The sequence below is a fragment of the Cydia amplana genome, chromosome 8 (genome assembly GCF_948474715.1).
Source record: "Cydia amplana chromosome 8, ilCydAmpl1.1, whole genome shotgun sequence".
NCBI classification, from domain to species: domain Eukaryota; kingdom Metazoa; phylum Arthropoda; class Insecta; order Lepidoptera; family Tortricidae; genus Cydia; species Cydia amplana.
In genome coordinates, this window is record NC_086076.1 from 1,908,767 (window position 1) to 1,980,855 (window position 72,089).

The window sequence follows — 72,089 nt, forward strand, 5'->3', positions numbered from 1 at the left end:
ATTTTTAACAATGTTTTTTCTTCTTAACCCTTCTGGTGTTGCAGTTGTCCCTGGGCGACGGTAATAGCTTATCATCAGGCAATTAGTCTGCTCGTTCGCCTCCTATAGGTATCATAAAATAAATTATTAGGGTTCCGATTGTCACCCCTCGGGTACGGCGCCTTAAAAAGTGCACCCGAACGTGACTTGTAAATTTAAATTCTAGACTTCACTGGAAACCAATTGATGTGGAAAATTTAATAATACCGACTTAGCGCTCACGTCGTTTTTTAAGTCGTTGATGCGCTTTTGTTTTTATTTAGTAGTTTTTGTGCTCACCCAAGTGTTTTAAGATAGGGAGTCTAAAGGTACCGTTCCATTTCAGAATACATGAGCATTACTGCTGCAGCATTGCAGCGCGACATTGCTGCGGACTGTATTGCTGCCGCAAATGTCAAAAATCCTACTACCATGGAATAAATTTCTTTTGTTTTAAAATTTAACGAACCTAAACAAAAGTAACCTCCTTCCAATTAGTAATGATTTATTATTGAGGTTATAAGTAGTATGTAGTATTAGGACGGGTTTCTATTGTTTCCCAAATAGTTTTAAGTCATAATGTATAGTATTGTTTGCCCGCATTTTCGTTAGTCATAATTGGTTTGGTTCAGTAACGCGTCACTTTTCAGGATTGCCATAAAACAAAACTAACCTAACCTAACCTATCTATATTGTAACCATACGAAAATCCTGAAAAAGTTAACGGTTTCAGCTTTACGACTAATGATAATATATGATAAATAGGTACATTATGACTTAAAACTTTATGGAAAACAAAGGCTAGGCTAGAGGTGAGTTACCTAGCGGCCGGCCTAGCCTAGGTTAGTTACCTAGCTATAAGGTTTCTTTTTCATCCCGCTTCCAGACGTGTGAAAATCAGGTGTGAACTTTAAGCAAACTTCGTTTACTTAGCTCACGTGGTATAGATTGTCTCCGGTGAATGGTCGATCTCAACGTCTGATAACGCTCAAGGGTCTCATCTTTGTCTGAAGGCCGATTCTAATTCAACGATTTGTCATGGTTTTGATCTGGTTTTGATACTACTTTGACGATCGTGTTGGTGATCGTGGTGGTCACGCACGACTTTCACTTAATTTCGCATGCACCAATCAGCGTGAGCGATCTTGAAGGTGTCGTATCGAAATAAGATCAAAACCGTAGCAAGTTGTTAATTCTGAATCGGACTCCATGTCTGTATGAAATTCAATCTTTCTCTAAAGTTTTAGGCAGTTTGCTCTGGATTTTAGAGTTCTGTAGGTAGTCTTGCCCCTAAAAAATGTTGCCCGTCTGTTTTTATGACATCTGACTTTTTAATCGTTTTCAAGTTACCATAAAAAAACAACACGTAACGTTGTAAAAAAAAATATTTATGCACAAAACCTAAAAATATGAAATTTGATTTCAATAGCTCGAAATCAAATTTCAGCGATTTTTTTTTTTAAACTATAAAAAATTACAATTTAAAAACGTGATATCCGCGATGCACAGCCATCTCGCTCACGCTTACGCTCAGAGTGAGAGGGGGTTTTCGATAACTCTTAAGAACAATCTTTAGAATTTATTGATGATAATGATCAAATTATAGTTTTGAAAACGCCTTATAACTTAGGTACTTACTTATAAAATTCGACAAAGCCTTCACTTTATCAGTCACAGATGCTATTTTTCATTAACTACTAAAACTGTAATTTTTCACAAAAATGTGACGTAATTTGTTCATTAATAACTATCATTTCTTCAAAGAGATCTTGACAAGTTAGCTTAGGGCTTAATCTATCTTGAAATTGATGTTACTTTATAAGAGAAATTAACTTGAAGCTTTTCTTATTACTTGGCTTAGAGTGTCCTTTTACTAGAATTAATTAAGTGTTATTTCTAGACACTTCTAAATCTGTTTAGTAACAATTATTGACGATTATTAATCGTCTTAAGCAAATTACTTTCCTTTCAATCGCTTCGAAGCGAAAAAAGGGGAGGTTAGTGTAAATCGGGTGTATAGGAGTAGAAGGGAGACATTTCGCTGTGAGATTTTTATTCTTGTATCATTATAGACGTGTAGTAATTTAACATTTAGGGTTTAAAATAAGTGTTAGTAGGTATACTTTTCTTAAAACATATTAAGCGTAGTTGGTACCGATATTCTTTAGATATTTATTTTAATTAAAAACTATTCTTACGCCACTCTGTTTATAAATATTCTTACACCGCTTTGTTTATTTTATTGTTGGGTGTAGACCCAACTGTAGAGTATGGGGTTCTTCAAAAAAGGAGTGTACAGGTTTTTAAAAGGTCGGCAACGCGCATGTAACACCTCTGGAGTTGCAGGCGTCCATAGGCTACGATGACTGCTTACCCGTATGCTTGTTTGCCACCGATGTGGTATAATTAAATGCATATATATTTACGCTACAACTATTCCACAACTACTACCTAGCGAACTATCGTGGTAACCGAAGACAATCTTATGCATATCTATTTATTTAAATATTTTAAATGGTTAGTCTAATGAGAATTTTTAAGCACGATTTTTTTAAGCATGAATATTTTTGTTTTTAGTGACATATAATTTGATAATTTGTTATTTGACGATAGTAATTATGATATAATATTTCTAATAATTTAAAATGAAACCTGTAAACTCAATAGATTTAAGAATATTGCCGTGCCCTACCAGGGCCCATGTGAAACAACTATTACCTATGTACCGTAAAATGGGGTGAGTAGGGTTCGCGGGGAGAGTTGGGTTATGAATGGAGAGAGAAGATATAAAAGGGGGGTGAGATGGGATTTTAAGGCTACTGCTACAAAAATAATGTATTCCAATTTAAAATGAAGCTATACTAAGACTCATAATAAAAAAAATCGATCCTACAATCTTCCAAAATCACCTTTGTATGAAATCCCATCTCACCCCAATTACGAGGGACTACGGGGTGAGGTGGGATTACCTGTTTATCGTCAAAGTTATAAAATGGAACTACCCAAAATAAAATAAAAACTAAAATACGAACGTCCGGAACACTTATTATATACACCATACAGTTTGCATATGTAAAAATAAACTGTTATCGAGGTTTGAATGTCAGTTTTGACCCTACTCACCCCATTTTACGGTAACACCTGTGTACTTACCATGGATGGAATAAATATATGAATTATGAATTATGAGAGTAAGTAATGAGCAATCCCTTGTTGCAGGTACATTGACAAGATGTGACATCGTCATGGAGGAGCTCGATTGTCCGGAATGCGTCGCCTTGAACGGCTCGTCCTACAACGGCACGGCTAATGTCACGTTTATCAACAAATTCTACTTCTATCAGGTACTTTGACGACTGGTCTGGCCTAGTGGGTAGTGACCCTGCCTGTGAAGCCGCGGTCCTGGGTTCGAATCCCGGTACCGTAAAACGGGGTGAGTAGGTTTCGCGGGGAGAGGTGGGTTATGAATGGGGAGAGAAGGTTTGAGAGGGGGGTGAGAAGGGATTTTAAGGCTACTGCTGCAAAAATAATGTATTCCAATTTAAAATGGAGCTATAGTAATACGCATAATAAAAAAAAATCGATCCAACAATCTTCCAAAATCACCTTTGTATGAAAACCCCTCTCACCCCAAATACGAGGCACTACGGGGTGAGGTGGGTTTTCCTCTTTATCGTCAAAGTTATGAAATGGAACTACCCAAAATAAAATAAAAACTAAAATACACACGTCCGGAACACCTATTATATACACCATTCAGTTTGCATATGTAAAAATAAAATGTTATCGAGGTTTGAATTTCAGTTTTGACCCTAACTCACCCCATTTTACGGTAACGGTATTTATTTGTGTGATGAGCACATATTTGTTCCTGAGTCTTGGGTGTTTTCTATGTATTTATGTATTTACTATATTATATATATCGTTGTGTGAATACCCACAGCACAAGCCTTCTTGAGCCTACTGTGAGACTTAGTCAATCTGTGTATTTTTATTTATTGTCATTAAAAAAATGCATGTGTCAAATCCATTTTGCTGTGCCTCTCTAAATAAATAAAACCGGCCAAGTGGGAGTCGGACTCGCGCATGAAGGGTTCCGTAGCATTTAGCAAAAAGGCAAAATAATCACGTTTGTTGTATGGAAGCCCCACTTAAATATTTATATATTTGTTTTTATCATTTTTTATTATAGTGGCAACAGAAATACATCATCTGTGAAAATTACAACTGTCAAGTTATCACGGTTCATGAGTTACAGCCTGGTGACAAACAGGCAGACAGACAGACAGTGGAGTCTTAGTAATAGGGTCCCGGTTTTACCCTTTGGGTACGGAACCCTAAAAGCCGTTCTTACAGTAGTTGTCACTATATGCACCTCGCCCGCTCGCCTCCCTAAGGCATAAAAAGAAAAAGAAAGGAAGGGAGAGATCCGCACGCTTCAGGTAATACTCGGTAGCTCAGTTGATTAAGAGCAATCGTACCGGTGTTCCGAAAGGTCGTAGATTCGAGTCTTGCCCGCAGCGGTGTTTTTTTTTTTTTTTTAATTTTTCCTTTAAAAAGTCATTTGTACCACACACCAAGACACCAAGTCATTAGTAACACTTGCTTATTTATATTCTTCATACGCCACTGGAAACATGCGTAAGCCTCGGGCCTCGTTTAGACACGATTAAGTCCGCATCAGGCGCGACTGACAAAGTCAGGGGGATTATAAATGACATCCAGACAATCCCTAGTGTATAGGGTAATGCCACCTAATATGAAACCTAACGATGAATTAAGGGATCAAAATAACGAAATAATTATGTCGTGTCACAGTTTAGCTACACTTTCGAAGAAATGTAATTTATTTAAGGACGTGTTCTTAAGTGAAAGCGAAAGTCTTTATTCTTCAATTTAGGCATATTATTATAATTATTTCGAAAGAGAAGAACTACCTTCGATTATAAGTCTAGAGATTGCAATATTCCGAAAACAAAAAGTTTTCTTTAAATATCGTAATATATAGTTTATTTTAGTCCGGACTAATCCCAATAAGACCTAATTTACTCTTTGGGTTGGAAGGTCAGATGGCAGTTGCTTTTGTAAAAACTAGTACCTACGCCAATTCTTGGGATAAGTTGACAAGCGGAGTCCAGGCTCCCATGAGCCGTGGGAAAATGCAGGGAAAACGCGAGGAAGATGATGACGTTCTTCAAACCAAACTTAAAAATCCAGTTAAAAATCACATTGAACTTTCATGAAAGCGACGTTTATCTTTAGGCTTTTCTAGTAGTTTCGAACGTTTATCCATCCATTTGGTAACTTTCCTGTCAAATCAGAAGGTCGCAAGTGCCTTACTTAACGAAAAAACTTTTACCCTTTTTACTTTTGTGTTTAACTTTGAATTGGCCACACGGGTATCGTTTACCCTTTATTAGTTTTGGGCCTTGGCCCTTCATTTACCTATAGAGAGCATTCTAGCAGTGTTGCTAAGGTGATATTAAGTGTCGGTCCAATACTTTATATACAATAGTTTGCTATACTATAGCAACAGGCCGCGTAGCCAACATGCCAGATCGAAACGCAACTGTCACTGTCGCACTAATATGAAAGATAGAGGAAGTAGGCTGAAAAGAAAACCCATAATTATAGTAACGGCACCAGTCATGGGACATTTAAGAGGAAATTTTGAGTATTTGTGATATTTCCCTGATACATGTAAAAGTTCTACCGCTTAGCTTGTTAAAAGATGAATATCCTATCCTTCTTTCATGTTTCAGGCGTGTTGTATCAAAGATACTGCAGTCAGTTTCCACATAATTAATAAATTAAAAGTATGTGTTTTTTCTCCAGTCATGGACACCAAAGCTCCAGTAATGGAACCCCGGTAATGGACGTGGATCCAGTAATGGGCCCCCTATAATGGGCATACCCTATCAGTATAAGATATTGGAATAGGGAATAAGTTTTTGGCAAAAAACGAGTTATTAGTCATTTTTGTCACCCGATTGCATTGTCATCCGATTTGCATACGTATCCAAAATTTCAACTCAATCGGAAATCCGAAAGTGGCTCAAATGCCATTTCCAAGATTTGAACCACACTAACTAATACAGGATGGATTTTCTTTTTGGGTCAGTGAGGGCAGCTACCACATCCCGTGCTGCTACGAGAAAACGGTCTTAGAAGACCTTCCCTCGATTTCAAATTAATGAAGATTGGCTTTTACAGATTTTGGAAAAAACATACAGGGTGCGAGGAAAAGGTAATTTTTGACAAACTTTTTTTTTTATGCCAATCGATCCCATTCCTATTGAGGATCAAAAGCTTGTATGGAACAAAAAATAATTTCCGGCTAGAAAAGCCACAAATCGAGGAAAACATTTCCCATACAATTTGTATGAAAATGAAAACTTATTTTTCACATGCTATTTTTGTATGCCAATCGATTCCATTCCTATCCAGTCTCAATAGTTTTTTTGGGGTCAAAATTAAATTTCTCATTTTCTCCATAGTAAATGTATGGAAAAAGTTTTTATTAATTTGTGGCTTTTTAGTACATTACCGTAAGTTGACCCCAAAGAAACTATTGATACTAGATAGGAATGGAATCAATTGGCATAGAAAAATAGCATGTGAAAAATAAAAGTTTTCATTTTCATACAAATTGTATGGGAAAAGTTTTCCTCGATTTGTGGCTTTTCTAGCCGGAATTTTTTTTATTATTCCATACAAGCTTTTGATCCTCAATAGGAATGGGATCGATTGGCATCAAAAAAAAGTTTGTCAAAAATTACCTTTTTCTCGCACCCTGTATGTTTTTTCCAAAATCTGTAAAAGCCAATCTTCATTAATTTGAAATCGAGGGAAGGTTTTCTAAGACCGTTTTCTCGTCGCAGCACAGGATCTGTTGGCTGCCCTCACTGACCCAAAAAGAAAATCCATCCTGTATAGAAACTAACAGGGCAAGTTAAATAAAATTTTGTAAAAACGATATTAATTTATCCGAAGTCCGAGGAGACCTCCTGACATAGTTCGTACGAGTAACTACATTATACTTCTGTATTGTTTAAACATGAAATTACGCCATGGCAAGCATCATTATGTAAATTATCCCATCATAGGAGGTATGCAGTTTTACAGCTCCTATAATGGGATTGGGCAAAATACCACTATTTTTTATACATCTCTAGAGTCATAACATAATGTGTTGTATACCTTATCTCATGGTAGATGCAATTAACAAAACACATTCTAGTTTACACCAAGTAATAATTAACTACAATTGAATATATGAACTCACCTCTCTTAGCGAAGTTGTTAAGAATTCTTACTGGTTATTTTTTCCAGTGACACGACAACTTTTGGGTTGGCGCCAATTTCTTAAAAAGTAACCGAAATTAATAAAAAGTCAAACTTAAACAGCTCTATGACTCTTATTTATGGTAAAATATTGCCAGTGTTTATAAACTACTTTTACATACTTATTTTAGAGGATTTGTGGTTTTATGTCCCATTACCGGTTCCACGTCCATTATAGGGTCCATTACGTTATTCTGATAACATCAGGGTAGTATCTGGATAATTAAAAGATTTACGTTGTAATTATGTGTAATTTAGAGAACTACCACTTGAAAAAAAAAGTTTTAATTTATTTTGTCGTCCTTTGTAAGTACATACCTAACCTCTCCTCTAACCTCCCTAACCTCCCTCCCTAACCTCTGGTGCTATGACACTAAGTAAATACCTACACAATAAAATATTAGGTAGGTACAAAGATCATAGCTAGACCGGGCCGGTCCCGTGCCGAGGCGTCCGACATGTAATTTTCTATGACGGCGCTGATCGGTGATCACGTGGCGCTTTCCATAGAAAACGAAACGCCGGAAGCTCTGGCCCGGCCCCGACCAGGTCTAGCATAGTCATCCACTCGGCTAAACTATTAACTTTTTTTTTGTTTCAGACCGCTCAAGTAGCTGTCCTCTGGATCCTCCTGGTGGCCATAGTGGCCGGCAACGCCACGGTTGTTCTCGCCCTCCTGCTCACCAAGTCTAGGAAGAGCAGGATGAACTTCTTCATCATGCAGCTGGCTATAGCTGGTATGTTAAAAAAAACCGCCCAAGTGAGAGTCGGAATCGCGTTCCAGGGATTCCGTACATTAAGTCCGAGTCACGCTTGACTGCACATTTCTAACAGAATTTCCTGTCATCCATAGCTTAACCTGTCGAATCCCACGATATGACGTCACCATTAGCGTTCTGGCTCATATATGAGCCGTGGGAGCTGACAAAAGAACTATATTGTGTATTTTTTTTTCAAAATGTTAGACCCAGTAGTTTCGGAGAAAAAGGCCCCCCCTTTATCTCCGAATGATTGACGAAGGAATGGTCGGACAGACAGACAGACAGACGCAAGTGATCCCATAAGGCATAAGGGTTTTTCCTTTTGAGACACGGAACCCTAAAAAGGAAGTTGTTAAGGAGCATGTTTTGTTTAGTTCTTAGTTGAATTTACTTCGGTTAGTTTTAATTTGTTTAATTTGAATACGATAAAAATAAGGGAAAACTTACTATTTCCTATTTATGACTGTTTCTATACGTATTATTATCTTGACTTTACGTCAATGATCAATAGAATATTAGGTAAAGTTTTAAGATGTACCTACAGAAGAATTTTAAGATAACCGAAAAGTACTGACCCACAAAAAATAGCAGTGAACCAAAAACTTGTCAAAGCCACTTTGTACGTAACAGCCAAGTTTAATTGTTAGAATCCCTGCAGAAGAGGTTTTCCTGTCCAAAGTTTTATTCTCGCGAGTGAGCTTTGGGTGAGCGTGGGGGGATTAACAATTTGGATGCAAAGTGTTTTGTCAAGTCGCTTTTGTGCGAAATGAGGCAAAAGTTGGGCGCTTTTTAACCGACTTCCAAATCTCAAAAGGAGGAGGTTATCGATTCGGTTGGTTTTTAAGTTTTTAACCGACTTCCAAAACTCAAAGGGAGGAGGTTATTAATTCGGTTGTATGTTTGTTACTACATATCTCCGTCATTCATGGTCCGATTTTAAAAATATTTTTTGTTGATTGTAAATATGTATATGCATACAGATTGGTCCCGTTTTTATCAAAACCTAATAGTTTTGATGATGAATCGAGGAATCGAGGGAACTCCTCAAATTTTAAAGGAATACATATACCTACCTAGTAATTTATTACGTTAAGAATAAGATGATAAGAGATGATGTGGTTGCCGAGTGGATCTGTCACCCGACTATTAATCCGGAGAGCGCGGGTTGAAAATTTAAATCCAGGTACCTAGTTTTTTTCTCAGCCTATTAGTGCGTCCCACTGCTGGGCAAAGGCCCCGCCTTTTTCCCGCCACTTGGCTCTGTCCAATGCATACTCCCGCCTAGTTACTCTAGTACAATTAGTTTTTTGGAACTTAATATGTACCACTAGCTTTTTGGTGAAGGAAAATATCGTGAGTAAACCTGTCCTGTTATAGGTAAGTATATCTGCGAAGAAATTCAAAAACGTTTATGTGTAGTCCCTAAACCCGAATTGGACTCTTGCTGATAAAGGATTTATTCACATTATCACTACATAGTATAAAACAAAGTCACTTCCCGCTGTCTGTCTGTCCCTATGTATGCTTAGATCTTTAAAACTACCCAACGGATTTTGACGCGGTTTTTTTAATAGATAGAGTGATACAAGAGAAAGGTTTATGTATAATGTGTTAACCCGTGCAAAGCCGGGGCGGGTCGCTAGTTTACTATATATCAATAAGCTAAGATTTGTTTTACAGATTTGTGGGTTGGACTTATAAGCGTGTTGCCGGATCTCGTCCAGAGGATGACCATCTCGTGGCTGGCGGGATCACTGGCCTGCAAACTGGTTAAATATTTACAGGTGAGATTACCCTCGCTTCGCCCACCATACAAAATTATAGCCAAGGAAATTAGAATCTTGTTGTATTTCCAATTAGACTGAATTTCATTTGTTCAAAAATTTTACGAGACAAATGAAATGCTACTTACTCTGTTTTTAATTAAGGTTGACATTGCATCGAAACTGAGTGTACATCTTAAGGTACATTGGGCGGCACGAGGTTACAATACTTTACACAGAGGCAGACGATCTCAAACTCAATTCATTAAGCAAAAAGGGCATATGTCAAGATTCAATAATATACAAGCAATCAAAGTAAATCACAAATTACAAATATTAATTCAATAAAATACTATTTATAATACTATAATTACACAAAAGTTGCATTTTTTGCCATCGGGTCCCTTAGTTTGCTCAGTACCTATAAATATATTTATAAACACTATTTGTATATAAGTTTGCGTAAAATGTAATAATCACACGCAGAATTTTCCCCGAAAACAGACTTAAGTAAGTCTTAAGTTTCAAACCAGTTCCTGAAATAAAACAGACATTTTATGACAAAATAAGTCTTGTGATAACAATATAAACGAAAATAGAAATTATATAAGAAACTGAAGGATTTCAACGAAATTGAAATACTATACTAACACAAACACAAAAATAATGAATTCCGTGAAAGCTCGCTATACTTACAAAGATCGTGTTGTTCCAAGCATTTAAAAACCGGACAAGTGCGAATTGGACTCGTCCACCGAGGGTTCCGTACTTTTTAGTATTTGTTGTTATAGCGGCAACAGAAATACATCATCTGTGAAAATTTCAACTGCCTAGCTATCACGGTTCATGAGATAGGTACAGCCTGGTGACAGACAGACCGACGGACAGACGGACAGTGAAGTCTTAGTAATAGGGTCCCGTTTTTACCCTTTGGGTATGGAACCCTAAAAACTATTTATGTTGAATGAGGAAAACCTTTGGGAAGCTTTGTTACAAAGAAAAACACCATCAATTAATTACTTTGTGATCAATCTAGAGGTTCTTTTGTTTGAACCTTTATTGTGATAGCTGAAAATAGTGGTTTGGGAAATAGATTATATATAAAAGCAATAGTATAACGAGTAGAATACAAAAATAGACAAGGTTTATTTCCGATAAATATTAAAAAGAAACTAAATTAAGTACCTACATTATGATCACTTAACATAGAACTAATACACTATAATTATTAATAATAATTAATTATACGAAAGTGTATTTGACTACACAAGTCATTAAAAATTAACTACAAAAAAAACAACATCCAATAACCCACCAAAAATCATTTCCAGGCGCAAAAGTGCCCAACCCGCTCACTGCGTTATCGCGTTCAATCGCGATTTATATTTAACCTTTGATTTGACCCTAAATTATATCGCTGTTGTCTGTCTACAAGAACGCGATAACTTCAATGTAAATATTAATAAAGCTTATAACTGCGAATACTTAATAACAAGATATTTACTATGTAAATCTGTTTTTATGAGTTCATGATTCGATATTTTACAAGAATCATCTTCACGAAGTTTACCCAGTAAATAGTGCGAAACGATATATCGGGAACTCAATATAATATATTTACTTAGATGGCAAATATCCCGTTATTTACTATAGTTATAAGTAGGTATAGTCAATGGGGCTAATTCCGTCATAGGGGCCATTCCGTCTACTAGCGTTTTACTCGAACAACGAACAAAATTGATAATTGCATTTGCAGCAGCGATTGCATTTAGTTTATGCTTTCAAAAGCAGATGTTTTTTCCTACGATTGAAAATCAAAGAAATAATATATTATTATACACTCGTGGACGGAATAGTCCCTATAACGGAATTAGCCACATTGACCTTACATAATAAAGTAGTAAGCAGCGATGCTGCAACAGTACCTAACGCTGGTGTAGTTCGCATCGGAACGGTACCTTAATGGGGCATGCGGGGAATAATTACTAGTATCTGCCCTAAGCTGTAATTTATGATAATGTTAGGTTAATATCGTACATTAATAAATGATTTGTTCACAGGGTGTAGTAACATATTCCTCGACCTACGTGCTGGTGGCACTCAGTATAGACAGATGTGATGCTATTACGCATCCCATGAATTTCACGGGGAGCTGTGAGTATTAATTAATACCTTATTTACCTATATTAAAGAGAGAGATTTTACGGTTTAACTCACGTATTCTAGTCGCGTGCGCGACATGTTTCGGAAAGCCTGGGTCTCTATTTTCATCCACTACCACCAATACCAATGCAAAATATTCTTTTACCTGGGCAGGGTAATTTCCTTTTGACTTTTGACTCTCAAAGCGGAACATATACGAGTAGAAGCCCAGCAAAGCGGGGCTTCGTCTTCTGGTTATTCATCACTAAAAATGTGCTTTATCTTTATTAAGAGACATGAAGTATGAACTAAGCTGCTATGAAAAGGTACCTAAAAATTTGGATCTATAGTCTCTCCTCTATGGAACTAGGATCATGTCTACCCTATCGGGGTTCATATACACTTGATTAATGGATTAATTATTACCTAATACCTACATTACTAGTTGTGATACATAGACAAAGTTTATTGCTTGGTTACAAGGTTTATCGGTTGGTTACAAAGTTTATCGGTTGGTTGGCGGTTGTCTATGATAAAAGTTCGTGGTGTGATGTTATACTTATACTTACTTATACTTATACTTATGTTATACTTTACTAAATTGTGTTTTCTATTTATTTTGACAGGGAGAAGAGCGCGAGCCCTAATAATAGGAGCTTGGCTGGCCAGCTTTCTATTTTGCATTCCAATGCTTATCCTATTCGATGAAGATAAAATACAAGGTAATAAAATGTTTTATTAGAAGGTAATGACCGATCTGGCCTAGTGGGTAGTGACCCTACCTGTGAAGTCGCGGTCCTGGATTCGAATTAAGGGCATTTATTTGTGTGATGAGCACAGATATTTGTTCCTGAGTCATGGTTGTTTTCTATGTATTTAAGTACTCGTATTTGTACATTATATATATTGTTGCTTAGTACCCACAACACAAGCTTTCTTGAGCTTACCGTGGGGCTTAGTCAATTTGTGTAATAATGTCCTATAATATTTATTTATTTAAGTATTGTCTATTTCTTATAATTGTGTGTAAGCAGTCGGAGCCCTGCCTTTAAAATGTGTAAGTATCTTATGTTTTTTAACCTTTCATGAGGTGATACGCTAGGAGGTCGCGACCCACAGATTGAAATCATGGTCATATAGTACATACATGATATATGTACTTATAAAATAACTAATCTTCATAAATCGGGTCCGAAAATATCTCCAATGATGACAATGTTTAAAATATAAGAGAAGAAGGCGAATCGATCTAACTTTTAATATCTTGTGAAAAGTCGTTCATCGGAGTTTTATTATTACAACAATTTTGGTTGATGAATTAATCATTAATCACACCCTGCTCGCATTCAAGAGCCTGCCTTGCCTGAATACGTATATAGAAGCCTGAACATGCATATGAGCCCATTTAATTAAATCAGGAACTATCGCGAGCGGAATTCGAACTAAAAAAACTCAACTTAATTTGATATCGATTTTGACATACTACAGTTTGTACCTACATGTCCAACGCGCATCTATATAAAACTTGGATCGTTAGGAAGCAATTAATATCTAGAGTTTGACCAAACTAAATAATGAATGACAAAGTTCTATAAAAATATGACGTTTATAATGAGTAGGTATTATGACACTTTCACACTTTGTTCTGCTCAGATTGGTGCAAAGTTAGCTGAGACGGACTGTATCACTATTTACAAACATTTACAAAATACATTACATTCATGAAAATGAAAGATGTAATAAAGTAATAATAATTGTAGACAACCCGTACTGAAAGCGAGGACCTACATAATAATAGAAGAAAAAAAATCAATTTACATTAATGTACAAATATTTATTAATATTAATTTTAAAAAACTCATGGCTGTAGGTAATAAATAATTATGTCAGAAATGGTAATTGCATGAATTACAATTTATTCATTTAAATTTTGTTTCTGGACAAGCGAGATACAATGTGATACAATGTCAAAACAAGTATAAAAAATTGAAACCCCGCTGCAAGGCTTACTAATTAATGAACTACTTCCTGACGATGATAAATGATACACGATTTTGAATCTCAAGTTGAAGACCATAAAGTACATTTCCAGTCTAAGAAAGACACCTGATTGTGAAAGTTAAGAATGGGCTGATAGATCTGCATTTTGTTTGGATGATGAACGAGGAACCGGACCTTTGAGTATCCCTTAAGATTAATGAAGTTTTAAACTTATGGATTTTCTCTCAAGTTCAAGGGAGGGTCATTATCACGTCTTTATTCATTAAGATAATGCCTATAGTCCTGTCAAGCTTTTGTCTAAGGACTAAGATATGGGGGTCTTCAGAAGCACAATTTTCACGATTTTTAAAAGAGTTGGAAATGCGCATAAAATGAAACTTTAAGACAAATTTTCATCCCACTAGGAGGTACCTATTTAAAAAATATTTTTTATACAAGGTTCTGCATTTTCTCTCATCAGCTTAAGGTCTTAACTTCCAAATATTGACTAAGTATGCGTTGTCTGTAACAGTGAATAACTTTTTTAATAATATTATGGTAACCAAAGAAATCATTTTTCGCTCAGGCACCCTTCAATGCTGGTCCAGCATCAGCAAGCTCCAATGGCGGATATGGATGACCAGCGTCTTCGTCTCCCTCTTCGTGGCGCCAGCCCTCACGATATCCGCTTGCTACGGAGTCATCGTCATCACTATACGACAGAAGAGCAGAAGAGTGCTTGGGAAGAGAGCAAATGCCAGCCGACAAAGTATGTAACATTCTTTCTTTGAATTTTCCGTTCTTCGCTTCGCGCACCTTTGTTGGTGGTCATCTCCATTTGGCAGAAGAGCAGACAACTGCTCGACAGGACAGTAGATCACACGTTTTTTTTTCTCTTTCTTTCATTTCTGCTTTCATCTTTTGTTTCTTATATTGCTTGTTTTTGTAGATATTCCCGTGATATGGAATTATATAGTCATCATCAAGAGTCAAAGTCAAATTAAATATTTCATTGCAAGTCATGTGTACATTTGATACTTATTTATTATCCGCAGTCATTCTTACTTGTATTACATTATCAGAAATTAAGCTCGATTATCCCTAACTTTCGGGAACAGTCGGCCTAGCTTAGATGACAATCGCTATCGCTTCGACAACGAAACGCTTTGTGTCTATCACTCTTCCATATTAGTGCAACAGTGACAGAATGCGTTTCGATCGCTACGGAGCGTAAGCGATTGGCATGTTGGCTACACGGCCAGAACAGACATTATTCGTTTTTCTGCGAGAGTATGACGCAACTCAATTATTTCCAAGAATACATCGTACGTAACTAAACCAAAATGTTTCTCAGGAAATCCGCAATTATTAACTTTACAGCCAATTTACGTTTACCCGCTCAACATCAAAGAATCGTAAAACTTCATGTAACAACTAACAATCAGTTTTCGTATACTAAAGACTGAAGTAGGCATGCAGTAAAAATGGTAAAATACATAAACAAAGAATCGGGAAAACAAGCACGTGAAGCAATGTGAAGAACTTTAAAAATAGTTGGGTGATTGTTATATTTTAGGAAGCTATTAGGGTCACTCGAGTGAAACATGATATGGGTACCGAAACCGAATGTATCGATAATGATGGAAAAGAAATTCAAGCGATTTATAAAAGAAGGAAGGCCTTTCCTCGGCAGCGGTAAAATTCGAGGTTTGTAAAACATAAAACGATATACCTACGCAGTGGCGGATTTGCCATAAGGCACAGTAGGCTCGAGCATAGGGCGGCGAGATATTAGGGGCGGCAAATTGTGACAAAAAATTCGCTGATTATAACAAGAAATAATTCAAAATTAGGCAACGAATTCTCAAAAAAAGGTACCCATAGAGGGAAATGCTTGGAAGTCTTGGAACACAATTTTGGACTTCGTAACTTTGTTTGAACTAGTTAGGAGGTGAACATATCAAATTGCTGAGCCGGGGGAAAAGGGGGGTTTGAAGGTCCCATTTTTCGGTTTTTCGCTTATATCTCGGAAACTATGCGTTCTAACGACAAACATGATCATTATACAAAATGAAACCTGATTAAATTTGCTACAAGTTTTACTCAGTCAAGTTTTTCGATATCTTGAGGGCCCTCTACACTTGTGCGCGAATCGCGTCGCGAAGCCCCGAACGCGAGTGTGGCGTCGATTTCGCAGTGGCTCTTGAAATATTGCATTAAATTTTCTTCAATAATATTGACGAGGAAAAAGGAACCCGAAAATTTTTAACAGTTTATTACTGATCATATTAAATGACTAAAATGTCCTTTCAACTTCTCTGGAATTCGGTGGAGGCCAAAATAAGGAAAAAACAATGTTATATGAGTGTTCATAGGTGAATTTTGGCAAAAAAAAGATTTTCTTATGTTTCTTTTTAGATTTTTTTAATGTTTTTGTACATAAAAACTAGTGTTATTGGTAAAACTGTCACTTAAAATGAATAAGTATTTGCTTTTTTTCGTAAACCCTATTTTTTTGCAAATCGTTACTACTTTCTGACATTTATCAATAAGGATAATATGTAGACTACGTCGCATAGTGGCAACATCGCCACCGTAAATGCATTCTAGATGTTTTGTTTTTTAATTGGTAATAATTCTGAAACTAGGCGAGTTCCAGAAAAGTTTATAGGACATTTAGTCTTTAAATTAAATATGATCAGCGGCGATATCATGGTCGCATTTTTATCACTTGTCATGTTATGCGTCACTTTCGCACTTACATACTTGTTAGAACGTGACAGGCATGATATCATAAAAAACCGACCATCTTAGCCCTACAGGAATACACTGTTAAAATCTGATAGGTTGTACGTAGTTGTACCGTAAATATTTACATATTATGTATTGAAGGAAATTTAATGCAAAATTACAGAGAGCGGATTTCTCAAAAACTAAACAAAATACCTATCGAAAAACTCGACTGACTCGACTGTATAAAACTTGTAGCAAATTTAATTAGCTTTGATTTTGTATAATGAATTTGTCACAAGGACGCATAGTTACTGAGATATAATAAGCAGAAACCCAAAAAATGGGACCTTCAACCAAACCCTCCTCCCCCTCTCAAGGGGACTTTTGATATGTTCACCTCCTAACGAGAAAGGGGCGGCTACAAGGCCTGGAGCCTAGGGCGGCAAAGACTGCAAATCCGCCACTGTACCTACGACAGAAACAAAATCTCCTCGCCTTAAATATTGGGAACTGAATAAAGAACTTTTGGTTTTGCTACATATGTATGTTTCGCTCAATAAAATGGCTTAGCGCAGGTACTCTGAAGTTATATTAATTTTACGATTTAAATCACGTCCAGTCAGGAGCAGAAGTTGCTAAGCGGGCGAGGTGTTCTAAATTACCTTGACACGCTCTTATTCTCTTAACAATAAAGTTGCCTCAATATCATTTTGAACACATGGCCCGCTTAGCAACTTCTGCTGCTGAGTATACCAATTTTTAGTCAGAATGTGTGACATGTCTAAAAAAACTTATGTTTCCATATACCAGATCTAATATGTATTATGAGATCTGGCATCGCCGCGTAGTATGAATTACTGTGTTTATAAATGCAATACTGCCCTCCAAAATTACCACTCCAAAATTCTCTCGTTTTCATCGCCTCGCTACTAAAAAATCCCCATAACAATTTTTTTTTACAAAAACCTCCCATGCACTCATAGAAATTTTCCCCACGTCTCACCCACATAAAATCGCAGCTTCCTAATCTTCCCATATTTCACCGCGAACAGCCGTCGACTAGAGTCACGTTTCATTTAATTTTCTCTGATTCCCGCTTTAGTTTTTCTGGCCATCAATTTTGGGAACGTTGACATTACAAGTCGGCTGGGCTGTTAGCGCTGATATTTTCTTTTAATATTGCTTTGTGTTTGGACAGCGTGGTCAAATGTTTGAAAAAGGTCACATTGGACTGTCATATTAGAAATTAATATGAAATTGCAACGACTGTGTAGAGGACATCCATTTAATTAAAGTTTCATATCATTATTTTACAAAAAATTGTAAACAGCTGACAGAAATCTACAAAGCAACGACGAACATTGCTATCAAAATTATTACATGAAAAAGTAAGTCTCGCAATGTACGTCCGTAGAACCCAACTCTCATAAATGATTACATAATAATGACTAGTACCTATTATAGTGACCGCATAATTAGATATTTTTTTAATAAATAGAAATAAAACATTTATTAAAATATTGACTTATAAACAGGTACACACCTTACAAATTACAATAAAATCACAAATAATTACATAAATTAGTCAAACCCTTTCCTCGTCGCTTTCGGTACAAAATTGCCCATAATGCTCGCGACATTACCATGCTGGATGGCAATGGATACTAGGAGAGCCTTTGCACCATAATGATTCGGAGCGAAGGGATTAAAAGAATGAATAGACAATAATACGACTTGCCAATTAATATTCACGGAATATATCTAAATATAATACCTATAAACGAGCAATTCTTGTTTATTTATTTATACTTACCTACATATATTTATTAAAACATAATTATTAAGTATTTATAAACATTTATAAAAACAGAAATAATACCTACTAAATTACGTAATATTTATTTATATATATATTTCGGGGATCTCGGAAACGGCTCTAACGATTTCGGTGAAATCTACTATATGGGGGTTTTCGGGGGCGAAAAATCGAACTAGCTAGGTCTTATCTCTGGAAAAACGCGCATTTTTAAGTTTCTATATATTTTCCGAGCAAAAGATAGCCGAGCAGATATTATTAGTATTAATATGTCTTACATATTTGCTACAGTTGCGCTATAAATTATTTCTATTAACTGATAGCACACGAAACAATCCGCACTTCACTAATATTAGTTTAGACAAAACAAATATTAGTTTTCTTCGGAAAGTGTCAATAATCACGGCTCTGTTTGTTTTCCATTTGTCTGACATTTGAACCCTCTTAGTATGCAAATAACAAATATACAAACGTATTTACATTGTATCTGATTTATGCAATACTCTTTAATTACTTTCAGACGTTATGAAAACCGTTAAGTTTAAAAATTTGATATTACTTCGTTTAACCGTTTAACAGGCTAAGTGTAAGGCCTGAGTGGACGCTGGAAGCGGAGCGTTCGGCGGGGCGTGCAGCGTGGCGTCGGGCTCACAAGTGCAAGCGTATAGGAGCGGCCTTAGTGCACGCTGCTCAAATCACTTGTGAGCCCGACGCCACGCTGCACGCCCCGCCGTACGCTCCGCTTCGAGCGTCCACTCAGGCCTTACACTAAGGGATATATATTTCCCACATACGGCACTTCAAACATGTGTTTTATTTTGTCATTTTTCAGCTTGGTAAAGGGTAAAGGGCCTGTCAGCCTGGTAAAGAGTTAATAATTGCCATTTCTAAATAACACTATTTTATACTAATTTAGACGAGAAGAGTCATGGCTTGTCCAACAGGTCTCCATCGCCATACAGCGGGGTAAAGCTGCTAGTGTGATGGGGACCTTTGAACTGGTTTTAGGTCTTAAGTTTTGTACGTATTTATATTACTGAAATAAATAATTTTATGTTTAAAACTAAAAAGTTTATTACTCGGGTTTATTTATACAAACAAGATCGTTTTTAAAATTGGTAATTGTAGTGGAAATATAACAATAATAATCAATTCGTAATAAATATAGCACATTGGTGATTAATTCCTTAAAAACATGCCATGTCCTGACACAACAGTGACATTTTTATACGAACAAGTGCTCCCTGTTTCGTTCCGATGTGTACTCCCTACTTTACGAGCCGTGTCGAGTAAGGGTACGGTCACCGAGCCACTTACGTATGTGGGTCATGCACCGACCGGCTAAAAATCAAAGTTGCTCTTTTTCCCGAAAGTTGGGGATAGGATTTAATTCTGCTTTTGAAGTGCAAATATCACGCTTGACGTATTTGTGGATGGGACAATGTGGCACAAGCAAGTTTAACAGTGGTTTATTAAGTCTTTGAAAACCGTTACGTTAAATGACCATTTTTTTCAGACAGCGATGACTTGGACTCCCGCCGCGCGAGCAGCCGCGGCATCATTCCAAAAGCGAAGATCAAAACTGTCAAAATGACGTTCGTCATCGTGTTCGGTAAGTGGAAAGAGGCACTGACAGACTATAACGTCTCAATGGGGTTGGCCGGCCTAATTATGTAATATTGTTATTGAATAAATGATGATGATGATGATGATGATGATGAATTAAATACTTAGCAGATGGCGCCATCATAGCTTGCCCTGTCAATCCCTAGAATTGTGTTAAATTTTTATTTTTTTAATGCCCTGGATGCCAGTCCTTGAAGCCAAATCTCATAGAAAAAGGGGCAAGCTATGATGGTGCCATCTATGCAAACCTTTGACAGTTGCCAACCCCATTGTACTGTTGTCGAGACATTTTAACACCTGACATCGTTGCTTAAATACAAGATTTCATAGGTACCTACTGATAACTTGCGCTGATGTTTTGGACACCAATCGTATGAAATGACAGCTTTTAAAATTGACTTTGAAGCGGCGAGACATCTTAGTTTAAAATGCCAAAAGCTTCAGTTTAGCTCTTTTTAATTGTTTATGACTTGAAAGTGCCCGTTTTCGTCCTCCGAAACTGAAAACTGTTTCATCAAGACAGCGTTCTGGGGCCTTATTCGACATGCCACTTTTGACGTCGCATGTTGAAGTTCATTTGAATCTGAACAATCATGGGTTGTCGAATAGGTAAACTGTGTCACCTGTCAGTGAATCTCATGTAAACAAATCATTTCATCGCTAGACTTGGTTGTCTATTGGTATGGCCGCCATGTTTGGATTTATGACATTTAAAAGGGGATTCTATGGCATAGAGTAAACTGCATTTCTATTTTCTATAGTTTTTTGATTCCCCTACTCGACGCAAGATGGAGTTAACATTTAAATTTCGATCTTGGCGTTATAAAAATAAACCGCAAGAACATGACATGCAGTTGCGTTGGTGTAGATCTATCATGAAAACGAATATATGACAATTGTCCAGAATTAAAAAAAACTTGACAATAAACATACAGCAATACATATACCACTAAATGTCAAAAAGAAAACAGATTTAGTATAATTACTAGGTAACAAATTATATTTTAAACCAATCGTCGTGGGTCCTAACCCCGGCTCTTAGCAATGAACTTCTTGTAACTTGTGTGAAAAATATCATTTGATATTACACCAATTACTTTATGGTGAAGTAAAATATCATGAGTCATGAGGAAGACGGAGTAGCCAGTAGCCACAATAAGCTATATTTTTGTCCTCTGGGTTAGATGGCAGTGAAACAGTGAGAGATAGTGAAGAATGCGGCAAAATAAGCATTTATTGTGTTGTTAGTAGTTAGTAGACTAGTTTTTTTTCTAAAAATGAAAATTGACGCAACAGCAAGCTCATAGCCCTCTATGAGCCAGTCTGTTAGGTGCAGGCTTAAGGGCTAATCCCGGGGGAAGCGGAGCGTCGGCGACTAGCTGGTGCATCTGCTTATTAACCTCTTCTCACTTTTACCTCAGGTCCTTTGATTAATAAATTAAGGTAAATTCGTAAGAACTAGTGCCTGTGTCATATTCTAAATTGGACGCTATGCCTAATTAGTTGTTATAAATTAAATAAAATAATTATTTATTTAATTAAATTTATAACAACGCAACGTGGGGTTATTCACGATGAATTTTAATGGCTTATATAAGACAGCGGTCGTATATTGCCTCAGAAATTTGGATTTTCTCAGTTTGAATGAACAGCAAACTGGAGACATTGAGATTAATTTTAAACTTATTATTTTAGGTGTTCGTAAGAAATAAGGTATTGACAGACATTGACGGAAAATCGCGAAAACCCGGTCAGGTGCGTCGGACCACGCAAAACGGAGGAGGATTCCATACTTACTTCTTCTACCATGTATCCATATGCCAAAATAGCAACAAAAAAGCCGAACAAAAATACCGTTTCTTCGCAGCACTAGATTTCAGTCCTTTTTTTAGAAAAGTAATATGTTTAGGTACATAATATATATGTAAGTAATTTTGTTATGTGAAACTTATATGTTGTGTTACGAGACTTACGAGTAGGTAACTTTAAACTTTAACAGCCTAACAGATCCCAATAAGGCCTAGTTTACCCTCTGGGTTGGAAGGTCAGATGGCAGTTGCTTTCGGAAAAACTAGTGCCTACGCCAATCCTTGGGATTAATTGTCAAGCTAACAATAGGTTCTCATGATCCGTGACACAATCGAGATAACGCGAGGAAGAATAACTTTGTCACAAGAATATTTGGCCAAATATAAATCCTTATTTTAATACTCTCGTGTATTTGACCTACCTACTCGTATTTAATCGTATTTTGCCACCTAGTAGCCTCGAATTGGTTGTTATATGTAGCTTTCCATAAATTAAAGGTCCTTATGCTTCAATAAGGACGTTTTCATGGGGTCCCGTTGTTTCCCATAAAGTTTTAAGTCAATGTATTGTTTGTCATATTATCATTACTCATAAAACTGAAACCGTTAACATTTCAAGATTTTAGTTAGGTTATCCTATAGATAGGTTAGGTTAGGTTAGATTTGTTTTATGGCAATCCTGAAAAGTGACGCGTTTCTGAACCAAAGGAATTATGACTAACGAAAATTCGAGCAAACAATACATTATGGCTTAAAACTATTTGGGAAACAATAGAGACTCCGTTTTCACCTGAAGTTGCAATAGAAATTGGAAAGCCACATTTTTTCAAGCTTTTACTTAGTTTCATCTGTCCCGTTGGTTGTCTGTCTGTTCCAATGTGGTTCCAATCAAATCATGCAAATTAAATCCCAACAAAAACATAAATGTGAAATGAGAGCCAAGTTCAATATTAAGAATATGTGTCGTTGTTGACTCGCCGACAAAAGAATTGAGATCTATATGGGTGCCAAGTTCTGTGCTGTGTAGAAAATCCTGAAATTATAAAGGATTTGTCTTGGCTAGTTTTTAACAATAAACCAAGTTTTTGAAAAACTAACAGAAAAAGCCCGACCTACTAGCTGTTGCCCGCGACTTCGTACGCGTGGATTTGTATATTGGTGGTTATATATTCTACATTAGCTTAGAACATTATGCAGCAAGAGATTGCGGTAGGACGGTTAATCATTTCTTAATTATTAATATTATACGACGCATGAGACTTGTCTTTCACAACCTACGAAGTTTCAAGCCCCTAACTGAATAAAATTGTCCTCGATGTAATCCCTCTAAACCACCTTAGAAGATTTTCATGTCCTCTATTTAATAAAACCTACTACCTAACTACCTATTTACGAAGTTTCAAGTTCCTAGCTTTAAATAAAATTTGCACCCTAAGACGAACTTTAATCCCCTTTTTAACCCCCTTAGGGGTTGAATTTCCAAAAACGTTACAATTACTTTTTTTTGTTATCGGCTGTTATGCCTTTCTAAGAAGTTTCAAAGCATTTGTAATGGATTCAAACTTTCAACCCCTGTTTAACCCTGTTAGGGGATGAATTTTACAAAACGCTGAAATTACTTTTCCTGTATTTTAATAATATCCCCAAATACAAAGATTCAATTCCCGCGTTCGAAAAAATGTTTGATATCCATACAAACTTTCAACCCCTTTTTCACCACTTTAGGGGATGAATATTCAAAAACGCTGAAATTAGTTTTCTTGTATTTTAATACCATATATTTTTACGACGTTTCAAGTTCCTAGCTTAAAATAAAATTTGAACGCCATACAAACTTTCAACCCCTGTTTAACCCTGTTAGGGGATGAATTTTACCAAACGCTGAAATAACTTTTCCTGTCTTCTAATAATATCCCCAAATACAAAGATTTAAGTCCCGCACTCTCATAAATATTTGATATCCGTACAAATTTTTAACCCCATGTTTTACCACCTTGGGGGATGAATTTTTAAGAACGCTGAAATTTGTTTTTTTTGTATCTTAATTTAATACCTATTTGCAAAGTTCCAAGTTCATAGCTTAAAATAAAATTTGCACCCTAAGACGAACTTTCATCCCCTTTTTAACCCCCTTAGGGGTTGAATTTACAAAAACGTTGCAATCACTTTTTTTTGTTATCGGCTATTATGCCTTTCTAAGAAGTTTCAAAGCATTTGTAATGGATTCAAACTTTCAACCCCTGTTTAACCCTGTTAGGGGATGAATTTTACAAAACGGTGAAATTACTTTTCCTGTATTTTAATAATATCCCCAAATACAAAGATTCAAGTCCCGCACTCTCAAAAATATTTGATCTCCGTACAAATTTTCAACCCCTTTTTTACCACCTTGGGGGATGAATTTTTAAAAACGCTGAAATTAGTTTTCTTGTTTTTTAATTTAATACCTTTTTACGAAGTTTCAAGGTCCTAGCTTAAAATAAAATTTGCACCCCAGGACAAAGTTTCATCGCCTTTTTTACCCCCTTAGAGGTTGAATTAACTAAAACGTCGCAATTACTTTTTTTTGTCATCGGCTATTATGCCTTTCTAAGAAGTTTCAAAGCATTTGTAATGGATTCAAACTTTCAACCCCTTTTTAACCCTGTTAGGGGATGAATTTTCAAAAACGCTGAAATTGCTTTTCCTGTCTTATAATAATATCCCCATATACAAAGTTTCAAGTCCAACACTCACAAAAATATTTGATCTCCATACAAACTTTCAACCCCTTTTTCACCACCTTGGGGGATGAATTTTCGAAAACGCAGATATTAATTTTCTTATTTTTTAATTTAATACCTTTTTACGAAGTTTCAAGGTCCTAGCTTAAAATAAAATTTGCACCCCAGGACAAAGTTTCATCCCCTTTTTTACCCCCTCAGAGGTTGAATTACCTAAAACGTCGCAATTACTTTTTTTTGTCATCGGCTATTATGCCTTTCTAAGAAGTTTCAAAGCATTTGTATTGGATTCAAACTTTCAACCCCTTTTTAACCCTGTTAGGGGATGAATTTTCAAAAACGCTGAAATTACTTTTCCCGTTTTATAATAATATCCCCATATACAAAGTTTCAAGTCCAACACTCACAAAAATATTTGATCTCCATATAAACTTTCAACCCCTTTTTCACCACCTTGGGGGATGAATTTTCGAAAACGCAGAAATTAATTTTCTTGTTTTTTAATATAGTACATTTTTACAAAGTTTCAATTTCCTAGCTCAAAATAAAACTTGAACCCCATACAAACTTTCATCCCCTTTTTAACCCCCTTAGGGGTTGAATTTCTCAAAATCGCTCCTTAGCTCTTATACGTTTTATAAATGCAACCTAGTGTCCAAATTTCAACTTTCTAGCATTTGTAGTTTCGGCTCTACGTTGATGAGTCAGTCAGTCAGTCAGTCAGTCAATCAGTCAGGACACGTGCATTTATATATATAGATAGATATGCCTATACTTAAAAACTAGCCAAGACAAATCCTTTATAATTTCAGGATTTTCTATTATTTTATAATTATTTTGAACAAGCTAAGGGACTTGAATACATGTGCCAAATTTAATGTGTGTAGGTTAAGTAGGTTTCAAGTTGTGAAGGGGTCAAAAGTAGCTCGAAATGGTTCGTGTAATATTACACACGGTTGCTGCGTCGCCAGTTCCTTTTTCTTTGAACTTGGCTGGACACGCTACCGCGTGTCTAGATTTGACCCACTTCTCGGGTGTTCAATGAAGCTGAAAATTTACATAAGTACATAATATGTAATATGGGTGACAATACAATATTTTTATGGTTACCATCGATGATGATACAGACAGTGGTCTTTTAAGTCTTTTTAACTTTGTGATAAAACAACGCAACTTAATTATATTTGAAAATATTTAAAGAAAAATACAGTCAGAAATTCGAAATTTTGTTATCTAACCTCTCTATCACTCTTGCATATTCGAGCGATAAAGAGGCAAATAGCTGAGTTTCGATTTTCGCACTTCCCGATAGGCCCCTTTGTAAACATTGATGTGTCTATGTCAAATTATTAATTGTCTGTGAAAACTTGTTAAAAAAAGTTTAAAGGCAAAGAGTAGTATAATATGTATATATATATCTGGTCAACCAAATCTTGTCAGTAAAAAACGGCACGAAATTCAAATCTTCCATGGGACGATATCCCTTCGCGCCTACATTTTTCAAAATTGCCGCCTTTTTCTACTGTCAAGATCTGGTTGACCAAGTATACCTATATAGCGCTGGCGGTACACCGAGAAATTCAGTAAAATGCTGCAAATGATGTTAAAGGTATGAAAATCGGTACGATTGATCTTTAGAACATTTGAAACAAACCCGAAGCACCAACAAATAAAAAAAAAACGAGAGGAGTTATGACGTCATCTTTTTTTTGTAAAGAATAAAAAAATATTGTTTAAAAACCTATCGTGTTTGGTATTAAACGAAAGGGCTTTCTGAGCCGATTCCAAACATATATCACATCATTACATTTCAGTAATTTTTTTTTTAATTATAATATAAATAATTTTCAAAACATACCAATTAAGTTTGGGTTTCTCCAGATACAATACGGTAAAAAATTTTTTTGTAAAATATACCTCTAATCTTATACCTAATATCCTCATATCTAACCCTAATAAAGCAATTTTGAAATTATATACATTTAGGTTTTTTTTTATTTTTCAATTTTACATAGTCTATGAATCTCTCAATTAAATATTTAAAAAGAAAGCATAAAATTAATATATAACGGTTTTTTTCAGAAAGTCGCTTATATCTGGGAATCTATAAGTCGTAGTAAAAATTGTCTATGTAATAATTAAGAAAGAATTAACCGAAAAAACTCACCTTTAACGTCCCCCCTTTCCCGAGTTCTCCACCCTCCACTCATCTGAACTTTTTCTTACTTAAAGCTTAGATATTACCAAAGGAACATGTAATAGTATTTTATGCAACTGTTGTTTAAGAGAGGTCAAAAAAGGCGAGTGGCGTGAGTAACAATAACAACAAACAACAACCGACTCAGTTAAACAACGTTGCATACAATACTTTTTCTACGACCAAGCACTTTGAAATGCAATGAAATAATAATAAAAATGGATGATGATGATTGTTTCATGTCCTAATGTGATAGGTTGTTCAGTGCGTGGGATTCTTAAGGGGAACAAAAATTTTATTATTTTGCGCTACGACGCACGGTTTAGGAGATACAGCCCTATAAATATTTTTCTTCCTCTTTTTCTTTTTTTTTCTTTTTTTGTGTTTTTTAAATCTTACTTAGGAATTCCTTAAAGGGGAACGAAAATTTGATTATTTTTGCGCTACGACGCACGGTTTAGGAGATACAGCATTATAAAGTTTTTTTTTGTTTTTTTTTTATCTCTTTTTTGTTTTTTTTTTATATTAATTAGGGTTTCTTACAGAGGAATGAACATTTTAATATTTTTGCGCTACGAGGGGCGTTCAAAATATTCTCGGTATTGATATCTTACGACCTCTTCTAAAATTTCTTTCGTTACTGGCCGCTAAGGTTTATTCATTGACATTAAAAAAAAGTATAATTCGAACCGAGATAGTCTTTTGTTTTTCTGCAATTGCTGAACAAACATGAACATCATGTGCGAATTGACAATGTTAACTAAATTAGAACATCGATGCGTGATAAAATTCTTGACAAAACAGGGTAAAAATCAAAAAACCATAAAAGAGGAAATGGATTGTGTTTACCGTGAGTCTGCTCCTTCTTTATCTACCATTCAAAAGTGGTCAAGCGAGTTTAAACGCGGAAGGGAGAGTATTGAAGATGACCCTAGACCTGGCCGGCCTGTAGTAGCTACTTCACAAGAAAATATTGATAAAGTGGAAAAACTTATATTGGAAGATGGTCGAGTGAAGGTAAAATCTATAGCACAAGTAACCAATCTCTCTATTGGTACCGTACATGATATTATACATGACCATCTTAATATGTCAAAAGTAAGTGCAAGATGGGTTCCGCGAATGCTGACTCGGCTTCAAAAAGACATGCGTGTAGCTTGTTGTTCCGATTTTATTGACCTGTGCGGTGAAAATCCTGATGAGGTGCTGCAAAGAATAGTTACTGGAGATGAAACCTGGGTTCATCATTATGACCCAGAGAGTAAACAAGAGTCCATGCAGTGGCACATTAAGTGTTCAGCTCATCCCAAGAAGTTCAAGGTCATCCCTTCAGCTGGCAAGGTCATGGCCACGATATTTTGGGATTGTGAAGGAGTATTACTAATCGATTATAAAGAAAAAGGTGTAAATATCACAGGACAGTACTACGCTAACATTCTATGTCAATTAAAGGATGTAATTAAAGAAAAGAGGCGAGGAAAGTTAACCAAAGGTATTCTGCTTCTGCATGACAACGCCCCCGTCCATACTGCTCATATTGCCAAGGCAGCTATTGTTGAATGTGGGTTTAAAACTGTAACTCACCCACCGTATAGTCCGGACTTAGCCCCCAGCGACTTCTTTTTGCTCCCCAATCTTAAAAAGGATCTGCGTGGAAATAAATTTTCTGACGATGAAGCATTGAAGGCGGCAGTGGAGGAGCATTTTTACACGAAAGATAAAAAATATTTTTACGAGGGAATAAAAAAAATAATTGATCGATCTTTTAAGTGTATAAACATAGGGGGGGAGTATATTGAAAAATAAAAATATCAAACTTTTCGTACTTGTTTGTTTTCATTCTCATACCGAGAATATTTTGAATACCCCTCGTACGACGCACGGTTTAGGAGATACAACCCTATAAAAAAAATCTTTTTTTTTTTGTTTTTCGTGTTTTCTAAATATTACTTAAGAGTTTCAAAGGGGAACGAAAATTTGATTATTTTTGTGCTACGACGCACGGTTTAGGAGATACAGCCCTATAAAGATGAAAATAATCGTACCATTAACCAAAACATGTCTATGGTTTACTCATCTGTCAGAAATGACAATTAAAATTAGGTTGGAAACAATGTATTCCATACAATATTTTTTAAGTGGTGATTACACGAAGTATCGTAAAAGTGCCAAAAAGATACTGCGTGTATGCACAAATATTTTTTTGGGGAATAGACTAAAGACTTGTCTTGATAACTATAAGTTAGGGGTTTAAAGGTGTGTGCACGACCCTTTAAATGACAAATAAAAGTACGGGAGTAGAAAAACCAAGTTTCAATACTCTTATTTTACCCGAATGACATTATTACTCGTATTGAGTAATTCGGCAAGGCTATTATTACACTTTGTAAAATTTAAAAATTAAAAAAAAAAACCTAAATGTAAATATTTTCAAAGTTGCTTTATTAGGGTTAGATATGAGGATATTAGGGATAATTTGAGGTATATTTTACAAAAAAAAAATTATGATATTGTATCTGGAGAAGCCCAAACTTGGTATGTTTTGAAAACTATTTTTATTATAATTTAAACAAAATGACTGAAATGTAACTATGTGATAGCATTGGCTCAGAAAGCCCTTTCGTTTAATACCATACACGATAGGTTTCTAAACATTTTTTTTTTATTTCATACAAAAAAACATGACGTCATAACTCCTCTTTTTTTTTATTTGTTGGTGCTTCGGGTCAAATTGTTTCAAATGTCCTAAAGATCAATCGTACCGATTTTCAGACCTTTAACACCATTTGCAGCATTATACTGATTTTCGCGGTGTACCGCCAGCGCTAGAAGTGGGCAGCAAAGAGTAGTATAATATATAGGACAGTCGGCAGTCAACGTTTGTTCCTAATAAATATAACATTGATGAATCAAGGCGGTTTGTTTAAAGAGGGCCTGCCGCGAAACCAATTTCGTTATCTGCCACCATTAAATTTCGCTCGTATATGCAAGAGTGATAGAGAGGCAGATAACGACATTTCCCCCATCCCCCTTTGGATGGTTCTTGTTTGAGTTATAATGTCACTGTATTGAGGACTCAACCTTTCCATTTTTAAAGTGTTTTTATATAGACATGACACTGGCTACTGTAGTAAATGCCAAAAAAGAAAAAAAAACGCTGTTATAGTAACGAAAATAATAAACACGTCAATCGGAATAAACAACGTAATATCCAAGAAAAAATGGCAAAATAGTATATGATAAATATCTAAAACATCATTAATTATCGAATTAAGATTACATACAACTTTGTGTAAAAAAAATTGAGGCAATTATACAGCCCGATTATACGGGTTACATCTTGAAAAAGATGATTATCTTGGAAAGAAGAGTAAATATACATAGGTGAACATAATGGTGAACAAAGGTATAGTAAAATAGGTAGGGACATAATTCAGGGTTTGCTTGTCTGGTCCACGAATGCTGTACCTATCACGACCACGGCACGGCCGTCTCCTGCTAACTTTTCGCTATAATAGTAAAATCATAGGTCTAATACCTATGATTTTAATATTATAGCGAACAATATTTCATGTTCATGATCTCGAATTTAAGACTTTAGCTTAGATTTATGGCGTGCGGCCTAGCGCGCGTTGCCTCTATGAGGAGCTGTCAAAGCGTTTTATATCTGTATGCTTTTGATGATGCGGATCAGCATTGTTATCCAGCGGGGCAAGCGGCCAGCCTGCAGAAGGGCACCCTACCGCACTTGGTAGGTCACTACACTCACTACCAGGATTTAGGGCTAATAATTTATTTATAAGTTTTTAATACCTTTAAACGAGCAATTCTTGTATATTTATTTATTTATTTATATGTACCTATATATATTTCGGGGATCTCGGGAACGGCTCTAAACGGATTTAGATGAAATTTGCTATATGGAGGTTTACGGGGGCGCAAAATCGATTTTGCTAGGTTTTATCTATGTTTTTATCTATGTGCCGGACAGGTACGTGGGGCGCAGGCGGCGGCCGCGACTGCTGGCCGAGTCGCGCGGGCGCACCAACCTGCTAGGTCTGGCGCCACTGACGCGCGCTATTCGGACCCTCAATATAATAGCGGAAAATATTGACATATTCTCATGCTCTTTGACTGAATTCACAATATCAACATTAAATATATTATGTTATAGACGTAATGGCTTACTTTAGATATGTATGGTTAATAATTACACTATTGTCTTAGGTTTACCTGTAAAGATAGTTGTAAGTGTGGAAAAAAATAAATAAAATAAAAATCTCTGGGAAAACGCGCATTTTTGGGTTATTATATGTTTCCCGAGCAAAACTCGGTCTCCCAGACATTAAGTTTTTAATTTAAGTGTTTTTATCATGTTTCATATTTAAACTTACAGATGTGAATCGCCAGCAGAGTTTTTGGAGAGGTGTGGTTTTCTTATTTCCTGTTACCAACCTTAAACACCATACCTACTTAAATATCAGAAAATAATAAAGTGAAGAAAATTAAATAAAGTTGAATGCTTAAAAACTTTAATGTTTTATTAAAATTAAACGAAAAAAGAAGTGTAAACTGAAATAGATCTATTTTTTTTATTTGTAGTTGAATAACATATATGTATTTAGTCTCCTTTAATTAAAAATCATCTCTGAGTAGATACATATTAAACAATAGGTACTTTTAGGTCTTGGTAGTAATGTTAGGTCTTATGACCTACTGTATTTGACTATATTACTTACCAAGACCGGAGCCTGACCTGTCAGTCACCAACTATTTTGATGCTCTTTGTAGGTAGCATCAAAATAGTTGGTGACTGACAAAGTTACCAAGTTCCTAAGGTAGTAGGTACCTATATAGTAGGTAGCAGTAGCGCAATATTTAGTCAAAATATTTTGACTAATTTAGATTATTTTTATGCCAAAAAAGTAATACAAGCAATTCATGTTCCACTTAGTAATAAAATACGGACTTTTCTGAATATGTGGTTTACGAAATGTGTTAAGGTACAACTTGTGGTTTATTAACGTGGTTTAGAAATAGGCAGCTTGAGTTGAGAGAGGTGATGAGTAAATTGTTTCATTTTTTTACAATTTTGAGCGTTTATAGGAGAATGTGTGGAGCGAGCATTATTTGACGTGTAGGTGTGGGTTCAACAAAAAGATCGCTTGTCAATAAGGCATTCTTGCTGTTAAAATTCAATTATTAATAGCCTTTATCGACCATCAGCAATGTAGTCCCTTTTTGATTGATGGAAATTGTCACGTAAGTTCCACTACTCGCCGCCGCATCGCCTACAGCGCATTCGTTGGTCTATCGCTCACAAGATGTCATTAATTCATGTAAACTTACGTACTGAAAAAAAAAAGTTTTACTCTTTGCTATAAATTACCCTTTCGCACGTCAAAAACTCCAAGATGGAGCCGAAGGTCATAGAGAAAAAAGTCTACATTTGGAATCATTACTTGTCAAAATTTGACATTAGCAATCCACAGTTAGGTGACAACCAAACCAAACCATTATAAACCTTAAAGTAATAATAAAACAAAGTTGTTTTTTGTTAAATTATTGTTTGTACCAAATGAACTTCAGTACGGATATGATGGTCGTTCTTGTCTACGTGACAGCGTGATAAAACGGTGTCCGTCACTTTCTTTCCCACGGTGTTAAACAGTGACAGTTATTTTATCACGTGGATAAAGATGGATAAAGCTATCCATAATAGGCTGGCAGCACTTGATGAACTTCAAATGAACTTCAACAGTTGAATTTCAAATGACGCGAAATCTGACAGTTGTACATGTCGAATAGGGGCCCTGTTCCCTGTTTCAAACTATTAGTCTACTCTATATGAGTGAAGTAGTTACGTGAAAACACGAGGCATCATATACCTTTGTAAATGGACAGTGAGATATCAAATAAATATCACTCTGTTGTGTTGTAGGGAACTCCTTATTTGGCAAACTGTTAGGTTCCCTAAAGTATGACATTTGTTTATGATATAGCGTGTAGGGTGGCAAAGCAAAACAAAGTTAGATGTTAGTTAGTAAGTATAATTTTGCACTCTAATACGACCGTAGAGTACAAAAATATACATTTTTTTTCATATATCTATAAATATTTGTGTATGAAAGTAAAATTTAAATTATCGTATTAATAATTAAAGTATAGGTAAGTATTCGGTTTTAAACAGTTTGTTTACTTGCCATGTTTCACAGACTTGTTTGCGTCAATAAAACATAAAATTTTCCTATATTTCTTAAAATCTCGTGTCTTGCCAACTTTACTGACAAGCTTTTAGCAGTGAAATGTCTTTCCTTGATTTATTTAAAATTCGCTGACCAAAAACAAGAGCGTGCCAAGGTAAAATTAGAATTTGGTATATTCTAACATTCCTATGGAATTGGATAGAATAAAAATTACCATTTAGGCATTGGCAAAGGAGTAAAACCAGCCAGCGTATTATGGATAGCTTTATCCATCTTTATCCACGTGATAAAATAACTGTCACTGTTTAACACCGTGGGAAAGAAAGTGACGGACACCGTTTTATCACGCTGTCACGTAGACAAGAACGACCATCATATCCGTACAGGAAAATATATACAAGTACGTAAACTATAACTTATTTAAAAAAAAAACCTTATTTCCGAGGCCATAAAAAGAAAAAATCTGAGTTTAGGTCAATTTCGCCAAAAAAAACTATTTTTAAATATATTTAGATTGGTGTAAACTGTGTCTAAACTCTGAAACTAGACGAAATCCAGACAAGTTTATATGACAATTTTGTATTTAAATAATGATCAGATTAATCAGCAATAGACAGTTAAAAATATTCGGGTTCCTCGTAGGCACGTTGTATTAGGGTTGTCATGGATAAATTATATGGAATTTAAGACCTGCACGAAGATTAATGATTACAGAGATTTATTACGATCTGTCATGATCGAAGTCAATTCGTACGACAGCTCTTTATTAATAGCATTGAAAGGAATATAATTAATTGAATGTCAATACAATAGAAAGTTAAACATTTTTGAATACGATACTTTTACATTTTATGATACTTTAATATGTATAAGTTAACGATACTTTAATATATATATTTAATATGTTTTTTTACCCTTTCATTTCAGCCTAGATTATAATTATGTAGTTTCATCATCACCTCCTAGCCGTTTTCGGCCACAGCGACTGCTTTCTACTGCTGAGAGCGTCGCTGGTGCGCTCTCAGGTGACTGACGTAGCCAATCTTTGCAGCAAAATGTGCGGCCTCACTCGCTGCAGGCAATTATGTAGTAGACCATTAAAAACTTATTTACCCGGTATGAAAATGCTAAAAATAATGTTCCTTTTTTATGCGACAGAGCTGTAAATGTGGCCACCATATGGTAAATATCAAATCTGAAACGTTATAAAGCTACAAGAGCTTTCGCATAAACATGTCCACTAATGACGTGACATGATGTTGAACATGATGTGGCACGATGGAACGTGTCACGTAAAATGTTGTAACACCGTGACAGATAACAATTATACTATATCAACAGGAAAATGAGAAACTTTTTCCACAGTAAAGTTTAGTTATTTATGAAACGATTTGAATCAAGAGAACTCGAAAGACGGAAAATATTGTAGCGATCTAAACTAAACAATTCAACTGCCAAAATATTGTGGCTGTTGCTGGGCTGTTGTTATTTTAGATCCTTAAGATGTTCATTTATTTTTAAATTTCTCACAGTGTTGGTTTTATATATTTGTGATTTTTAGAGCTTCTCCCTTATCGTTTAAGACGGGCTTTTCAGTCCCTGGATACTTGCCATAGTATATATAAAAAAAAACAAGCCAAGTGCGAGTCGGACTCGCGCACGATGGGCTCCGTACCATTTCAAAAAACGGCTCCAGCAAAAAACGGCTAAAAATTACGTTTGTTGTATGGGAGCCCCACTTAAGTATTTATTTTATTTTATTTTTATTTTTTGTTGTTATAGCGGCAACAGAAATACATCATCTGTGAAAATTTTGGGTACGGAACCCTAAATATTAATAATGTCGAGGCAATTCTGTGCTAAGCCTATTATTGTGTACTAAATAGGCTTATTAAATTACCGTTCCAATATATCTCGAGTTGACTGTACCTAGACGTCCCATAACGGAGTCGTTGACCGAACTTTGAATGTAAGTCCCATGAAACTTTATCGGATGGGCCATAAACACTGTTTAGATAAAAGGTTAGACGCGTTAAAACGTCGGGAGTTTCGGGAAATCTGTCAGCTTTGCATAAATAAAAGGAGACCTTTTTGGCGAGGTTTAAGAAAATTTTATAAGGAAAATATCATAAATTCACGTAGGTAGTTCAAAAGCTAAGCCAACCCTAAAAATGTCACATTGAATATTATATAATGAACAAGGTAAAGTGTCCAACACTTTACCTTAACAAATGTAACTGTAGATTTCAGAAACCAACAATTTCACGCACAATATTTCTGTCACTTATCCCTAAATATTCGAAACTTCGACTTTATTTTTAACAAGACATTTATTTTATATTCTTTATTAAAATCAAAAGTTCGTCGATGAATATTATTGAGTTTTATCCCCAAATAGACAACAATTCTGTATTTTTAAATAACATCTGTGTCAAAACTTCTTTAGTTTGAGGTTGAGGTCCTGTACCCATTTTAAAATGAACGGACTAAAAATTAAATTAATAATTAATTGGTAAAAACCTACTGCTTTAAATTTGTATTAAAAGTCTTATAAAATGTATCCAAATCATTAACTTTTGTAATGTCCCCTGAAAAGACGCCGGTTTCCCTGAACCTTTTTGACTCATCTAACACAACATAAAAATCATCATTTCTACAGGGTGCCATCTGAGTCGTGATCAGTAATATGTTTTTCTAACTCCATAAACAACGAGCAATTTAATGCCCCTACTGTTACTAAAATCAGACAAGATTTTTTTTATTTTTTGTCATTTATTTTTCTTTTATAAGTGGGTTTAGGATATTACAACGGCTTATTAAGATATTCAAATTAGTAAATTGAATCGCCTCTTTGAATCGGAACTGTCATTGACATCAATTTTGTCATTTGTCCCAGTTAGAAATAAAATTTACTTAATTTTTCATTTGAAACATCTTACAAAGCTGTTTAAATACCACAATGGCACTTGTAAAAGTAAAATAAATGACAAAAAATAAACAATAAAATAAAAAAAATCTTGTCTGATTTTAGTAAGAGTAGGGGCATTAAATTGCTCGTTGTTTATAGAAAAACATATAACTGATCACGACTCAAATGGCACCCTGTATTTGTCACGATTATAGGAGACTGCTGTACAAATTATACGTAGTACGCACTAATGACATATAATAAATCGAGCGACCGAAAAACTAAATGGATGCCGTGTCGTCCAGGTAATTTATAGTATCACATTTAGTATTCTAGCTGCTCAGTTAGTATTTTTGTTAGTAATTTATAGTAGAAGACATCCAAGATGGCGAAAATTTATGAGAAAATAATGTCCAAGGGTTATTTATTATGATTTTAATGCGTTATTTATTTAGCATATGAAGGAATCCAGTGAGCGCTGCGAGGTCCTGATGGGACAGTGCAGCTGCCAAGTTTGTTACTCTTTTAGCACCACCCGGGGGTCACGTGTAGGGCTATCTAAGGTAATTCCTACGGACGCAGAGTAACATCGACCCCCAATTTTAAATAAATAAATAAAATTTGTTTATTTCAGACTTTTACATCCATATTGTGTTAGTCTACTTACATCGAAACTTAGAAACTAGATGTTAGTACCTACATAAACAAAAACAGAAAAAGGAGTCACCCAATATACATTTTATGCCCTTCCCGTCACAATACTGACCCAATATTTTAATATTGGACAGTCAAGGCGTCCAGCTACCATCCTCAGGATGTTGTTATTACTGTCTCGCACTCGCCTCAGCAAAGAGGCTACCCTCTTGCGTCTGATGGCATGGAAGCCATCCGTGTGCGCCTCGGCAAACATGCCTGACGCACTGCAGTGGCGAGGCAGCTTTAACAACATCCTGAAGATGTTATTGTATTGTATACGGAGCGCGTTATAAACGCGCTTCGTATGTTTCACCCATAGACTGCACGAGTAGAAGGATCTACAAAACGCTTTAAATAGTGTAAGTTTTGACGACTGGTCTGGCCTGTGTTCGAATCCCGTTAAGGGCATTTCATTTGTCTGATGAGCACAGATATTTGTTCCTGAGTCTTGGGTGTTTTCTATGTATTTATGTATTTGTATATTATATACATCGTTGTGTGAGTACCCACAATACAAGCCTTCTTGAGCTTACTGTAGGACTTAGTCAATATGTGTAAGAATGTCCTATAATATTGATTTATTTATTGAAGAACTTCATGCTTTGCACAGATTTAATTAAGTAAATAAAAGTCCTAACAAGTAAATTTTAGGATCTAAGATTTTAATACAATTGAGTTTTATCTTCGACATCCTTGACAGAAAAGCTCATTAGGTAGGTACATAATATCATTAATATCCAAACGAATTTACCAAGGGCTCAAAGTGCATTTAGCGGCAATAAATTGTTTAAACTTTTGACAATTAATGTGCCAAATGGCACCCTTCATAGTTTGTAATGCCACACTTTTCCTGTCTCCTAGAACTTAGCCTATATTTCACATTTAATGTCTTGGATGGGATAATGCTAAAGTATAATGGTTATAAAACATTATGGAACCTTAATGAACGATCACTGAGCAATCGACAAGAAACTGTAGTGAAAAAAGTTGACAACATTTTTGTTTATTATTGAGACAAGCTTTTAATAAATTTTGATTAATTAACCCTTTAACCGCCAGAGTCTGATATATAAGACATTACATATCCAGCTCATTTCGCCACAGTCTGATAAATAGGACAAAGATCTGATTTGGTTTTTACAGCACATTTATAACTCCCGTAACTATGCCAACCTTACTCTGCGTGGTATAATTACTGTCGGTGGCGACACGAGCACGCTCGATCAAAAATTGCTGGCGGTTAAAAGGTTAAAAGCTTGGAAAACAAATACCTGACAACTAATCAAACAATATCGTCTCCTTAGTGTTCGTACTCTGCTGGTCTCCATACATGATCTTCGACCTACTCCAAGTATACGACTACGTGCCCGACACGCAGGCCAACGTGGCCATCGCGTCCCTCATCCAGAGCCTCGCGCCGCTCAACTCCGCTGCCAACCCTGTCATCTACTTCATATTCTCCAACAGGATATTCCTCAGTTTAAGGTAAGTGTTCTTTTTTATCTAATGGCTCCTCCTCTATACGATGGGCCAACGCCGGCCACTCCAAGGGACGCATTTATGCGTTAGAGGGAGCAAGTGATATTGCTATCTCATCCTACCGCATGGCTGCGTCCCTTGGAGTGGCCGGCGTTGGCCCATCGTGTAGAGGAGCCATTAGCGTTTACGAGTATTACAAAAACCTCAAAGCCCACGGTCCGTTTTCCACTTCACATGATCTTCGGAATCCACTTTTGAAATGCCATTGATACATATCATCTCTACAATCATACCTCCAATTCTACCGTCTATATTTTCTTTATATTTTCTATCATTAGCGTTATCGCTTCACTCATCTGGCTTAATTATGTTTCTGTGTTCATCTTTACTTTTTCTATCCTCGATATAATAATTCAAAATATAAATTAAATTAAAATTAATTGTCTCTCTCACTAAAGATTGTCATGTACTTATTAAGAAAACGTAACATTCAATTAAATATATATCAAATAGAAATTTTAATTGATGACGCTGTTAACAATTTGGGATCGTCATTTCCATGTTAAATAAAGATAAAGATAAAAATATCACAAGAGAAATTAAGTAGGTACTATTTTAAAAATAAAATTAAATAGGAAATGTTTTTTAATTTAAAATTTCAATACAAATTCAATTCCAAAAGGTTTATCATTTATTTGCGCTAAAATGCTTTATTACACATTCATATTCAATAATTTATTTCCATTAAAAAAAAACACATAGAAATGCATGCAAATACAATTTTTAAAATCACAGAGATCACAACAATACAGAGATCAGAAACAATAATAGACACATAGCTAAGTCAAATAGAAAAAATAAACAAAACAATATATAGGTATGTGCTAGTAAAAGTTATTCAATATAACCGACATATGAACCAACTAACAGAGTACGAGTATAGTTAGACGTAATAAAATGACTATATAATTATAGTTTCATAACACGTGACACGACTCGACATGCTTAATTTCCCCAGTTTCAGCCACCCTTTGATTAATTAGTGGCTCCGTCATTTAGTTCATAATTCATGATAATTAGTTTAAGAAATTTAATGGAACTCACAGGTGAATAATTAACTCCAGATTCAAAGCTATGAACTAAGTAATTCCGCCTTTCCCGTGAAGTTGCTGAACATTTTGTTTTGAAACTTAATTAATTATCACTTTAGATTTATGGACTTAAATACAAAATATTAACAAAGCCATAAGATTTAAACAAGTCCATTTTAAGCAAACTTCTGAGTAGATTCAGAGTTACAAAGATCCTTCGATAGAATTTGGAATTATGCTCAAATAGCCATCAGTCATTTTACGGACCGGAAGCATGGCAAATTAAAAATCGTTTATAATAGCATTAATAGCTGATGTTTATAGTTATACGAATATATTATCAATTTATCATGATTCTAATATTATATACGAACTAGAATCCCACAAAATATCGATATTCATTATGGATTCTGGCACTATAGTTCGTTTATTTAGCATTAGAAATAACTTGCAAGAAGGTAAGCGATCTTGACATGTCTTTTAATTGAAAAACGCTTTTTAAAAATCAAAAACTATTACTTATGAAAGCAGAAGAATATAAATGATCGTATTAGATTCATAATTGTTACATATTTGCCGTAACTTATTTTTAAAATGTGTTTTTCAATTAAAAGACACATCAAGATTGTTTACCTTATTTCTAATGCTAAAAATAACGAACTATAGTATGTATGCACCTATTACAAAATGTTATTCTGTAGGATTTTTATGAAAATAGGTAGGCAAGTGTGAAGAGGTATCAGAGTAGACTTACTTTTAAAAATACTTTCGGTACATAATCTGGTCCCAAAGGTTGTCTGGAAGAGATCGCTTTTTAGCGATAAGACCGCCTGTTGTTTACTTCTGCTTGTATTTCTGTTTTCTTTTGTATTGTCTTCTTTTATTGAGGTGTGCAATAAAGAGTATTTATAATCGGTAACCTTGCATGAGCAAGTTACATGTCCTTTGTAACTTTAGTTTGTCATAAACGTAATATTAATGAAATGAAATACTCCTTTGAAGAGTTTCTGAACATTTCAATACTCCTAGTTAAGGTGCTCAAAGTTTATAAGCAGGTACTTTTTATGGTTGAAGATTGTTTTGTTTTTACTTTCGAAAAAGTTTATCAAAGGCACATTCTGATTCATCTGAATGCTTTGTTGAATTAAATTTATGTAGAAAAGGGCATACGTTATAAGACTTTTAAGTAATTTATAATTAACAATAAATTTCGGATTATAAAAAAGCGCCGGGGGCCTAGCGGTAAGAGCGTGCGACTTGCAATCCGGAGGTCGCGGGTTCGAACCCCGGCTCGTACCAATGAGTTTTTCGGAACTTACGTATGTACGAAATATCATTTGATATTTACCAGTCGCTTTTCGGTGAAGGAAAACATCGTGAGGAAACCGGACTAATCCCAATACGGGCCTAGTTTACCCTCTGGGTTGGAAGGCCAGATGGCAGTCGCTTTCGTAAAAACTAGTGCCCACGCCAATTACTGGGATTAGTTGCCAAGCGGACCCCAGGCTCCCATGAGCCGTGGCAAAACGCCGGGACAACACGAGGAAGATGATGGAATAAATTTCGGATTATGAAAATTAAAAAAAAATATATATGATTGTATACCATTTATTAACTTACTCGTATAATTTTTAAGGGCTAAACAAAACCTGCATTCATTATATATTTTTCTAAATATTTATATTTTACCAGTTAACCATAAGGCCAAACAGAAAAAAACCCATTCTAATACTATAATAAACCACTATATTATTATTAATGTTCCTTTACATATACCTACGCCAGTAAATGTATTGTAGTAAAGAGATAACTAAGAGCTGGTTTATGATCCATGAAGTGCATAGCTAAAGTGCAGTTTAGTGCCCTAGGGGCCGCAATTAGTGCGAGACAGTGTTGTTAGTGGAAATGTTCACTTTTCTATCGCTATTTTTAACCCCCGATGCAAAAAGATGGGTGTTTTATGTTTGACGCCCACATGTCTAGCTGTCTGTCTGACTAGCATCGTAGCTCTCCAACGGATGGGCCGATTTCGATGCGGTTTTTTTACGATGAAATTTGCTATATGGGGTTTTTTTTTGGGGGGGGGGGGGTGGCGAAAAAACGATCTAGATAGGTTTTATCTCTGCGAAAACGCGCATTGTTGAGTTTTTATGTTTTTCCAGATATTATATATATAAATTCTTAAATTTAACGGAAAACATCATGACAAAGTAACCAAACTAGACTAATCCCAATTCAGCCTTATTTCGCCACTAGGACCACCGACATAAACACGTTGCTTTCCTAGAAATAAAATGACTCGTACAACATTCACTGTTTTCCGCTGCGTCTGTGTTCTGCGGCGGTAGCACGGTCGCATTTTTGTCGCTTGTCACCATGCCTGTCACGTTCTAACAAGTATGTAAGTGCAAAAGTGACGGGCATAGTGACAAGCGATAAAAAATGGAACCAAGCTGCGCCCGCTGCGTACGTTGTCGATGCTGGGATAAACATTGATTTTGCGTCTTGTGACAAAATGTGACGTTTCCGAGCATGTTTGAGAAAAATGGTTTATTATTCTAGTTGTTATGTTTAGTGGGTGGCTAGAGTTTCTAGAAGAATGGAGTAAATGAGTAGAAGAGAAAGGACTAAAAATAAATTTTGTTCCAGGAACATCCCCCCCTACAAATGGTTGTGGTGCTGGGTGCGCGCGAGCGACAGTCCCGTGGGAAACGAGTCGCGTGCGCACACGGAGCTGCTGACGTCATCACACAGGCGGACTAGGCGCGACCTTACTGTCAGGGTACGTGTAAAAATGAATAGGTCAGCTGTCGCTGCGCGGGCGCTGATATGTATTGCTAACACTCGATATACGCAACGTCATAGCAACATTGCGATGCCACTTCGTACCAACACACAATATGCCAACCCTCGAGAAGCGCTACCTCTAGTCTCCTAAGGTAGGTAGTCTAACAGATACTACTTTCTGTCAGGATATCGTACCTAGAATGTGTTAACAGTTGCTGGCAGGTGTTGACGCCATCGCATAGAGGGGTAAGACACTCTTGAATGTTTTAACCGAGAAATTACTTACTTAGGTACTTCTGTGTTCCAGGGTATTTTCGAATAAACTAATAATACTTATTCATCCTTTTTTCAATCCATATTTTCATGTTTGATAAATCAAAAGTGTAGTGTACCTATCTATATGTTCACTGCTTGAAACAAACTCAAAGCGAGAGTATGATATCAACTCCACATGTCAGTCTCCTTGTTCATCATACGCCCGACTGAGCAAGCGTTTGTCGTTTAAAGTGATAAAAAACTGCAAAGGCAAGCATCACAAAAAGTTCGTGAGGTTGGCGTCAGAGCGTCGCGGATACACGCCATTATTTTACATACGGCAAATAAATCGTTGAGAATGCTACTGACAAACTAAAGGTCATTCATCCCTTGAGTCTGCTAAGCACGTATGTACTAAATAAGTCAAGGCATTGGCATAGTGTAGAATGCACCATTTTGTATTATCCTTCTAAAAGCGTGAAAAGTAGAGCTAGAGTAAGTATGTTACTTGATTACTTTACGACAAAAGTACATTAATAAAAATCAACGAGAAATTAATAATAAATTAATAATATAAATATAAATATTTTGGTGCCGTGACCAGGATGAAATATACAAATATTTAAAGAAAAATATTTTTTGTATTGTTTTCTGTATTGAGATGTGCAATAAAGAGTATAATAATTATGTATTTTTACTACATCAAGTAGCTTTTTGGCTACTAGTGGCTCACTCATAGTTTGTAGTTAAGTTTAGTAGCTAAGTCATTAGCTAGGTTTAGTAAAAGTTTTATTTTTATTGGAGACTTACAATTACAAGCGCTGAAAGCGAAGCGCTGGTGGCCTAGCGGTAAGAGCGTGCGACTTGCAATCCGGAGGTCGCAGGTTCGAACCCCGGCTCGTACCAATGACTTTTTCGGAACTTATGTACGAAATATCATTTGATATTTACCAGTCGCTTTTCGGTGAAGGAAAACATCGTGAGGAAACCGGACTAATCCCAATACGGGCCTAGTTTACCCTCTGGGTTGGAAGGTCAGATGGCAGTCGCTTTCGTAAAAACTAGTGCCCACGCCAATTACTGGGATTAGTTGTCAAGCGGACCCCAGGCTCCCATGAGCCGTGGCAAAATGCCGGGACAACGCGAGGAAGATGATGGAGACTTACAATTACATTTTTAATCTACCAGTCTTTAATTAAGTAGTCAAGTGGGTATCATATTCTTAGACTGCAAATACAAATCTAACAGCTAACCTAACCCTAAAAGCTAACCTGTCAATCTCCGTAGGTAAAGGAAGAAAGCCTAAAGTTCCCCAAGCACCACCTGAACCAGTGCAGCACCAACTCCCGCAAGGTGCGGCTTCATCTACCGGAGCATCAGAACAACAACTGCCACCCGCAACGGATCAGAGAGGACACCTTCTTATAGACTAAGTTCGTATCAGGGATGTTGCGAATATCCGCATCCGCAACCGCGGAACTTCCGCATTATTTTCTACATCCGCATCTGCACCCGCATCCGCATAAAATCGATGCGGAGTTTAATGCGGATGCGGATGTCTTAGCATCGGCGTAAATGCTAGACCGCTAGGTAATTTAGTAATTAGCCAAAAAACCTATTAGAAATGATCAGTCAAGCGTGACTGGGACTTAATGTAGGTACCCTTGGAACGCGAGTCCGACTCGCACTTGGCCGGTTTTTTGAAATAAAAATTACTAAAATGTAATATTTGACGTTTTTTATGTATCTATCTTGACATCCGCATCCGCATCCGCATCCGCGGATGTCAAAAAATCGGCATCCGCAACATCCCTAGTTCATATTACCATTGTAATAAGGTTGAAAACTGATATGTAAGTTTAGAAGTTGAAGACGTCTTAGTTCCTAAATTCATATCCAGAAGATCGAGTGAACTGACGATGATACTTTAGTTTCTACTGTGGATTGGGTATAGTTTATCAATCTCATAATTCAACTGTATTTTTAGGGTTCCGTACCTTAAAAAGGAAAAACGGAGCCCTTGTAGGATCACTCGTGCATCTGTCGGTCTGTCCCCGTTATCTCCGAAACTACTGGATCTAAAATTTTGTAAAAAATACTCAAAATAGTTCTTTACCTATAGATGACAGGAAAATCTATTAGAAATGTGCAGACAAGTGTGAGTCGGACTTATGCAACCCTTGGAACACGAGTCCGACTCACACTTGGCCGGTTTTTTTTGTTATTCCAAAAATACATATCTGGCCATAACCACTTCGCATTTAGGACACACAGTTCTCATTTCTTTTAACAAGAAAAGGTTGAAATTAGGGTAATTTACCACCATAGCAACACAAACAAAATAGTATCGCATTCCTGCGAGAGCACATTTGCATCGCTATTTGGGGGGACGTTTTATAAAGTGACAGTCATCAGTCTGATGCCGTGGGATGGGAAAGATACAGGGTGAACTGTGGAATTGGGTCAAACAAGAAACTCCAGGGGATCGCTTTGAACAAACGAACTAGAATAACTATAGAAGTCTAACAAAAGGGACCCCGCGTGTAAGTAATGCAAAGTTCTAACTGTGAAGAGACAGGGAATAAAAAAAAATCAAATGAAAATAAATAAGACATTAAATGCTACAATATAAGTATCAGTAGGTAGTCTTCTTCGGTAATTTAATTAATTAATCCAAAAATTGGTTTTAAATATAATATTATCATCTGTTTCTTCCAATTAAGACTATCCAGTGTCCATTTTCCTAAGATAACTTTTTTGTACACTTCTTTTTTTTCGGTTAGATGCATTAATTTGTTTAAACAGGTGTCTGTAATACAGTTCTTTACTCCTAAATATCTCATTGCAAATATCTCAAGTTACAGATTTCGGCCTACTGACCCATTTACATTTTTATTCTGTATAGAAAATATTTACAATTTTCCTGCTTGTCATGTAATGAAATGACAATAACATTAAAGTCTATTTTTTAATTCATACTATGAACTGTCATTTCAGTCTACCGAATTAAAAAATAGACTTTAGTATACCGACAGTCCAACAATGATGGCCATAACAGTCCTACAGCTACATCCCACGTTTTTAGGGTTCCGTACCCAAAGGGTAAAAACGGGACCCTATTAATAAGACTCCTCTGTCCGACCGTCTGTCTGTCTGTCTGTCACCAGGCTGTATCGCATGAACCATGATAGCTAGACAGTTGAAATTGTCACAGAACCCTCAGTGGGCGAGTTTGACTCGCACTTGTCCGGTTTTTTATTTTTAATAACAGGCCCTACATCATTTTAACTTTATCATTTAAGGTGGCACCCGCTGAGACTTCAATACAGTATGCAAAAAACTTCACATTGAGTGCGAATATAAATGTAAGAATTTAGAAGAAGAATCAAATAAAGTTAAACCTTAATATTTTTGGCTTAATCACATAAATGTATTGAAAAGTAAATGAGCAAAGTAAATTATTATTCATATTTCGCAATTTAAAAAATAATGACCCCTCATTCCAAAAATATTTGTTAGGTAGGTACTCTTTTTACTTTTGCGATATTTATTGAAGTAAACAGCAGTATCAATATAGGAGCCGTTTTCAAAATTGAGTGGTTACACTTTACTCGATATGATAAGGTTAAAACATTGATATGAACATAGATATTGTTACGTAAAAGCATAGAGAAAACCGGCCAAGTACGAGTCGGACTCGCGCACGGAGGGTTCCGCACCATCAACAAAAAATAGAGCAAAACAAGCAAAAAATCGGTCACCCATCCAAGTACTGACCCCGCCCGACGTTGCTTAACTTCGGTCAAAAATCACGTTTGTAGTATGGGAGCCCCACTTAAATCTTTATTTTATTCTGTTTTTAGTATTTGTTGTTATAGCGGCAACAGAAATACATCATCTGTGAAAATTTCAACTGTCTAGCTATCACGGTTCGTGAGATACAGCCTGGTGACAGACGGACGGACGGACGGACGGACGGACGGACAGCGGAGTCTTAGTAATAGGGTCCCGTTTTTACCCTTTGGGTACGGAATCCTAAAAAATACATATATCGCTCACTGCATACATCAGTTTTGGTACCAAAAAGACTATTATTTTTACAGTCTACATCTAGCATCGAGTAGCGGAATTATCAGGCCGCGTAGCCAACATGCCAATCGCTAACGCTCCGTAGCGATCGAAACGCAACTGTCACTATCACACTAATATGAAAGAGTGATAGAGAGACACAAAGCGTTTCGTTGTCGAAGCGTTAACGATTGTAACTTTGGCTAGGCCAGCTGTACTGAAGGCCTACCGCGAACCACGTTCGACGTATTGCCTCTCTGTCGCACTTGTAAATTCGTACGTAAGTGTGACAGGGAGACATCACGTCGAACGTGGTTCGCGGTAGGCCCTCTGCTACTTGACAATAGATGTAGCACCGACCGGAAAGTCTAATGCTCAACAACATAAGACTGATAACATAAGATGCTAAGATAGATGTAGACTGTGAAAATAATAGTCTTTTTGGTACCAAAACTGATGTATGGAGTGAGCACTCTTGTCTTACTACATATATTTCTCTATGGTTAAAGCTATTGATAATCCAACCTCATGAAAAATGTTATATTAGGGGTATTGGTACCATATAATTTATTGTTTCTTCTCTGAATTCCTCACCTAACATCATATGAAGTGCGGGCTTAACGGCCGTATTCGAACAATGCTTATAAGATCTTACAGCGATACGATACCGATCTGTCAGTGTTAAAAGTAACGTTTTTGGTTGAAGAAATGTCACTTTCGACACTGACAGATCGGTATCGTATCGCTGACATCTTACATGCTTTGTTTATCTAAATATGCCTCTAACTATTCGTAGTACGCTACATAATAACGCTCTACGTAGAATATCGCTACGCCGTAGCGAAGTAAGGTTTTTAATGCAAAGCAAAGAGAATATAATCACTACGATGCAAAGATTCCTCAACCAGAAACGTCACTTTTGACACTGACACATTATATCCATAAAAAAATACAGATCAAATTAATAACCTTATTACAATCATAAATACCCGTCAAGGACAAAATCAAAATAACCGAGAGATATATTTTTTGTTACCTAATATTTATTTTAAGATCCTATCCTATCCAGGATTCAATCTAATAACTATTTAAATTTTGAGAAAACTTTCTTAAAGTAAGCAGAGGACAATTACTGTCTAGCAGACTAGAAAATCTTAAAAAATGGATACTATTAAAAGTTTTTAATTCGTTAAATCTTGGGCACTTTATTTATACAATAACAGCCATATTCAAAGTCAAAGTCAAAGTCAAAAATATCTTTATTCATGTAGGCCTAGCAACAAGCACTTATGAATCGTAACATACTTATAAATTATCTTAAGCTAATTATCAGAGCAATTTATTGATGTTATTATTCCATAATAATATTGGATTATTATACAAATCAAATTTAACACAAATTTAAGAATTTCACAAAAGGATCGTCAAACATGAAAAAAAAATTGTATAAAAAATACTAGTCTAGAATGTTTCTAGAATAAAATCTAAATGTCAAATAAATAAATAAAAAACACAAAAGAAGTACAAACATCGGAATATTCGGAATATCAATTTCCTCATCATTAATCAAATATACCTAATATATAAATAATCATTTCGAATAACAATTAATCCCACGTTGTTTTATCATTCATGTAGTCTTGTGTGGTATAATACGCTTTAGATATAAGTTTACGCTTTACATAATTCTTAAATTTATTAATAGATAATTCAGTAATATGGTTTGGAAGTTTATTATAAAATCTCACACAATTACCCATGAATGATTTTTTAATTTTATGGAGCCGAGTGAAGGGCACTGCGAGCTTATGTTTATTTCTAGTATTAATATTATGAATTTCACAATTTTTTCTAAAATTTACAATATTTTTATGTACATACAGAATATTCTCATAAATGTATTGACAGTGCACTGTCATTATGTCAATTTCCTTAAATTTATTTCTAAGTGAGTCTCTATGGTTCATTTTGTATATTGCTCGAATAGCCCTCTTCTGCAGAACAAAAATGGTATTTATCTCTGAAGCACCACCCCATAGTAAAATACCATATGCCATAATGCTATGGAAGTAACTAAAATATACTAATCGAGCTGTTTTCACATCAGTTAACTGACGGATTTTGCTCACTGCAAAAGCTGCAGAACTCAGTCTATTCGAAAGAGTAGCAATATGGGGACCCCACTGGAGTTTAGAATTTAAAGTTATACCAAGAAAAACTGTACTATCAACTAATTCCAATTCCTCATCCTTCACAATGACACTTGTTTGCACATGCCTAACGTTACTACTAGTGACAAACTTAATACATTTAGTCTTTTTCTCATTTAACAATAAATTATTAACATTGAACCAATTTACTACTTTTGAAATAGCATCGTTTACATCATTGTAAGCTTGTTGCTGTCGTTTGACTTTGAAAATAAGTGAGGTGTCGTCTGCAAACAACACTATATCATGGTGGGTCTTTACAAGGAATGGCAAGTCATTTATGTAGATAAGGAACAGGAAAGGCCCCAATATTGACCCCTGCGGTACACCCATAGAGACCAATGACCCCGGTGATCGCTGTCCACTCACATCGACCCTTTGTATTCTACCATTTAAGTAGGACTTAAGTAAATTCAGTGCCGATCCTCTAACTCCATAATAATGAAGTTTCCTGATTAATGTTTCATGACAAACGCAGTCGAAGGCCTTAGACAAATCACAGAAGATACCTAAAGCATCTCGTGACTCCTCCCAGGCATCGAAAATATGCTTAATTAGCTCAACACCAGCATCGGTTGTTGAGCGACCCCGCGTAAAACAAACTGCTTATTATGCATTAAATTATTAACGTTAAAATGTCGTACTAATTGAGAAAGAACTAATTTTTCAAAAATCTTGCTAAATGTTGGTAGCACAGATATCGGTCTAAAGTTAGTGGGGTCAGAGCTGCTACCAGATTTAAATAAAGGAGTTACTTTACTATGTTTCATTAAATCAGGAAACTCGCCGCAATCAACACTGTTGTTAAATATAACTACCAAGTCAGGCGCTACAATTTCTACTAAGGATTTGACAGCATGGACAGAGACTCCCCAGAGGTCATTAGTTTTTTTGACATTAATTGATTTAAACGCCTTTATTACATCTGAGGTAGAAACATGTTCAAAATGAAGGTCTCCACAACACTCTGGAGCGTTATGTTTTAATAATGTAACAGCACATGAGGGTGATGAATTTAAATCCTTAGTTGTGGATACTGGTACCTCGGTGAAAAATTTTTCAAATTCTGTAGCTACTTCTAAATTGGAATCTATAATTTTGTTATCAATATTTAGTTTAAGTTCTTTAATTGTGTGTTTCGAGCGACCAGTCTCCACATTTATTACTTTCCAGGTTGCTTTAATAATGTCGGAACTACTTTTTATTTTCTGACTTAGATAATTTCGCTTAGCTATATGACAATCTACTTTAAACTTCTTCGAATATTCCTTGACATGTTCTTTAAATTCATCACTCTGATTAAACCGCCGTTCCTCATACAAGGCATACAGTTCACGTCTTCGTTGATGTAAGTCCGCAGTAGCCCACTCACTAAAAACTGATGCACCATTAACTACGACCGATTTTGAGGTGAATATCGCATTATAATGTTCCATAAAAGTGTGAAACAATGAATTATACATACTATTAGGACTCATATCGGAAGACAAAAAGGGTAGCGCCTGAACTAAACTTTGCTTTATTCTTTCCACGCGGTCCGAGGTTACTGGTACAAAAGTTATTTGTTTTCTCATAGTATTTTTCCTTAATGCCTCAAATACCATTAATTGACCTAAGTGGTCTGATTCTAAATTGCTGATAACTTTTTTAGTAATAGGAAAAATATCAGTGAAAATATTATCAATACAGGTTGCACTAGAGGCAGTCACTCTAGTGGGCTCCATAAACATGTGGTTGAGATTACAAGATTTGAAAAGATTCAATAATCTATAAGACATTGTTGAATTTTCCAAAATATTTACATTAAAGTCGCCGCATATAAGCAATTTCTTACTAGAAGATGATATTTTAAGTAGGGCAGATTCCATTATGCTTTCAAATAGTTCAAAATTACTTAATGGCGGCCTATACACACAGACAACAATAAATTGCTCCAATTCTACTGCACTTAGTTCTATAGTCCGTTCAACAGACATGGATACAATGTCCTTACGTTCCTTAAATTTTAACTGACTATTTAATATAATTAATGACCCACCATGTATGGAACTAAGTCTGGTGAACGAACTTCCCGCCTGGTGATTATTAAATTGAGGCATTAATTCATTATTATTTAACCAATGTTCAGTAATACATAAAATATCAATATTAAAATCATTCAAAAAAAGTTCAATCTGTAAATCTTTACCTCTAATACATTGAATATTTTGATGCACCAGGTGGATATACTTTCCATGTTTGCAGTATTTTTCATTATATTTATTTAAAACTAAATTGCCAGAGACATAATCTTTTGTCTTAACAGCTAGTTTAAATCATTGGTTATGACTGGAACCAATTCCATGTTCATACTGGGCTGCTCAATAGGAGCAGAATTGACTGCCAAATTCTTGGCAGAAATGTCAAGTAAATAGGATAGCGATAAAGCTATTTGTCTTTTGTAATAATTTGAAAGGCAATACTTGCCTTTAGTCAAAAACACCATAGGCATATGGTATTTACTAACAAAATTGTTAGTGTCAATTATCCTAAACTTACTACTATATGTACAAAGATTATATAGAGATATATTTAACTTATGTCTAGTGGTATTTTCTGCCTCTGACATTTGCTCACAATAGGGGAATGTGAAAAAAATAATTTCATGCACTGCCAGTGAGTTTAACTGTTCAAAGTATTTAATTAAATTATTTTTGTTCACATTACCCCTATTCCCCATAAGAATAAGCAGTGTTGTCTTAGAATGAATATTACTGTCATTTAAAATTTGTCTTAAGATATTTTCAAAACTACTATGAGGCAGACAATTGCTGACTGTACTAAGTCCCTTTAGGTAAAAGTTTAAAAATGAGCCCATATTGCTTCCAATTTCATCACAATACATAATAACATTAGGTTTAGGTGTGCTTTGTTGTGTAGTGTGGAAGGAGCTATTATCATTTAATTGCTGGTGTGGTAAACCGTCACACAGGCTTGGGTCAAGTACACTGGTCGACAAATGTTCAGTCACTTGCCTACAAGCACATGACTGGGCATTGGTCAGTGACTCAAACCGCTCTGAATTAAGCTTAATCTGGGATATTAAGTCATCCATGGCCAAAGAATATTCATTAATCACCTTTTTCGAACTGTCATTTATTGTTTCTAGGGATTGTATTGAATCCTCCAAACTCTGAATTTTTAATTTTAAAGTCTGTGTGTCGGTTTCATATTGTAATTGACTATTTTCTAACTGAGCAGAATACAAATCTAACTTATCCACTAAATTAACATTAATTTTACAGAATCTCAGTTTTTTTAAAAACAATTTGTTTATTTTTGACAACTTTTGTTTTTTTTTCATGAGTCTATTTAATTTAATATATTTCTTTAGTTTGTTTCCGCTGCAATTTACTAACCTTGGTGTGGTAGTATCATTGGCTAAAACTGTAGTGGCCACAGGGTTTTCAATTGGTGCGGCAACCAACTGAGAGTCGGGCCGGACCAGTTCTTCGAACAAGGTCTGAGTGTGTGTCACTGCTGCATTGTTTTGGGCCTCCTGTAGCTCATAGATTTGTTCGTGGGCGTCGTGCAGTGCTCTCTCCAATGAGTTGATATCCTTCAGGGCCTGCTCATACGCAGCACTACACTCAGTGAAACTGTCAACCGTCTCCTGAAGCCGGGCCCACTCTGAATTTACATTATTGTAATCAGTTTCTAACGAACACAGTTCCTTTTTCAGCTTATCATTGCTATTAATTACTAATAATAGTTCCTTCTCACTGTCTTCCCTTTCACTGAGCAATTGAGCACAAGATTCCTTGGATATTTTCAACTCCAGCAAGGTAAGTTGGAGTTTATCAGTCTCCTGCTGGCGAGCCGCTGCGGCTGCTCTGCGGGTTAGCATTGTAGATGGTTTCGCAATTTGTAATAAACCCAAAATAAACAAGGAATCGCTTACTCACGCCAAGCGATATTTAGGTACGTACTTACATGAAATAGTGACGATTGACTGTGTCTACACTGTGTTCTAACCCTGTACAATGATTATTATAAACACACTTGGTAAATACTAGTGATAAAAAAACCAGAAAGGATTCCAAGGCGAACACAGGTTTCAAATTTATAACCTTAACGGCTACAAATCTGAGATATTACAAGACACTTGTAAACGTCACTAAAGCACTTCACTTATTATTTATACATATAACTTAATGTTAAAACTATTTAATTCACACTTATAATGCTTAATATTACATGAAATATTATTAAAATTAAAATAATTACAAGGGACCTAGCAAAATCAGCTGCTTATCGTTTGACAGCCGGGGTTGCCATTCCACTACCACTACCATTCGAACTTTAAGATACGTCCACTTTGAAATATAATGCCTTCAAGCAAGAAAAAAAATATGCACATTAAAACAGTACCTACAATCTACTACATCATATTTAGTTCAAAATATTATCTTTAAAAAAAATACGCCACCAAAGGGCATTTCAGAACATCAGAGCAATAACAATGAAACGTGTCCACTACATATAAAAAAGCGGCCAAGTGCGAGTCGGACTCGCCCATGAAGGGTTCCGTATTTAGGGGATTTATGACGTATTAAAAAAAAAAACTACTTACTAGATCTCGTTCAAACCAATTTTCGGTGGAAGTTTGCATGGTAATGTACATCATATATTTTTTTTTAGTTTTATCATTCTCTTATTTTAGAAGTTACAGGGGGGGGGGGGGACACATTTTACCACTTTGGAAGTGTCTCTCGCGCAATCTATTCAGTTTAGAAAAAAATTATATTAGAAACCTCAATATCATTTTTAAAGACATACCCATAGATATCCCACACGTATGGGTTTGATGAAAAAAAAATTTTTGAGGTTTAGTTCTAAGTATGGGGAACCCCCAAAATTTATTGTTTTTTTTTTGTGTGAAAATCTTAATGCGGTTCACAGAATAAATCTACTTACCAAGTTTCAAGTGTTTCAACAGTATAGTTCTTATATTTTCGGAAAAAAGTGGCTGTGACATACGGACGGACAGACAGACAGACAGACATGAAGAATCCATAAGGGTTCCGTTTTTTGCCATGTGGCTACGGAACCCTAAAAATTAAATAGTTATAAGGTCCCTTTCCACAGTATTATCCTTCCTTCAAGAAAATACACCCCGATGTGGCCGAGGCCGATTCTATTCTGACAATATGATATTGTTTCCGTTTTATTTTGATACTAAAAACTCTGACCGAGAGCACCAGTCAGCGTTACGGCTCGGCCACGACATTGCGCGACAGGCGACATCGGCAGCGGCAACCATAGGGAACGAAAGGTCCGATCGCTGTGTCTCACTCCAACCTATGGGTGTCACCTTAGCCGAAGCCAGTTGCGCAATGCCAAGCCGTAACGGCTCGGCCGCGACATTGCGAGACGCGACGGCGGCAACGGCAACCATAGGTTGGAGCGGGACACAGCGATCGGACCTTTAGTTCCCATCTATGGTTTTCGCCTTAGTGTAAGACCTGTGTGGACGCTCGAAGCGGAGCGTTCGGCGGGGCGTGCAGCGTGGCGTCGGGCTCACAAGTGATTGTAGCAGCGTGTACTGAGGCCGCTCATATACGCTTGCATTTGTTTAACATGTATGCCGCACGCCCCGCCCCGCTGCACGCCCAACTCGAGCGTCCACTCAGGCCTTACACTTAGCCAGAAGCCAGTCGCACGGCACAATTACCTACAATGCCACTCGCGGCGCGGGTGCCGACCAATAAAATATCAAATTGTTAAAACAGAATCAGCTTCCGTAACCTTACATGTTATTTTCGTATTGTATGTGCGAATGTAGAAATCTTTTGAGGGCTTTGTATTGTGAAATGGAATGTGGAGACATCTCAACAACACCATTGTATGTTTTTCTTTAGATTTTAGGAGAATTCTTTGGAGGTCGATGGAATTTTTCACGGTTATGTGATTGAAATCAGTTCACCAATATAAGTATTTTTATATTGTACTTAATGTAGTTGCAGTAACATATAATTTTATAGTCTATTCCATTAGCACATTAAAGTAAACAACGTGACTCAGTCATTCCGCCAGTGAGATAAAACTGATAAAAGTTTTGTATCTGTGGAATTATATAATTGGCTGAGTTACCGTATCTACTATATTGTATTGTTTGTTTATAATCTTTTAAGGTCCTAATGGAAAAGAATAGGTATAGACAATGAATTATCCATTTTATACTAAGCAACGAAAAAATTTAAGAAATTCTTAGTGGTTTGGTATACAGTATGTTTCCTGTAACAGGAGCAATAAATTAAGTAGGCTGTAGGCTGTACTCCTTAAACTGACCAACATTTGTTCAGCAACTTTTGAAAATAACTCGTGTTTCGATTTTTATTACACTTTAAAGTTTTTTCTAAGACGCAATGTATTGCAAATTTGTTATGTTTAAAGCGTGACAAGCAACGTCAAACACACTGATGTCAGCGTACTTTGAAGGCAATATTTATTTTGTATGAAAAAGAGGAAGGAGATGTTGGTCAGTTTGAGGAGTACACCCTTTAGTTTAAATTATTGCTCCTGTTACAGGAAGCACCCTGTATAAGTTATAATTATAACGTAACTTAAGTCACCTTGAAGTTCCATGGTTTTATTTGGTTGACCTTACAGGGTTTTTATTTAGTTTCGTTAAAATAAAGTAAGTACTACAAGCATCATACATTTAACAGGACATTCATTTTAAATATTGATTTTATTTTGATAAGCTTAAGTACAAAATAACTTTGAATATCTCTACTGTATTTGTGACAAAAAATAAGATAAGTACTTTTATCATGTTATTTTGTCAACGTTTTTTAAAGAAACTACGTAAGTATGTAGATTTGAAATTAAACTTTAAGTAATAAAATATAATAATGTAACATTGTCACTTGTATAATCGATTTATGAAAACAGGGACATTTTTCTTAGAATTCATACATGAAATGTCCTTGTTTCCATTATTCCAGGCTGTAAGTATTAATATTTTTTATTATAACCTGACAAGATTTTTTTTGGCCTCCGGATTTTCAGTGGCACGAATTTATTCTATTTTATTTAGCTATACTACGTGACGTACGTATAGTCAGCAGCAGAAGTTGCTAAGCGGGTGAGGTGTTCAAAATTACCTTGACACGCTCTTATTCTCTAAACAATCAAGTCGCGTCAAGATCATTTTGAACACCTGGTCCGCTTAGCAACTTCTGCTGCTTACATTATTGCCACATGTAAGCTAATTGTATCTCAGAACCAAATAGAATCTTGTCAGGCCTTAAATATAACGATAATACGAAATACAGGGATTATTTAGAGGGCTGCTTTGTAAGTTTGTCCACTTTTTGTACGGATAGATCTCTTACCTTACCAAAGATAGTTCTAGATAGCGCCGGTTTCTTAAATATCTGAAATAGATAATAAAACTAAGTAAAATATATTATAGTTAGGCTATTTGTAAGTTGGTAACTGATTTGAAAATTTTAACTGACAATTAAACTGTACCCATGGTGTAAATTTCATTCGATAGCGTGACGAGCGTTCGCGATTGCATTATGTCTATTTTTGTATGAGATTTTGAACAGCGCGCCAAGCGGGATGTTTTGAAAACTGAAAATCCCATACAAAATGACACTTAACACAAACGCGGACGTCACGTCATGCATTTGAATGAAATTTACACTAGGGGTACAGGATGACCCAAAAATACGACACAAAGAATTTTTAGGAGTATTTTTCTTACGTACCTACATGTATTTTACAAAATGTCATTAAAAATTAAAACATTATACAAAATTACTAAAACAAAACGTATTGTGTTTTCTAAATATTTTCCTTTAGGTATTATTATAAAATATTTATTACGCAAAAGTTTATTATAATTTTATTTTCTACAAGATCCCGAATATAAAAAAACAACATATTTTTGGGCCATCCAAATATGTATGTACTTATTTGGTGCCAAAAAAGCCAGGGTCAAACCTTGGCTAAATATTTTATTTTGATATGCTACTTAGGTTAACTCTCTATTAATCGTATTGTGTAGTAGGTATATATGTGAATTATGTGTAAATTGCAATATCAAAATCAAATGAGATTTAATAAAATTATGTGCAATGAAAAGTTTTGTTTTATTTATCTTAGAATTTAATTATCGTTTATTTTTTTATAGACTTCAACGTAATATAAAGTCAGTTATAGTAATTTATACCTAGGGCAGTAAAGTAAGAAATAGGTGAAACACAAAACAAAACTGTGTTCACATCTTGTATGGATAATAATAAGAAAATTAAATCTTTTGGGTATGTCTACAGGAAAGACGTGAATACAGTTTAACATGTAATCTCAGGCATTCTTATATGCTGACCGAGGTTTGTAAAGGTACTATTTATCGAAAGTTGACGCTTTCCGCACGGAAAACAGAAAAATAGTTTTCGTATGCCATTGAAATAATATTGCAGACTAGGTTGCCTTAAAAATAAAAATACAATACCTAATCAGGCAGCAAAATCAGTTTTTGCTATCCAAATACGATTAATCCAAATTATTGAAACAATATGGTTGCCAGCCTAAACCTGATTATATTGCTTTTACGTTTGAACGTTAATGCCGTAAACAATCTTCAAAAACCCCCCAAAATGTATTTACGCCATTTTATAAACTTGGACTGAGAGTTCCAGGAGATAACAGTTGGGCCCATAATTAATGATCTTGCCTACTGACCAATTTATACACTTCTTAACAACTTGGTTCCCAGTTTACTTCCTTGCTGGAATTTAGAATATTCTCGGTAAGTAAAAGAACTTTATTATTTTCATTTGTTAAGGAATATCGGCTAAGGCCAATGTGGCTAATTCCGTCATAGAGACTATTCCGTCCATTTGCGTTCTCTCGAACAACGAAAAAATTTATAAATTCGTTGACGTTCATTAAGGTCCATCGATGAACAGTTAAGAATGTTGCTGTGTGTACACAAAGCCTAATTGTGTATTTTTCATTGAGTTTTCTAGGTTTATGAGATTTTCTGCTCAAGTACCTAAATAAGCCGATTTTCATTGTTATTTTATATTTGTACTTCTAATATTATTTTAGAAAAGTTTAGATTATTTTAAATTATTGTTAAACGTTTATGCAAAAGCATAATACTAAAAGTTTGAATATGATTGATCTAAAGTTATGGTTTTCCCTTAATTTAAATGTTCTCATTGACTGCTTTTATATTGCTGTATTTGAAGATTACACTCGGTTTCTTTGGGATTCCATCATGGATCTTCGGTTAATGACGAAAAAGATAATCTATTATTAAATCAGTCCACCATTCTTCGACTAATCGGGACTAAACATTATTAAAAAATAAAGAAACCCGTTCCGTTTAAGAAGTGTAACGCTCTTACGGTAGATATTGCTAGGGTCCCCTAGACCCATAATATGGTGGAAAGATTTGCTGGCTATGGATGAGGTCTTGGTGGCTCAGATGGCAGAGCGCTGGAATATCGATCCAGAGGCCGTGAGTTCAAGTCTCACCCAAGATAGTAATTTTTCCACTTTTAAATTTATTCTAAGCTTAAAAGCATCGGTCGCAGACGTTTCTGCTTGTAAATTATAAAAAAAAATTAAAATAAAGAAATGTTACGGCAAAAAAGAAGATGATTTATCATTAGCACAATAACTATTCTCAACGTTTTTTTATTCTTTCCCGGTCTTCCTTTATCTAAGATTAATGATGAATACCTCGTTTTCGGCAATTAATTCCCGTCATCCGCAAAGATATTAAAAATGCCAAGTTTTCGCGGTAACGTTACAAAATTTTTGCAATATTTCGGCCGCTAATAAATTTCGAAGGATACAGTCTAGACAGCTGAAGTTTTCTTTTCATCGTAATAACTTTGAGTATAACATGGTGTTTCAAGGTAAAACGTAAAATTTCTGTAAGTACTTACATTATACATTTTTGTTTTTGAGAGACGAAGTGCTAAAAGACCTTAGCGAACTCGGCGCCGTCGAATGGACAGAATTGGCTATGGACAGAGAAATATGGCGGTCATGTCGGGGGCCATGATCCACTTCAAGTCGTCGCGCCTATAGTTGTGCCTGTGCCGCTCTTGACAACGTTCTCTATTTACTATGGGGAACATTCTCGAGCGAGAACATTTCCCATACAAAACGAGAACGATCTCGAGAAGGGCATAATGTAACTCTAGTCGCGCCACAGAAGTAGTAAGCAGATATTTGAAACATGTTACCTATTTCGTTATCGTGCGTCTCGTTCTTTTAAACAGAAAGTTAAAATTTTGCATTTTTTGTGATTTGTATAACCTTTTCCCTTAATTATGTCCGATTACGCGCGAGATGCACCCCGAGAAATATAAACCAAGATCAGGCCCTTATTTCACCACGGCGACAGGTGCGACAATTCGACAAATGTCACTGTTGCTGACGTCACAGGCATCCATGGGCTACGGTTACCGCTTACCATCGGGCGGGCCGTATTCCTGTTTGGCACCATCATTGTATTATATAAAAAAACTTTATTATATCGGCAAAATACAGGTATTTCCCTTTCGAAGTTTATGATGATGATGATGACAATTGTCACACGATTTAATAGAACTTTCGGTAATTCTTGACATGAAACGAGTTCTGTGTCGGAATTTCGTGACAATCGTCTTGTTTCTTGTGACAATTGTCATTAGCTTCGCAAAATAAGTTTTTATTTATTGGCGATATAATGGAGTTTTTTTTAAAGTAATATGTTGGTGGCAAACAAGCACACCGCCCCTCCGATGGTAAGCGGTTACCGTAGTCTATGGAGGCCTGTGACGCCAGTAACAGTGATGTCGACAATTGTCGCACCTTGTCACCGTGGTGAAATAGGGGCCAGATATTTTAAAGCTCAAAGGCGCTTAGATAAAAGACAACAGCATCCCGCGGGTCACTATATCAGGAGCCATAACTCAACGCCCCGCATATATCATATCCAACTACACCACGTAAATCACGCTACTTTCACAATATCTCACTTTACATGCTCATGTACACTCCAGGCCAAAACTATGGAGTGACAACCAAAAAACTGTGATTTTTATGCGATGTATTTTTATAAGTCCACCCCGCCCCGACCTGCCCCGGCTTCGCAAGGGTTAACAAGTTATACGTAACCCTTCCTCTGAATCACTCTATCTATTAATAAAAACCGCATCAATATCCGTTGCGTAGTTTTAAAGATCAAAGCATACATATGGACAGACAGATAGCGGGAAGCGACTTTGTTTTATACTATGTAGTGATACTAGAAAATAAAATGGTTAAAATGATAAGATAATTATGATAATTGCCATTTCAAAATTGTGTAAAAAGGCAATTAAACACAGGTTGCCTAATGTAAGTTTTTGGTTGCCAATATACAATAGTACAAAAATTAGATATTAAAGAAGACAACGTTGTTCCATATAATTATTTGGCCTGAAGTGTACTAACAGAAATAGATAGCTGATCATAGTTGAACCTTAAGCCTTCACAATAAGGTTTACAAATTCTCAGTTAACAGTGTCAATGGACGATGAAATATCAACTCTATTTTAGAGTGATAAGATTGATTTTATTTCACATAAGATGGTTTTGAAGTGAAGTTTTGGAAATAGATTGATGTATGTATTCGTTTTGTTTGTGTGACTGTGGTGTCGAGTGTGGAAGTTTAATTGTATGTAAACGTGATACGTATTTGTATTAAGTTACGGACATAAATTGATAAGCCATTGATTTTACACTGGATATTATTGAATGAATTAAATTAGTAAATGGGTTTAAATTACGTAAAGGTGAAAATAAAATTTTATTGTGGATCTCGGCTGCTTGCTTTAATACTACCCGTCTAAAAAAATAATGAAATAAATATTGTGACTTTTATGTAGTTGCGTAGGTCTTATTATAGTTTGTCGAAGGACTGTCTCATTTCAAACATAGACAGAGAGAATCATACTATCTTTGTCTTACTCTAGTACTAGCACCCAAAAGAAAAGAATGAGTATACTTAGTTCTTTTTGTTCCTATTTACTGACAAATTAGTTTGACTAACTATAGTTACAGCCAAATATAAATACATATGTATTTAATTCAGAAAAGTGATTAAATTAGTTCTACCAACTAACAAACCGTAGCACTAGATTTCTCAATTTTTTCATTGAAACTAAAAGTTATACTTGCAGTTGCAAAAAAATATTTTTGTTGCATGCATTTATGCCCACTCTAAAAACTTTCAGTTTCACCTTTGTATTTATGTCACAAAAGTCGTAAATAAAAATCAAAATCAAAATGCAGTTTATTACCATGTTTTGAATAGTTTATTAATTAATTTAGATACTGTTAAGTATTTTTTTAAAGTACTGTATCATTAACGAAATTTGCTGAATAAAGTATATTATATTGTGCATTTTATACCGACATATTATTATCGGAGTCTACTAGCCAAAAACTGTAGCATACAAGCTACTTATGTAAATAGACTGCACTTTTATAAAAGTCCAGCAATGCAATAAAAACAATAGCCAACAACAACAGCGATAACGTAACGACAACGCGCAATTTGACACATTGCCGGCCCGTTCCGGTCCCGTATCGGTAATACATAACTGCCGACAGGTAAGAGGGTCTTCACACAGTTTGGGGCTCACGACGAATCATCAGTAAAGGGGCCCAATGATTACCAGTCCGCCGGACGATATCGGCCTGTCAGTTGTTCGGAGCTGTCAACTTTTTGTTCTAACTGACAGGCCGATACCGTCCAGCGGACTGGTAATCAGTGGGCCCCTTAACGGCGGCCTAGTCAAGGTGACAATCGCTTGCGCTTCGCTTTGTGTCTCTCTATCACTCTGCCATATTAGTGCGACAGAGACAGTTGAGTACCGTTCACTATGAAGCGTTAGCGATTGGCATGTTGTCTACGGGGCCAGTACCCTTTTTCAGCCGACTTAAAAAAGTAATTTCCCAACTCATCAGGATCTTTGTTTTTTTTTAGGGTTCAAAGGGTAAAAACGGGACCCTATTCTGTCCGTCCGTCTGTCTGTCTGTTGCTAGGCTGTATCTCATGAACCGTGATAGCTAGACAGTTGAAATTTTCACATATGATGTATTTCTGTTGCCGCTATAACAACAAATACTAAAAAGGACGGAACCCTCAGTGGGCGAGTCCAACTCGCACTTGTCTGGTTTTTTGCTTTCCGCGACTACGAGGCCAATTCGAATGCACATTGTGATATCTAAATTATTTCATTTTGCACTTGTATTTGTCTGTATACATGTATTGGCGCGAACGAAACGCACACATGGAACTACACAAAATCATAAAAAAAAACTAAAATACAAACGACCGGAACATTTATTTTGTATAAAAATCTGTTTGCCACATGTAAAAATAAAGTTTTATCGAGGTTTGAACGTCAGTTTTGTTCCTACTCGCCCCATTTTACGGTACTGTGTGGAGGAGACCTTATTTACTCAGTGCCACTGATTGTTCCAGTTCAGTTCGCAATGCTTTCTGCGAACGATATTGTTTTCTTGCAATATTCAGGGCAATGGCGTAAGCAGCTTAGCTATAAAAGCTGCAGCTAGTAATATGCTGGATTGAAAATAGCCACATCCTGTAGCTCTGAAAGGTGACATTTGGATGGCAGAATTAAAGAGCTACGTACTTGTATGTTTTATTGAAGTAATTTATTTTTTAAATTAAATTTATTTAAAGAAAAGTATCTATCTGTGTATAATTGCATGAATTCTATAGTAATTTAAATTGTATTCTTAGATGATCAAACGAACTTACCTGAAGTGAAGTTCGATCTTAATTATCTTGTCTTCGCCGAGGAGATTTATCCTTTACATGGTAGTTGTCTAGCTATGCAGCAACCTAACGCACAAGTATTTAGAGTAGAAAGAGAAAACAAGATTGTTGTCTCTTTCTCCCATTGAATGCTCCCCACTCGCCACACCCGGGAGCAGCTTCATTGTTTTCAGAGACGAAACTATAGGAACAGCAACATTGAACTTAAGGGGGAAAAAATAAATATTCAAACCAAATGAAATTAAGTGGAGGGAGGGCCCTTAAATCTCCTCGGCGAAGACAAGATAATTAAGATCGAACTTCACTTCAGGTAAGTTCGTTTGATCATCTAATTATCTTGTCTTCGCCTCCGAGATTTATCCTTTACATGGTAGATGTTCAGATTTTCAATGTTGCGTCGTGTAATATAGTTATAGGTAATAAAATAGGACACAAAAGGAAACTCATCAGTAATATAAGGTATTTAAATAATGTATTAATTTTTACACAATCTAAATATCACATTAATACATAACATATTATTCTGGTAACAAATTTGTGTTTGAATCAACAATTGGTCTGTCATAGAAATTTGCAAACACGGCTGATTGCCCAGACCAACCAGCAGATCGTCTTATGACGTCGACACTTACACCATTACGCGCAGCGGCAGAAGTTGAAGCGTGCCGCGTGCTATGAGCTCCGAATATGGAAGTGTCGACACCACTAGCCTGAAGAGTCTGCTTGATCCAACGACCTATAGTCTCGGATGAAGCAGCTCTGTGCGGTTTTTTATGTGTTAAGAATAAACGATCTTCATTATCAAGTCTAAGAGATGATGTAAATGACAAGTATTTATTTAGCACCGTCGGTGGACAGATGTTTAAATTTTGATTGAAAAAGGGCAAATTAAAAACAGGTTGAGCACGGCCGATACCAGAAGTTTTAATCAAATCTGAAACTGTGATTATTATTCGATCATTGTACGATTTAATATTTGTTATTCGAATTAATGAAAGTGTCTGGGTCCTTTGTCCAGACGCTAGCGCTAATAACATGACTAACTTTTTTGTTAATTGTTCTAAATCATTAGTATCATTATCAATGGTTTGTAAGTATTCTAACACTACACATGGGTTCCAAGTAACGTTATAACGCGGGAACACGGGTTTCAATTTAAATATTCCTTTAAAGAACCTTTTAACCTTTTCATCCTGACCAACACTATGAGGAGAAATCAATGAAATCGCTGACCTATGATTATTAAGAGTTCCATAAGAGGCTCCAGACTTAAAACATTCTGTTAAAAAATGTAATAGAAAAGACACATTTATATCATAGGGAAAGTGATTATGAGTTTCGCAGTAAGACCACCATTGCCGTAAACTAGAAGAATATTGAGACTTTGTATTTTTCGCCAAGGAAGCGAGCATAATATCTGCAGATTCTAATGATATTCCTTGCCTGATGAAGGCTTCCCGGATAACACACTCACAGCCAGGGAAAGCTGACGATGAAGCGGGTGTGTTAGTCTGAAAGACGAACAAAGAAGATTTTTATTAGGAGGCAATATCAATATATCACATATAGCTAAGGCCTTAAATAAGGGATACCAAGGTTGGGACGGCCACTGCGGTACAATCACGATGCCCGTCGCTTGATCAGTTACAATTTTATTTAGAACCTTCAATATTAAGGAAAATGGCGGAAAGGCATAAAAGAAATATGAACTCCACTCTATCGTAAAAGCATCAATATTGTACGCAAATGGATCTCTTTTCCAAGACACATATAAATGACACTTTGCATTTATCCTTGACGCAAAAAGATCAATCTCCGGCTGACCAAAGGTTTCTACAACCTTTGCAAAAGCATACGCTCCTAATTCCCACTCCGTATCGACGTTAAGTTTCCGGGATTCACTATCAGCCTCCACATTTAATGATGACTTTATATATGACGCGAATATATGTATATTTCTTTTTTCACACCATTTCCAAATCATGTTCGATACCGAATTTAAATGAGGATATTGGATACCCCCCATGCGATTGACGTATGATATAGCTGTGGTATTATCCACGCGTAAAAGAATTTCACAACAACTTAAGTCTGCAGCAAAAGATTTTAATCCAAAAAATACTGCTAAGAGTTCTAAGTAATTAATGTGCTTACAACTCTCTGATGAGGTCCAAAGACCTCCTGTCTTTTCACCATTACATGCAGCCCCCCAGCCAGTGGTTGAGGCGTCCGTGAAAATTTCCAATTTGTACTTGTAGTGCTTTATAGGATTTACCGACGATAATATATTTCTCTTCCACCAATTTAAATCATCTATCAAAGTTTCTGGGATAGACATAAATGAGTCGTAATTGTCATTATTCTTTAATAGTGCCAAGTACTTAACCCGTTCAAAAGACTTGGTGTATAACCAGCCGTAAGCCATAGCGGGACACGCGGCGGTAAGCGAACCAAGGAAACGCGCAAAATCTCTGATTCGTATACTTTTTGTAAGCACCATATTATTTAAGCGTTTCAACAGACTCTGACGTTTACAATTAGGTAATTCCAAGGTCATTGACTCTGAATTAAGGACAAAACCTAGAAACTTACATGACGTGGAAGGTGTAAGCTTACTTTTTTTATAATTAATTACAAATCCAAGACGAGTTAAACACTCAATTGTATGATTGACGTTTTCCATACACATCTCTTCCGTATCTCCAAATAAACACAGATCATCTAGGTATCGTACAGACTTATAACCACGAGCCCTTAAGTAACCTATTACTGGCTGCAATATTTTGGTAAAAATGTATGGAGCCACAGACAAACCGAAAGGCATAGCATTAAACTCGAATAGTGAACCCTCGACAAAAAAACGTAGATATTTTTGGTGAGAATCATGAATTGGTACTAATAAATAAGCTTCCTTCAGATCAATTGTAGCCATAAAACATCCCTTTGAAATTAGTCTAGTTGCAGTTCGAATGTCTTCCATCTTAAAGTGATCTGTATTTACGAATCTGTTTAACTTTTTGAGATTTAGTATAAAGCGCATACTGCCATCACTTTTCGGTACTAGGAAGACATCCGAAACAAATTGGCCAGTAGAAGGAAAACATTTTTTGATTGCCCCAATCTCAATAAAATGTGCTAACTCCTGTTTAATTGCAATTAGCTCATTTTTGGAAAAAAGTCTTTTTGGATAATCGCTTAGAGCTTGTTTTGGTTCAGTGATAAATGGGATCTTATATCCTGAAACAGCACGTAAAATAAAATTATCATTCGTAAGCAAACGCCATTCCGGTAAATAATGTCGCAAACGACCTGCGTGTACCTGAGACTGTAAGTCTAATTGCGGTCCCGATCCCGATAGGTTGAACGATGCGTCTGCGGCGGGTGACGTCGAGCGCGCGGTGGCGGCGGCGGCGGAGGCGGCGGGGGGTAACGTCGACCGGGCGCTCGCGTCGGTAGTTCGCGCCGCCGATTCACGAGCTGGTGCGGAGGGTAGGTCGTCGGCGGCCCACCGACACGACGCGGGTAGTATTGCCTGGCTCGTTGTTGCCGCGGTCGATAAGGCGGTGGGCCTGTCGAGTTTAACCCTGCGTTTGCAGATGTCGATGCTTGTATAAATTGACTTGTCTTCTTTATGCCCTTTGAGGTGTTTACTAAGTCGCCCAATTTGTCACCGAACAAAAAACTATCTCTTTTCCTGTCCTTAAAGGATTCAATGAGAGATTTATCAACCAGAGGTATAATGACTGATCGACGGGTGTCGGTTTCCGCATAATGAGAATCGGCGATTAGTTTGCCGGCATCATTCAAAGTAGATATCACCTCGGCAATGTCAGGGTTCTTCTTTAATAAATATGTCAGGGCCTTCCCGACAGCCGCAAGAGCTCTCCCAAGCTGATCCTGCTTACCATATAATCGCTTGTCCCGAAGGCGGCAAGTCTCCACCAGCATTGCTGCTACCTCCGGGTTCAGTGTAGGAGCTTTGGCCAGAGGAACATTGCTGGGAAACAAATATTTTTTCAATAACTCCTCCCGCGTTTCCTTTTTTAAGCCGTTTATCAAAATCTGTTGGAAACGACTGGCGATGTCAGGTTGCAGGTCCACTCCAAATTCACCTTGCTCGGTTTCCGTTTCGCCAAGAGCTTTTATTAAATCTGGGTCAAAATTATCCGCGACCTCTTTATTGGCGGGAGAAACAACAGGATTGGTTTCTTCTAAAACCTCAGCATCCACATTCGTAGGACTGAGATGTTCTGTAACAATTTACGAACATAACGTAAAAATAAAAATGTAACAATTATAAAGGCCAAATGCTCGGGCGCGATGATCTCACGCGCATTAAACGGGTTACCAAATATTGCAAAAAAGAGGGTAGCCTGCAGTTGCGGTACCTATATTGCTCTCGGCAAATACCAAGCGTTATTTTTCCAAATTAACAGTAAGAAAGGCAGAAAGCCTGTTCCAATATTCTTTTGAGATAGGTACATAACCCGAAGAATACAACGGGTTTAAAAATATGTATAGGACAAACATTTTTCTACCGAAGAATTCAACGGTAATAAGTCGAATACTGCAAAAGTGGCCCGTGGAATGCAACTGAATAATCATTCGCATAGATGCGTACTGTGTAGGCAATTTTTAGCCCGAAGAATACAACGGGATTTATAAATATTTAAAAATATCATTTCTTTTACCGAAGAATTCAACGGTAAAAGCAATAAAACACGGCGAGCTGAGGGGCCATAATATTAACCTTCGGGTGGCACATCTTCATCTTCACTACTGGAGCTGGAGTATATAATACGCCGACGTTTCGGTCTTCGATCCTCTTGAAACATCCGTTCGTAATCCTCCATTAGCCGGGCCCATTGTTCTTCACCGGTTTCTTCATGACGACGTCGTGACATTTTTACTTATTAAACGTAGGTAGGTTTATTTCACTTGTGCAGTCGGTGCGCACGCACAGACAAGAATGAAGCTGCTCCCGGGTGTGGCGAGTGGGGAGCATTCAATGGGAGAAAGAGACAACAATCTTGTTTTCTCTTTCTACTCTAAATACTTGTGCGTTAGGTTGCTGCATAGCTAGACAACTACCATGTAAAGGATAAATCTCGGAGGCGAAGACAAGATAATTCTTATTTAGTCGTAATGCATGTTAAGTATAAGATGTAATGTTTTGAAAAGATGTGTCCCGCCGAGTTTGTTGCCGGTCCCATAATGGGATAACCTCCTCCGATTGAGGGGGGATTTAAATCTTGTAACTTTATTTGACGTTCATAAGCGCATTGTAATATGCCTACTTGAATAAACTATCTTTATCTTTAAAGTAATGGGCACAAACTACCTATAGCTAAACAGGTCAAACATTTTTAAGGTACTTACTGATGTATCTTCAAATTTCCACGTGGAAAAATTCCGGAAACTTCATATTTTCCATTTTAAAATGAAAGAAATTGATTTTTTTGACTGTACCTATTTCCACCGTATTGTGGAAAATATGCGAAAACCTACTAATGTAATAGTACCTATAGTAAATATGTATCCGTTAACGACTAAACCACGAAAGGGTAAAGGACTAGAAAATTACATACCTTGGAACTCCGTTTCCTATTGATTACCAAATCATCTTACAGTATCCAAATAAGTATGACCTTCCATTGCATACACTTGTTATTGACTCAAGGTTCAACATATGTCGGTTTATGAGTGTGTTTGGTAGCCGAATCGAATGAGTTCTAGAAAGCTAATTACCAAATATTTTAATGGCAGTTGAAATTAGAACTATCAAAACAAATTATAGAGGGTCGAGTTTAATTTCAAATGTCAGTTCTAATCTCTGACAGTTACTGTCAGACATGTTTTACAAATAGGGTTATTTCCTATAATTAGGTAGGTACCTAAACGCAAACATATTTTTGCACTTTCAATTGTTTTATGATTAGCAAAACTCATCACTAAAAGGAGGTATGTTAACTTCAACTTCAATTTCAACATTTATTCAGCAAATAGGCCACAAGGGCACTTTTACACGTCAACATTGAATTTACATACAAGAAAAATAATAATAATTATACATCAACAATTATTAAATACAACTACAACTACCAAATCAAACTAACGTTAATCAATTACTTAGAGATGTATAAGGTCTCTTAATGTCGAATTACATAAAAAAACTATAATAATAATATTAAAATAAAAACACAACAGATACATGGAAAAAAAATCTAAACTTATTTAGAGGTGTAAATGTCTCTAAGTGTCAGAACTAAAAAATAACATAGTTTATCAAATTATCCTTAGAGATGTATAGGGCTCCAAGAGTCACAATCCTGTATGATTAACACATTACGAGAAAAAAAAACATACGAGAACCGAATGAGGCGTCTCACTGCAATTAAATTAAAAAATAAAGTTACTAAATATATTCGTGTTAGCTTAAACAGACCCGTCTCCACAAACAGCACCCGTTCACGAGTACGACGCGTATCTCAGCCATCGCCTCCCTCAACCTTCATTCGGGAAAGTGGCGACCCGATCAACGACGCCACCGTAAGCAAAGACTTTATTATGTTATTGTGAGGGCACCTTGTTTTCATTCAATTTCATCAAACCAACCCTTTTGACGTTTCATAATCTGTTTTGACTAATTAATCTAATTATATCATAAAAAACAAAACTATCCTATTACTAAAATACAGATGTGCATTGCGGAAAGTTTAAAAAAAGTTGGAAAGTTCTCGTAAAATATTTCACAGAAAATGAAGGACACTTTTATTTTGGAAATGGAAAATGTCGATTCTTATAAAAATGTTTGAGAAGTTTCCGTGTTTTTTTGCATGTGATAATTTCGCAATTTTAGAAACTTTCCGAATATCTCTTGACTTGGTTATTGGTAGGTGTGGTAGGTAAAGGTAACTAATACTTGTAAACTAAAGAAAAACCGGCCAAGTGCGAGTCGGACTCGCGCACGGAGGGTTCCGCACCATCAACAAAAAATAGAGCAAAACAAGCAAAAACACGGTCACCCATCCAAGTACTGACCCCGCCCGACGTTGCTTAACTTCGGTCAAAAATCACGTTTGTTGTATGGGAGCCCCACTTAAATCTTTATTTTATTCTGTTTTTAGTATTTGTTGTTATAGCGGCAACAGAAATACATCATCTGTGAAAATTTCAACTGTCTAGCTATCACGGTTCGTGAGATACAGCCTGGTGACAGACGGACGGACGGACGGACGGACGGACAGCGGAGTCTTAGTAATAGGGTCCCGTTTTTACCCTTTGGGTACGGAACCCTAAAAATGATCTCAACAACTTTGAATACTTAGTTTTTGCTTTGCCAATCCTACTTATTAAGGGATTATCCGCCGGACGATATCGATATCGGCCTGTCAGTTAAACGCAAAAGGTGACAGTTCCGAAAAATTTACAGGCTGATATCGTCCGGCGGACTAGTAATCAGTGGGCCCCTTAAGTTTTAAATATGAATGTTTACATTTTCTTTATTTATTTAATAAAAACACTTAAAATAAAAACTTATGAAGAAAAAATTTGGCCTAGGTCGTGGTCGCTCGGTGGCCGCATTGCCCCGCTGGATGGCAATGCTGATCCGCTGGGCAAAATATTGGCCAGCCCTCTGGTCACCAGAAGCCTCTATAAGGCGCTTTGACAGCTCCTCATAGAGGCTACGCGCGCTAATAGATGATAATACTATTACTTATTCTGTGCTAATAGGTCCCCACGGCCCCAGGGTTTCCACCCCAAACGCCGCAAATATGTATATTTATATTTCCTTTTTAAATTGTTTGCTATTCAACACCCATGTGGGGAACAGTCGCCATCAGATACATCGGAGCGGCCAAGGTGTTCACAATATCTGAACACGCACTCTATCTATAACGCCTTGAAAATAGAGGAGTGGTCAGATATTTGTGATCGCCTTAACCGCTCCGATATATCTACGCGTTCATAGTATCCTTTCCCATCCGGAGTCACCCACACATTTATGTGAAAACAATTAATGACATTAATAACAAAAACAGGAACGCCAAACATCCGGCGGGCCTTTTATTGTCTCCATAAATCCCCATTACTGGGCCCTTATTCCCATCTCATCGAAATGGTATTGAAATTGTACGTATTTTCATTTGTCATGCTCTGAAAGAGAGTCATTGTTGTTCTAAAAGGTGTGCAGAAAATGATATGTTTCTGCACTACAGCGTTTTACGTTCCAAGTACGACTGTATTAATTTTTTTACGATATATAAGCAATTGAAATGTGGGTTTCAATGGATTTGTTATACAATTTTCATTTAGGTATTTAACTCTTCATTCCATAAATAACGATACTTTTGCCTAAATTGTTAATTGAAAGTACGTTACCCACAGGATTTACTATAATAATTTCTACTCTGTCATGTACCTATTGTTTAAAAACACACGCATTTTACTTTCCTCGTATTCGAAATGAAAAGTAGAGTGTTTAACTCGGGTGAAAGACATCATTTCAGCCTCGGACTATTGGCGCTCTCACTGCGTTCGAACACCAAACTACCTCGGCAGAAATGAGTGCCTTTCATCCGTCGATTAACAATCTACTATTACACCACACCAGCTCGTAAAGGCTCTCTTTATCCTTCTAAAACTGATGTTTTTTTTTTTGCGTTCGTCTTGTCCATGGATGTACTTCCTAAAGAACAGAAAATTTAACTGAAGCGAAGACCTTGCGAAAGTTTGCAGACTATTAGGTATGCATAATTGCGTCACAGCTGGAAAACCGAGGTTAAATGGAACATGGAAGCAGAGTTGTTTGTATAGAGGGCGTATCTCACAAGTCACCTTATTGTCAGATGCGACCCGATGGTATTTGGGTCAGACGGGGATCTATTTATCACTAGATAGAGCATTTACGGAAACTTGTGTCTTGTATGACGGAATCTTATTATACAAATCGACCTAGCCCCACGGTTATAAAGCTGAATAGTAAGGCTTGTGTTGTGGGTACTAGACGTCGATAACACATATTGTAATAGATACATAATTGAAAGAGAATTGACGCAGGTACTAGTTTTTACGAAATCGATTGCCATCTGACCTTCCAACCCAGAGGGAAACTAGGCCTTATTAGGATTAGTCTGGTTTCCTCACGATGTTTTCCTTCACCGAAAAGCGACGTCAAATATCAGATGATATTTCGTACATAAGTTCCGAAAAACTCATTGTTACGAGCCGGGGCTGCCGGTAGAACCCGCGACCTCAGGATTGAAAGTCGCACGCTCTTATCCCTAGGCCAGCAGCGCAGTGGTTATATCAATACTATCAATAGGTATTTAGTGCCCTCGCCTAGAGCACTATTTATATATCAAATAATACGCGCAAATAGAGATGATGTATATTTATATATAATGAGAGAATATTTACAGCGAATATATTACAATCGGATTAAATAAGATTTAGGCTTCCGTGTAGAAGGAAAATTTAGTTGTGTCGAAGTGACATGACTGACACGTTGACGCAGACTTGTAGACGGGTTGTGGGCAGCCAGTATTGTGGTGCGCCACAGGTAATAGTTAATATAATCAGCCGAGTTGGAGTCGTCAGATATGTGTCATAGTGCGGAGTCTAGTGGCAAG

General features: G+C 36.2%; 2 protein-coding genes across 2 annotated transcripts; one reads left to right on the forward strand and one right to left on the reverse strand.

Annotated features, from left to right (window-relative positions):
• The first annotated feature begins 1,519 nt into the window (after positions 1-1,519).
• On the forward strand, positions 1,520-43,761 carry LOC134650398 (cardioacceleratory peptide receptor-like). The gene is made up of 11 exons (XM_063505353.1): positions 1,520-1,553; positions 3,238-3,362; positions 7,964-8,099; positions 9,804-9,907; positions 11,947-12,040; positions 12,655-12,750; positions 14,595-14,777; positions 20,074-20,169; positions 38,026-38,206; positions 41,941-42,073; positions 43,621-43,761. Exons 1-11 carry the CDS (start codon positions 1,520-1,522, stop codon positions 43,759-43,761), a joined length of 1,323 nt encoding a protein of 440 aa, XP_063361423.1.
• A 21,830-nt stretch (positions 43,762-65,591) lies between these two features.
• LOC134650399 (uncharacterized) lies at positions 65,592-67,361 on the reverse strand. Its single transcript, XM_063505355.1, has 2 exons — positions 67,208-67,361; positions 65,592-66,719 (listed from the first exon to the last, which is right to left on the reverse strand). Exons 1-2 carry the CDS (start codon positions 67,359-67,361, stop codon positions 65,791-65,793), a joined length of 1,083 nt encoding a protein of 360 aa, XP_063361425.1. The 3' UTR covers positions 65,592-65,790.
• Positions 67,362-72,089: the final 4,728 nt, after the last annotated feature.

What these genes read in the sequence shown, in the direction of transcription:
- LOC134650399 (XM_063505355.1), bottom strand. Translation starts at nt 67,361, where the DNA reads ATGTCACGACGTCGTCATGAAGAAACCGGTGAAGAACAATGGGCCCGG. An exon ending in TGAAGATGTGCCACCCGAAG is followed by an intron (nt 66,720 to 67,207) that starts GTTAATATTATG and finishes CGTTATGTTCGT; the next exon opens with AAATTGTTACAGAACATCTC.
- LOC134650398 (XM_063505353.1), top strand. Translation starts at nt 1,520, where the DNA reads ATGCACAGCCATCTCGCTCACGCTTACGCTCAGA. An exon ending in GACGTTCGTCATCGTGTTCG is followed by an intron (nt 20,170 to 38,025) that starts GTAAGTGGAAAG and finishes TCGTCTCCTTAG; the next exon opens with TGTTCGTACTCTGCTGGTCT. An exon ending in GGCGCGACCTTACTGTCAGG is followed by an intron (nt 42,074 to 43,620) that starts GTACGTGTAAAA and finishes CAATCTCCGTAG; the next exon opens with GTAAAGGAAGAAAGCCTAAA.